This window comes from Anolis carolinensis, chromosome 4 (assembly GCF_035594765.1).
Source record: "Anolis carolinensis isolate JA03-04 chromosome 4, rAnoCar3.1.pri, whole genome shotgun sequence".
Classification (NCBI taxonomy): Eukaryota; Metazoa; Chordata; class Lepidosauria; order Squamata; family Dactyloidae; genus Anolis; species Anolis carolinensis.
In genome coordinates this window covers 220,148,223-220,220,311 of record NC_085844.1, presented here as the reverse complement: position 1 = coordinate 220,220,311, position 72,089 = coordinate 220,148,223, and the positions used below count along the sequence as shown (strand labels likewise).

General features: G+C 39.2%; 1 long non-coding RNA gene across 2 annotated transcripts; it reads left to right on the top strand.

The window, feature by feature from the left end:
* The first annotated feature begins 13,479 nt into the window (after positions 1–13,479).
* On the top strand, positions 13,480–68,805 carry LOC103278768 (uncharacterized). 2 transcript variants are annotated; one of them, XR_506314.3, is made up of 3 exons: positions 13,480–13,666; positions 17,899–18,070; positions 67,635–68,805. It is a non-coding gene; the product is annotated as an uncharacterized LOC103278768 (long non-coding RNA). The 2 variants fall into 2 exon arrangements; XR_506315.3 differs by lacking the exon at positions 67,635–68,805 and adding an exon at positions 19,017–24,787.
* The last annotated feature ends 3,284 nt before the right edge of the window (positions 68,806–72,089 follow it).

Genomic DNA, 72,089 nt, shown 5'->3' with positions numbered 1-72,089 from the left:
TAAAGTCAATGATGAAACCCAAGGCAAAGGTCTCGACTAGAGTAAAAACCAAACAGCAAAGTCACTGGAATATTCCACTGGATTCACAGCAAGGCTGATACTTGAAGCAAGATACAGGAACACGGAGCCAAGATCCTTCTTTCTTGAATAAGCAAAGTTGCCACCTCTGGCTGTGGCCGAGGAAACAAGCATTTTAAGGAAAACCCAAGGTCTTGCTCTCATGAGAAAACTACTCATTAGAGTGCTTCAAAAACAACCGTTTGCTTCTTCGCAAACATTCTCGTTCCCTCCTCCAGTGAGTTATCACTGCTCTCCTGTCAAACTCATTATCCTCCTCTAAACTAGAATGTCCATCTGACACCTGGTGATCTGGCCTTGACTGCTGGGAGGAATGTGGTTCAAAATGCCTGCTTGCAACCATTCTGTCTTTGGTCCCAGAATCCACTGGGACAGTCTCTGGCTGCAACTCAAGCCCAAACCCAGAGTCCTCTGGCAAAGCTGATGCAGGGACAATCACTGGCTGAATGGGTCCAATCTCAGGCTGAGCTACAACATCTATCAAGATATCTGGAGTGTCACAAATCCCCAGGAAAATACAGCGTTCCCTGCAAAGTTCAGGTTGAGGATTGAAAACTCGAATACTCACCAGAAATCCCAGTGCACTGTAAAGACCAACAGCCCACAATTAAAGATGAGCGCAGATGATTTCATTCAGGTAGACAAACCCTTGGTCCACATCCAACAACACATACACATACAACACATTACAACATTGTGCTGCATCTTTCTGATCTATTTTTGGATTCACTCTTTTCTGGTTAAAGTATCATTTTTTGAGAACTTAACTTGTTTAGGGCTTGTTTATAGTGACACTGCAGGACTTGAAAACTCATTAAAAGCCAGAAAACTATACCGTTTAATGGGTCTATTTGTCATTTAAAAGACTGCAAGCTTTTGCCAAAGTAAAAAAAAGATAGGAAAAAACTCTTGAGTTCAATAAATAGAAACTATGCTAAATAATCTATTCAGATTATTTCTCTGGATGTAAATCAGTGTTTTTCTTGGCAAATCTAGGAACACAAAGCTTGCTCTGGGCAATTTTAATCTGTTGGCACAACACCCTAATTCAATTCTGTATTTCACCTGCTGCTGCAATGAAACATACAGTGGCCTCCTTAAAAAGTAATTAAAGCCAGACTGCGCAATATATCTGCCCAGCAATGCCATCCATTAATGGGAATGATGGATGCTCTGCATTAATCTTGCCACAGTTACAGCCCTATGTCCAACGTGAAAGAAGCAATGTGATTCAGTAAAGTTACCTCCTGCAAATTGTGTCCATATTTCACCCAAGTAGCAGAAATTCTGTCTTGGTGAAATAAGCCTCATTTTAACTGTTGCAGGGCTGAACAAGAGTTGAGATAGTGCAAGATTTCTGCCAAAGCAACTGGTGGTTGCAAACATTTTGGTAACTGGCTGCTGTTGTTATTGAGTGCAGTGCTTGAAGTATGAGGAAAAAGCTGTGAAATTTCAAGCATCCCCATTCCCCAATGACTTTCCTCAAGTTTAATCCAAATATATGATTTGTTTGTCTTCTGAAAATAATAAGGAAAAGCAAAACAAAAAGTATAGCAGTGCGGCACAGTTTTGTCGCTATGGAATTAATGCACTGATAACTCTTTCAATACAATTAAAAAGAAATAAACATATTTGAGATTTAAAGCACAAAAATGAACAAAAGTGTTGTACAGACAGAAGATGTGAGAATACAGATAATTATCCACATTAGCAGATTTGATTATTCATAGATTCGATTAAATTGTCCTCTCTGAATACCCAGTCTTCCATTGTAACTCTATGGTCAGTTTCCTCTCTAAGTTGACCAAATAGTCATGTTACAATGCAATTCCAATACAATTCTATGATAAACTTCTAGTGGAAGTTGACCATAGAGCTGTGCCAGAGGACCTTGAGATTTCTAGAAAAGTGTTTTTCAGGTTTTAAAATGGCAAATTTATTTTCACATCTTTTTACTTTTATGGGGGAGGGGGAAATGCTGTGCCCCTAACCCCAATGAATGTGAGGGTATGTCAGCAGAGAAGTAGTGAAGTAAGCTGAGAATTGAATGCGGAGCTGTAGGACTGCCAAAGTAAAAACTGTATTTTTTCGTGGTTGTGCAGCACAGCAAAGTTCACCCGGTGTTGCTTGATGGTTGATAAGCAACACCTCCTGAAATTACTACTTCTACATAACCATTAAAGGCACAAGAAATGCTTCTACTTTTTAATTTGGCTACCTTTAGTTAGCAATTAGGGAAAAGGACCATAAACCCTTCCTCTTCTGGTCATTTTCCATTTAAACTCTCCCTCCTCATACAGTTTTTGACCTACAGGGGAAAAGAAATTTGCATTTGAAATTTGAAGAAGTAGGCTGTAGTTCACAGAAGCCTGTGCTATACTACATTGATTAGTCTGAAAAAGCCACAAGACTCTCTCCCCATTTCTCTCTTTCCAATTTAGTCACTTTAGAGTTTAGTGAGAGATCAGGTTTAAATTGTTCTCAGTCCATTTATCTAACTCCTCTCATCCCATCTACCTTTCAAAACTGGATTCAAGGTGTATTGCTGAAGGCTTTCGTGGCAGGAATTGCAGTGTGGTTACTGGGTTGTATGGGAAAAGTACTGTTAAGTTCAGCCCAGGAAAAGCTACATAGATCTCCCCTCTTACCTCCTCCAGGACACATTTTTTGCTGCTGCAGCTCTATTTCATGACCATTCAGTGACCTGTGGAATGAAAGGAACATCATAGAAGCCTCTGCTATGTCCCTATAGCAAAATGCAGGACAATGGCACTGTGCGTGAAGTCCCGGTGAATGAAGTCATTATTCTAAGATGATTCCTGGGGAATTTCAGTAGTACATTCTACAAAATGTGTTTTTAAATGGCTGACTGCTTAATCAGAGTTAAATATGTACTTGAATGAAACTTGAATATTTTCCTCCTTTTTTGAAAACTTTAAATTCAATTTTTTACCCTCTGAGCACTTCAGTGAAAACTTCCAAGTTCTTTCATTCCATTCAGTTTTTAATTGAAGTCAGACTCTAACTTCAACTAATTTGATTGGTTTTAAACAGTCCAGTCAAACTAATTGAAGTCAAGAGATGAATGTCATTAAAATTCACTCTAAGCATATATGGATAGACAAAGCCAGTCATTTGAACTGTCCTAGCTATACTGCAATCATCTGTGATTCTACTGAAGTCCCCTTAACTTTCTTAAAAAGTAGTGTGAATAAAGTATAGTTGAAATGTTTATTTATTTATTTATTTATTTACTATATTTATATCCCGCTCTTCTCAACCCCGAAGGGGACTCAGAGCGGCTTACAGATTATGGCAAAATTCAATGCCGCATTATACAACAAATAATAAATATAACATATCAAATTATAAAACAATTAAAACATATACATGCAATAAAACATTAAAACATAGTTTTAAAGGAGCAGATGTTCCATCAGGCAATGAGACAAAACTGGTGTCGCAGTGCCAGCATTCACTCGAGAGGGCCCAGGTGAGTCAAGGACCATGGCCGGAAGAAAAAATGCCAGTATCTCTGTGCTTACCCCAGGATGCTGAAACGGAGGTGGGTCAAGATGGAGTCTGGCAGCACCAAGCGGCCAGAGTCCCCAGGAGCTGAGCCAGGGGCAGCAAGGGAAACAAACACTGCCCCTTCCCTCCAAGCCCCTGGTGATGGTACCTTCACTTCTTGCTTTGCCTGAGGCCCTGCAGGTGACATCCTTTTTATGCTCCAGCCTCTGAGCAGCAGGTGTTGCTTGCTGGCTTTGCAGAGTCAGGGACACAGTTCTGCCAGGAGTGAGTCCCCAGGAGCTGAGCCAGGGGCAGCAAGGGAAACAAACACTGCCCCTTCCCTCCAAGCCCCTGGTGATGGTACCTTCACTTCTTGCTTTGCCTGAGGCCCTGCAGGCGATGTCCTTTTTATGCTCCAGCCTCTGAGCAGCAGGTGTTGCTTGCTGGCTTTGCAGAGTCAGGGACTCAGTTCTGCCAGGAGTGAGTCCTCAGGAGCTGAGCCAGGGGCAGCAAGGGAAACAAACACTGCCCCTTCCCTCCAAGCCCCTGGTGATGGTACCTTCACTTCTTGCTTTGCCTGAGGCCCTGCAGGCGATGTCCTTTTTATGCTCCAGCCTCTGAGCAGCAGGTGTTGCTTGCTGGCTTTGCAGAGTCAGGGACTCAGTTCTGCCAGGAGTGAGTCCTCAGGAGCTGAGCCAGGGGCAGCAAGGGAAACAAACACTGCCCCTTCCCTCCAAGCCCCTGGTGATGGTACCTTCACTTCTTGCTTTGTTAGCCCCTGTTAGAACAAAACTTTGTTCAAATGTTCCAGATCTGGGTAGAATAATTGGGACAGACGCTTCTTTGTTTGATAACACATAACTATCTAGATTTTAATCCCCAAAACACTTATTTATAAAAGAATTGCCACCCTCATACAATGCAATAAAGAATCTATTGTAGTTTCTTCACTTTCTCATCCTTAAAGTAAATCTCATTCAAATGGATCAATCTATTTCTAGTTCCAGTTGTTATTTATAAGATCTAGGCTGGAATACATTGCTTTGTAGAGGCATATTTTGGAGTGCCTGGGAAAAGATCTTCATGTTCATTGGAAACTAGAAGAATTCCTTCCTCCCCACCCTCCACTTCCCCCAGACATAGAATATGAGTGGGTCAGAGCACAGTGCTAGCCTTGAAAAAAAACCCAAATCTTTGCTACATTTCATCACTATTCAAATGGCAATAGTGCTGCAAGGAAGCAGCCTAGAGGTGCTCCCTATAAACAGCAGCCCAAAAAGGTTGTTAAATGATAACATATATTCAAAACTAGTGGCATTGTTTTATTTTATTATTTTTTAAAAAGTAGTTCTAAAACAGTTTGAAAAAGAAACATAATCAATACTGTACTCCGGTTCATTTGCTTCAAAATGTAAACTGGTAAAGGTGTGCCCAAGAGCAGTTTCCAATCTCCCATTTTTGGGCAAAGTCATGGAACATTTGGTGGCCTACAACTCCAGGTGTTCTTGGAAGAAATGGATTATCTGGATCCAGCACAATCTGGCTTTAGGCCGGGACACAGAACTTAAGCAGCCTTGGTCACCTTAGTGGATGATCTATGCTGGGAACTGGACAGGGGGAGTGTGTCCCTGTTGGTTCTGCTGAACTACTAAGCAGCGTTCGATACTGTAGACCACAGTATCCTTCTGGGATGCCTCATGGGAATGGGACTTGGGGGCGGTGTTCTGCAATGGCTCCAGTCCTTCCTGAAGGGTTGTTCCCAGAAGGTGTTGTTGGGGGACGCCTGCTCGGCCCCACAGCCATTGTCTTGTGGGATACCGCAGGGCTAAGTATTGTCCTCCGTGTTGTTTAACATCTACATGAAGCCATTGGGAGAGATCATCTAGAGTTCTGGAGTTGGGTGTCATCTGTATGCAAATGATGTTCAACTCTATTACTCTTTTCCACTTGCTACTAAGGAGGCTGTTCAAGTCCTGAACTGGTACTTGGCCACTGTGATGGTCTTGATGAGGGTGAATGAAATGAAATTGAATCCAGACAAAACAGAGGTTCTCCTAGTCAGTTGTAAGGCCGAACAGGGTATCTGGTTACAGCCTATGTTGGATGGGGTTACACTCCCCTGAAGACACAGGTTCGCAGCTTAGGAATCCTCCAGGACTCATCACTGAGCCTGGAACTCCAGGCTTTGGCAGTGGCCAGGGGAGATTTTGCACAATTAAAACTTGTGTTCCAGTTGTGCCCGTACCTTGGGTAGTCAGACTTGGCCACGGTGTTCTATGCTCTTGTTACATCTTGAATAGACTACTGGAAAGCACTATATGTGGGCTTGCCCTTGAAGACTGTTCAGAAGCTTCAAGTAGACCAATGGGCGGTAGCCAACTTTCTAACTAGAGCTGGATACAGAGAGCACACAACTCCCCTGTTGCACCAGCTCCACTGGCTGCCAATCTACTACCAAGCACAATTCAAAGTGCTAGCTTTAGCCTATAAAGCCCTAAATGGTCCTGGCTCAGCTTACCTGTCCGAACGTATCTCCCTCTATGATCCATCTCAGAAGTTAAGATCATCCAGGGAGGCCCTGCTCTCGGTCCCATCACCCTCACAAGCACAATTTGTGGGGATGATAGACAAAGCCTTCTCAGTGGTGGCCCCTTGGCTATGGAACTCCATCCCTAGCAAAATCAGAGCAGCCCCCTCCCTCCTGACCTTTAGGAAGAAAGTACAAACCTGGTTATGGAACTAAGCTTCTGGCTAGCAAGTAGTACAATATGAGTTTATGAAATTGTGAAATGACTAACGGAACAGCCTTGGAATTGACTTTGGATGAGGTGATTTTAATAATAGTTTTAATATTGTTGGGGTTTTTTAAGTTTTAATGTATATGCTTATTTTTACTGTATGTATATGTAGGTATGTGTGATGTCTCATGGGCCTTGTAGTCCCGTTCCTAGTACTATTGTGGCAGACGAAGAGGAAAACATGGGATTTTCACCGGTTCAGCCAGAATCGGAGCCTCTGCACCTGGAGGATGTTTGCCCTCAAGAAGTCAGCCAAACAAGCCTTGGGCAGAATTCTCCCCCGTTTTCTCGAAAGGACAATTATAATAGAGATAGAGGAGTGAGGGAGGCGAATCGCCGGAGCCTCAGAATCGCAGCCAAACAATTAGCTGATTAGGTCTGCTTCCCTTGGGAAATTCTAAGGAGTCATGCATCTGGACAGAGTTGGGTTTCACTTCTAGTTCTCCAGGGAAAGTGTTCTTCTGGCGGGAAACGAGACCCTATTTAGGTGTTTTGCCGCGAAGGAAACCTTGCGGAGTCAACTCGTCAGCTTGAGGAGTGAGAATGTGTGTAGTAGGCTTGATCGATCCATGAAAAATTTGATTCTAAACTCGTTTCAATACTAGAGGGGGCAGTTTTTTCGTTTTTGTTGCTAATAACGAATTTGGCCCCCAAAATTTTTCGAAATTAATGAAAATTCGTTATTTTCTAAATTAATTCGTTAATGGCGGACGCGCATGCGCGGTGGCCCAAAAACAGCCCGAAGGGGGGGGACTTAGGGGGCTCTCCCGCCCTCATTTTTTGAGTGATCTTCTTCAAACTTGGTACAGTGGTAGAACACAGTTAACACTGATAGCTCACCAAAATGTGGAACGTTTCCCTTATCCTCTGATTTTTGGCAAATTTTCATAGCTTTTATAATAAACCTTTTTTTAATAATTGCAGTAATCTGTTCCTGGTTTGAAAGTCTTATTTCCTGTTAAATTGGGTTGTCTTTACTGTGAAAGTCATTGTTCTACTTCAGAAACTTTGTTTTTGTGGCTGAAACTTTGTTAAATTGGTGTGTGTGTGATATATATTGTGTATATATATATATATAGTCCCTGCTTGTGTGTGTGTGTGTGTGTGTGTGTGTGTGTGTAGGTAAAGGTAAAGGTATCCCTTGACGTTAAGTTCAGTCATGTCTGACTCTGGGGGTTGGTGCTCATCTCCATTTCTAAGCCCAAGAGCCAGTGTTGTCCATAGACACCTCCAAGGTCATGTGGCCGGCATGACTACATGGAGTGCCATTACCTTCCCAGAAACACCCAGAAAATGGGAATTCCAGACAGGAAACAATCAGGGCCAGCTAATACCTCCCAACAAAGGATTCCCCCAGGTAGGAAGCAGCCAGGCTTTGAAGATGCAAGGCTATTCAATGCTAATCAAGGTGACCAATTGCAACATTCACACTTGCCTCCCACAGACAAGAGTTCTTTCTCCCACCCTGGACCTTCCACAGATATATAAACCCCACTTGCCTAGCTTCGCACAGACGTCAAAACCTCTATGTCTGCCACAGATGTGGGTGAAACGTCAGGAGAGAATGCTTCTGGCACATGGCCATAGAGCCCGGAATACATACCACAACAGTGTGATCCCGGCCATGAAAGCTTTCGACAACACAACCACAGTATCCATTCAAGTTCATGTAGCGTAGTATGGAATGGAGACCTGTATTGGGGGGAGGGAGGGTGCGAATCTGGGCCCCTGGGAGCAGCCGAGGACGGGCCTGGCCCACACCCCCTCGCATCCCGGGCCTCTTCCTTCCTCTTCCTTTTGTTATTTAAACTATATATTGTGAAATTATGGTGTGTTTTTTTTCATGCGTGTTCTGTGTTCAAGATAGGGAGACCAAAGAGGAAAAGCAAGGGAGGGACGGAGGCCCCAACACTTCCGGCTCCCATGCGAACTCCCCCCTTGTGTGCCTTGGAGGGTGGAGCATGCGCACTGGCTCTCCCTTTCTCTATGGCTCTTTTCAGGTCGCTTGGGAACCCGAAGTGCCTCCTCCCTTTGCCTTTGTGTCCAAGAAGGAGAGAAGGACGTTGCAAGGTTTGCATTGAGGGTGTTTCTCTGGTGGGTTTGGCTTGGAAGGGGGCTCATTAAGGCCCAATTAATTAATGCACTGAGCTGAGGCGAGGCGGCGGCGGCGGCCATTTCCCCCCTCCGTCTTCCTCCTCCTCCTCGGCCTCCTTCCCCCTCGCCCCCTCCCATTGGCTGAGCCTCCCATTGGCTGAGGGGCAAAAGGAAAGGAGTTTGGGTGCTTTGCAAAAGCTTTTTTTTCTTTTCGAAAAAAACGAAGAAATAAGAAAAAACGGCCTCTCGCGATTCGAAACTGCGATATCCAGACGTGTGGACAACCAAGGTTCGATATTGCTTCAAAACAATCGAAAAAAACGAATCAATAACGGTAAACGGGGAAAACGAATTATTTGAGCAAGCCTAGTGTGTAGACTTCGTACTCCAGTTCCCTGTTTCCCGGATCAAGTTTCCAGCCTTGCCTTGTTTCACGGACTTCTATGGACTCAGTTCTTGTTTCATGTTTGCCTTGTTTCAAGTTTGATCTTGCCAAGTTTCAAGTCTTGCCTTGCCTTGCGTTTTAACACGGACCCTGCTTCCTAGTTTCAAGCCTTGTTTTCCAGTTTCCTTCGGATTTACCTTAAGCCTCGAAAGACTATGGACAGTTCCCCACACTATTGCTTGGCAAATAGTGTGTGTTTCGGTCAAGTGGATTATAACTTTGGACTCTAATATCACATATTGAACATTGTTTTCCTGGACTATATTTGACCTTTCCTGAAAGGTCTACTTCTGAACTATATTCTTCACTTGTTTTTATTGACTTTATATATTCCTATAATAAAGATATTAGATAGAATCCGGCCTCTGCGCATGGTTATTGGTGTTCTGTAGCCTGGGTCTTGACAGTATGGCATCAAATTGTTGCCTTTTTTGTAAGGCTGCTCTGAGTCCCCCTTCTGGGGTGGGATATAAATGTAGCAAGTAAATAAATAAATAAAATCTGCTCTACCCTCCATCATGTTAGGGTCTTAATCGAGATAATCTTATATGGATTAAGACTGTGATATAGAATGATAGAGGATAAAACGATGATCCAGTCAAGGTAACAATAATACAGTTGAACTCATGTATAGTTTGGCACTTAGGGGAACATACGTACCTAGTCTTTCTCTAAACAGCTACACAACTCTTCTGCATTCGAGTCTTTTAGAACTAGGAGAATGATAGTGCTTAGAACATGTAATAGAAATTTTTTGAATTGTGCTCAAAAAAAGTAATTTTCTCTAGCTGAGACCATTTTATCTTATTACATTGCCAATCCACTCTGTTACCTCTGATGCTGCTCCACCTTCAATTCAACCAGGCAAGGCTAAATCTGAATGTCCAATATGGTGAAAAGCAGGAATAAATCAGATGCCTTAGTTCTTTCAGTGGCATGGTTGGGGGGTCTTATTCCCATTAATTGACTCTAAAACAATATTTATTATTTATTTATTTACAGTATTTATATTCCGCCCTTCTCACCCCGAAGGGGACTCAGGGCGGATCACATTATAACACACATAGGGCAAACATTCAATGCCCATAAACACATCAAACAGAGACTGAGAGACACACACGCAGAGGCAAGTTAACTTTCTTCTGAGGGGATGTTCGATTCTGGCCACAGGGGGGAGCAGCTGCTTCATCATCCACACTGACGGCACTTCCTCATACCAGGTCGTAAATTAGTTAATCTTGCCTCCCCACTTTTATTAGTGGTACCTTATCTCCTACTTGATAGATGCAACTATCTTTCGGGTTGCTAGGTCAGCAACGAGCAGGGGCTATTTTTTATTTTTAATTGACGGGTGCTCACCCCGCCACGGGCTGGCCTCGAACTCATGACCTCATGGTCAGAGTGATTTAAGGCAGCTGCTCAACAGCTGCGCCACAGCCCGGCCCCTAGTATTTGGCTTCATTCCCAGTTTTAACAAAATGGTTCCAATACTTTGAACACTTCAGCCTTCTTTGAGAATAGTTCTTCACATTCTTAGAGACCTGTTAACTTGAGTCCACCAGCTTTGCTGGCAAGCAGACTGAGCCATAAAATCAAAGTGTTTTTTCAGTGTATAATGAGCAGTTCTGCTGTGAAAGGGACTGCTGTATCAGCAGCACACTCCTCACTATACCCGTGGAAAAGACTTTGGCATGATTAGCTGTTGTTGTTACCCATTAAGGTGCAAACATTGGACAAACACAAATGGAAATGCTTTTATAACGAGAAATAAGATGATGAATCCTCTTCTGATCTCATGTTGTCTCAAAAAGAATACAGATGAGTACATTAATATCTTGCCAGGAATTCCAAAGGGCTGTCAGATTGAACATTGTCTGTTATCGTATCTACACAAATGCAAATATAACCACATTTTGCTTGAAAAGGGCTGATACAAAGATCTTTCTCCTGCAACCACCCCTTCCAAGGAAGTTATGAACATAATTATTCTTAACTAAGGGTATTTTAGAGCATATTAAAAATAATGGTATATTCTAGAGTTTAATAGTCAAGTAATTAAGGGTCATCTCCTCCTATATGAATTTGTTTGTGTATTAAAGTGTCCCACCACCAGAAGTCAGGTGGATCAGAAAGAACCTTTGAAAATCTGTTTCCATGATTCATGTTCTGATATCAGTAGCAGCAGATAGGAAATTCTGGGAATTAATTGGAGTGGTTTTAATTCAACATATAACAAAGGTAACCAGTAATCTGCACTCTAACAATAAAACATGGAATATATGCAATGCCCCATTGACACTGGACCATTTTCACTGCCCTGTGCTTAATTGCAGACCCCACATACCTGTATGTGATCAGACCAATGATGACCTTATCCCCCATGAATTGATTAAATATCTTTTACAGCTGGCCATAGCCACTTCACTGGTGAGAGTGAATTTCAAAGTTTAACTATGTACTCCATGGAGACACAGTAACTTCTATCTCTTCTGAATCTCTGAGGATTCAGCTTCAATGGGTGACCCAGGTTATAGTATATGGGTGACCCAGGTTATAGTATAATGATCTAGTATCTCCACACTATGCATACTTTTACATGCTTCTATCATCCCTCAATCCCATATAAACTTTCAAAAGATATTACTTTTTCCAAGTTAAAAAGCTCCAGACACTGTAACCCTTTTTTATAAGAGATCTGCTCCAGTACTTTGATTATTTTGCTTGTCCTTTTCTGTCTTTTCCAACAATGCAACATCCTTTCGACAGCACAGTGTACCAAAACATTTCTTCATATATTTGTAAACAGGTATTGCAGTATTAGCTGTTTTGTTTTATATATCTTTTCTTATAGTGAAGATAAAGTACTCTGATAACACAAGTTTAATGCTTATGTTCAAATGTTAAAAATGCTATCCTTGATCTGAGTATGCCAGCATTCTGTTTTCCATTTCCCTTTCAAAATTATTATCTCTGTCTCTCATTCCTAATTTCAGGGTTGACCAGTGGACACATCTTTGCACTGTGGCAAATCCACTCATGTCACTATGGCTTCTCCTCCTCCAACTGCATCATCTCCCATCCAGATATTTCTAATAAAGGTTTGGCACTGGTGTTCTTTCATACTATTATTACAGCACTATCATTCCACCTTAGTTGTCACTACAGTGAGTCCTAGCATTTGTAGTTGGGGGTCTAGAGCTGTCTGCCAGAGATTACAGTGTTCCCTCACTAATTTGCGATTCACTTTTCATGGATTCGCTGTTTCGCGGTTTTTCAATAAACTCTAAAAGACTATTATAAATCATAAAAAATTACAATTTACAGCCTAAGGAAGGGAAGAAGGAGAAGCCCAAGGGAGAGAAAAGGAGCCCAAGTGGCAACAGGAGGTGAAGGAGGTGATTTATTAACACACAATTGGTTGATAAAGACTTAAAATAATGTATAACTACTAAAATAATGTATAAATATTAAAATAAATATGGTGTCCCTTTTTCACGGATTTTCACTTATTGCGGGTAGTCCTGGAACCTAACCCCAGCGATAAGTGAGGGACAGAGGCGGTTCAACCGCCAGGCAATATAGTCATTTGCCTGTGGCACCGCCCTCCTGGGGGCACCCTCGAGCCCCCCAGGAGGATGGCGCCCCCTCCCCCCGCCTCCTTCCCCTTCGGCCTGGGGCTTCGGGAAGGCCCAGGCAGGCCGCAGCAGCAAGGCCAGCTAAATCACGTCCCTCTTTTGGGACGGGGTGTCTCACGAAGCCTGGGGAGGAGAAGAGAAGAGGAGGCGGGGGTGCACCCTGGTGCACCCCTGCCTCCTCTTCTCTTCTCCTCCCCAGGCTCGTGCGGTTACAGCTGAAGCCCAAAGAAAGCCAAGGAGGAGGAAGATGCAAGTGACTGCTTCTCTCTCTCAGTCTCAGTCTCTCTCCCCTCCTCCTCCTCCTCCTCCTCCTCCTCCTCTTTCTTGTCCAGTGTAGAAGGCTGTGGCGAAGCTCCTAAGGAGAAGAAGAAGGAGGAAGGGGGGGAGGAGAGGGGCGCTTTCTTTCCCTCCTTTGCTCATCTCTCCCACTGGTGGTTTGGGAAAGGGGGCTCAAGGCACAGGCTCCAAGGGGTACCTCCTCCTCCTCCTCTTCCCCAAGGAGATCCCATGCCCTGGGGGCGCCCCACACATCTGAAGCAGCTTTCATCAGAGGTGCCTCCCTGCATCCCAGTTCAGTTTCCTCCTTTCTCCTCCCAACACCTCCCAACAAAGGATCCCCCCGCAGGCAACAGCCAGGCTTTGAAATTGCAAGGCTAATCATGCTGGCCAGTTGCAACATTCACACTTGCCTCAAACAGACAAGAGTTCTTTTCCCCACCCTGGACATATAGTCCAGAAAACTCACAACAACCCATGGACTCAAATCTTCTCCAAAACCTGGGAAGAAGGGGGCGGGGAGGCTTTTGCAGCTTCTGGTTCTCCTTTCCACTCATTGCTGACAATTTTAGGAGCCTCTTTCTCTTTAAATGTGCCCTAACCCAGAGTGCTACCATCCCTTTTAAAAGGACAAGCCGAAAAGTGTATGCGCGCTAGTAAACAAGTCATGCCCCTCCCCCTTACATGCCTATCACCAAACATTTAAAGGGTAGGTCAGTGTCCTGGGAAGGAGGAGGAGGAGGAACAGGAGAGGGAAACAGGGGAAGGAGAGAAACTCAGCCCAGGAGTTAATATAAACTACAAGCACGCAGACGCCCAGGAAAGTTGAGGTATATCTTGTTCAACTGTATGTATGTGTATGTGTGTGTGTGTGTATGTGTATATATATATCAAGACTGGGATGAAGGCAGAAAATCCACATCAAGTCCTGCCTGCAACTGTCCAAGGCGATCTAGTGTCCAGTTGGGGAGAAAGTGTCTTTTTCATAAGAAAACTCTAAAATCAGGACTGTAAATAAAGAAAAATCTGAATACGGGAATTCCAGACAGTTAACATCTCCCAACCAAGGATTCCCCCAGGGAGGAAACTGTGGAGGGAGAGAGGTAGTGTGTAAACAGGCCTTTGAAGAAGTACCGCCCACTGTATACTAAACCCTGGTACCAGCGGGTTCTTCTGACCAGTTGTACCTGTTGGTTAACTCCTTGACATAGCCTCAGTGTTCACCCCAGTCTAAGGCTCTTCCCATGACCTTGTAGCACCTTAACTTCCTTCTTGTTTACAAGTTCCACTCAGTGCACTTTGCCCAGATCATTTTATGTTTTTATTGCTGTGTTTCTCAAGTGTTTTATAATGATTGTGATTTTTAATGCCTTTTAAATTTATTTGTGTGTTTTTGTATTTGATATTATTGTATATTGGTTTTATATCTGTGAGCCGCCCCGAGTCCCTCTGGGGAGATGGTGGCGGGGTACAAAAATAAAATTATTATTATTATTATTATTATTATTATCAAAGTCATTATTATTATTACTATTATTATTAAGATTATTATTATTGTGTTGCTTTGAGCTATGAAAATGAACACAATCTGGCCCCATATATTAAAAAACTCTAGAATCAGAACTGTATATAAAGAACAATACTATGCAAACAGGGTAATTCCAGGCAGGAAACAATCAGGGCCAGCTAACACCTCCCAACCAAGGATTCCCCCAGTGAGGAAACTGTGGAGGGAGAGAAGTCATTGTTGTTGTTGTTGTTGTTGTTGTGTTGCTTTGAATCATGAAAATGAACACAATCTGGCCCCAAGTATTAAAAAACTCTTAAACCAGAACTGTAAATAAAGAACACTATGCAAACAGGGTAATTCCAGACAGGAAACAATCAGAGCCAGCTAACACCTCCCAACAAAGGATTTCCCCAGGCAGGAATCAGCCAGGCCTTGAAGCTGCAAGACTATTCAGTGCTAATCAAAATGATCAATTTCAACATTCTCACTGGCCTCCATCAGACAAGAGTTCTTTCAAACACTGGACATTCCACAGATATGTAAACATCGCTTGCTTAGTTTCCAACAAACTGCACACACAGCCTTTGAGGATGCCTGCCATAGATGCAGGTGACACATCAAGAGAGAATGCTTCTTGAACATGGCCATACAGTCTGGAAAACTCACAGCAACCTCATGCTTTCCTTCCTTCCTGCCCTGGCTTCTGCCAAGAAAATGAGACTTTGTACTTGCATTGGTTTAATCTGCCGTTTCCCTGGTTCTTCCTGAGAAAGGTAGGATCAAAAAGGCTCAAGTTTTCAATGAGTTTTTTTCTCTCCCTATGGTAGGTGGTATGGCCTGGCCTCTGTTACATCAGCTCCAATGGCTGCCAATCTGCTACCAGGCTGAATTCAAAGTGCTGGTCTTGACCTATCAAACCCTAAACGCTTCTGGTCCAGGGTTGTTTTATGTTTTCCGGGCTGTATGACCATGTTTCAGAAGTATTCTCTCCTGACATTTCACCCCCATCTATGACTGGTATCCTCAGAGGTTGTGAGGTGAGGTATCTGAGTCCAGATTGCCTTATATCCCAGTTCAAAGCAGAAAATGTGGGATTTTATTCAGCTGTGTAGAAGGGGCCTTAGGGAAAATGATCCTTGCAGTCATAATCTAGTGCAAGTGGTGAGCATGGTCTCAGGATCTCATTCTAGGTTTTGAACTGGATTATATTAATCTTCACTGCCAGATAATATGGGATAAGCAGATAATCTGGGATCAGATCCTGGGATATAGGCCAATGTAGGTGACGGTCCTGGAGGAGGAATAAGGGTGTGTGTGTGTGTGTATATATATATATATATATGTGTGTGTGTGTGTGTGTGTGTGTGTGTGTGTGTAGGGAGCTCCCAGTGGCACAGCGGGTTAAACCACTGAGCTGCTGAACTTGCTGACCAAAAGATTGCAGGTTCAGATCTGGGGAGCGGAGTGAGCACCTGCTGTTAGCCCCAGCTTCTGCCAGCCTAGCAGTTTGAAAACATGCAAATGTGAGTAGATCAATAGGTACTGCTCTGGCAGGAAGGTAACCGCTGCCACCGTCACCACCTTCAGGTTAGCAACCCAATAATTTGTTGGCTAGTCGAATTTGGGGAGCAGGGTGAGCTCCTGCTGTTATCCCCAGCTTCTGCCAACCTAGAAGTTCAGTGATTGGTTTGGGTGGCGGCACCAAAATTTCTGTTTGCCTACACTTGAAAATAACAAAGAGGAATCCAATGCCATACCCTTCCCAGATGAAAATTGGCACATGCATTATCCAAGCGACATCAGAATGAGGTCAAGATGCCAGATTATGAACATACAGGGTAGGAGAGGCTGCAATTGATTTATATAATAATAATAATAATAATAATAATAATAATAATAATAATAATAATAATAACTGCACGCATCATCCGAAAATACATCACACAGTCCTAGACACTTGGGAAGTGTTCGACTTGTGGTTTTGTGAAACGAAATCCAGCATATCTATCTTGTTTGCTGTGTCATACAACGTCGTTGTGTCAATAATAATAATAACTTTATTTATATACTGCCCTATCTCCTCAGGGGGCTCAGGGTTGTTTCCAACATGATAAAACATACAATACAATACAATAGACATAATAAAAACAGGTTCATACAACAATTTAAAAAATAATACAAGTAATAAATATAAATACACAACGTACAATCTGAATGTACTGGGAAGAGCAAGATTCTTCCCCTTGTTCTTCTCCCCGCTGAATTAATTCTATGCAAATTCATTTTGAACTGAATTTGTACCAATTTACATAAGCTGAGGATAAAGAGTGCGGGGGGGGGGGGGGGAAGAGACAAACGGAGGCACTTTAAAAGCAGGTGAATATGTGGGATGGTGGAGGATTAACTGGTAACTGTCCTTGCCAAATCAGGACATTTGGAGGATATAAAATACTGTAATTGCATAGTGTAAAATGACCCCAGAATAGTGGAGGGAGCAACAGCTATAAAACAGAGTGGATTCACTACCACCATAGTTGTAAATCCACTGCTCATCCTTGTTTAACTATAAAACCCAAGAACTAGTATCTTCCTTAAAGTCTTGATCCCCATCCTTCAACTTCCTTCTCTATACTAAATTCTCTTGCAATCTGTATATCTGAAGATTAGAGTTTTTCACCTTCAGCAGTGATAAGGTTAACATGTCCTCAGTTACATCTTCACCCTAGACATAAATTGTTCTTTCTAAAAATTAAAAAAAAAAATCTTCAAAGGATGAATATCTGTGTGTGTGTGTGTGTGTGTGTGTGTGTGTGTGTGTGTGTTTAACAGATTAAATCAACCTTTATTGCTTCATTTAACTAAAGCATTTTTCCAGGCAAGTTCCCTTGCTCAAATGTTCCTTCTAATTACCATTTTCCTTTTACAATATGTTGTGTCACACTGTTTGGGAGGACTCACATAGTGTGAAAGAGCACTAGGATTGCAACGGAAATATGCCCTGGCTAATAGAAAGTTCAGTGAAGCGCTGATTTTTATATCATCATGTAGGAACGGATGAAACGGTCCAGAAAAAAAGACCCCTGGCTGGGCTTCTGGAAAAAAATCTTTAAACTTTTAACTGTAGTTTTATTTGGCAAAGGGTGAGAGGTTGGAAAACAATTCTCCATCAGTTCCCAAGGGCGTTTGTACTTACTGTAATGTTTTTCTTTTAACAATATGGGTCCCTTTGATACAGATTTGTTGATATCTGAATTTATATGGCCAGTCTTAATAGCTCCCTTCAGTCATGTTGTTTTATGCTAGTGTTTACAGCTGTGTCTCCCATTGTGGGGCACAAAGTCTTCTTCTGCCTCAGAAGAAACAGGTTTATAACCCTGAAAGTTTACTTGGAAATGTAAACCTACTGCAGTGTTAATGGGGTTTATTTCCAGGGAAATATGCATCAGATTGCAATGCACCCTTAGTGAAGCATTCCAATGCTTTCAGGCATGCTGGCTCTCTGAACTATCCACAGCTGTTAATTTTACAGTATAGCATTTACATTTTCTTAAGGCACAGCATCTGCTCAAGTGGCTGCTCTATACAAAGTTGGGAAGCAATGGGAGGTCATAGAATGGGAATTAGAAGATTGGTCCCCACTTTCCAATAGAAAGGACCAGCATGATAGCCACCGTTTTTGACAAGATACGACTGTCATGGATCAGCCTTGAACTGTCTCATGAGGGTAAGTAAAATAGGCACAATGGCTGTACTCCTTTGAAATAGCACACTTACTCTTACTCTCCCCCCACTCTAGAAACTTTTTAGTGCTGTTTTAAACTCAGAAATTGAAACTAGAAGTCAAATCACTTCTGGCAGGCCATTTCACAACCAGGAAACATTGAGAAGTCCTCTGGGTGACAGTTGTCGGTCTATCCTAGCTCATTGAAATAAATGTCCTAAAGCTTAAATATGTGGGAAAGATTATATGAGAGAAAGTGATTCCATAGATACCCTAGACCCAAACCATGTAGGGATTTAAAGATAACAGCCAGCACTTCGTACTTTGTCTGGAAACATATTGGCAACCAGTAGAGTGATTTTAATAGGTATATTATGATCACTCCTAGATGCACCTGTAATCAATCTGGCAACCATGCATCCAAAATAATTAAAGAAATAGCTTAATGTACAAGGAATTGCAGAAGTCCAGGCTTGAGGTTACCAGTGTCTTCACTAGCATTTTTAGATCCTCTAGGTTAAGGAGGGGAGCAGCTAGCATAATAGCTGAAGCTGATAGTAATCATTCCTGTCTTATGCATCACATATGCTTGGCATCCGTTTTTTCTGTGAATTTTACTTAATTTTACTGCCAGTTTTCTATAACCATGTGAATTGTAATAAGAAAGGGCTTCAACAACAGTATTAAATCAGGTGTACTGTCACAAGGCCAACTTTGTTGTAGTAGATGTAACTCTGAGAGTTATTACGGAGAAGAAGATGCTAAAAGGTTTTTTTGGCTACTGAACTTTCACTAAACAAAGCTGTGTTTCACCCACTGTAAGTACTAATCGAGTTGTTCCTAGGCATAGCCCTCAGGCTGATTTTCTCAGACATATCTTAGCAGAATTCTGCTTTGACAGGAGAAAGCAATTTTTGAGGTGCCTCTTTTCCTCTCATTCTTTTTGCAGTAATCTCAAAGATGAAATAAGGAGAAGGAACTGACAAAAATCATCAACAAAAATTCCATTTAATCATTCATTTTATAATCAACCTGGATCTATCAGAGTGTGGATGGTACTCCTCTCACGGATTAATTTCTGGAGAGTAAAGTTTCAATCTTTGCAAAGAGTAATAGAATCACAGTAAATAAACTGGTGAATGGATTGTGCTGCTTCATAAAGAATAGATATAAAAGATGGCTACCTTAAAAAATTAAAGTCACATGTTGAAATAAATGAAGGAAAATAACATAAAAAGGGAGAAATGAAAGTGCTGGGAGAAATGAAAGGGGCATTTGACTGTTTTAACTTTAATATGATAGTTTATATACAATAATACAGGGATGGGCCTAAAATGGAGTATAATTTGGAGGGGATAGAATTGTAAAACCCTCCAGATTTTGCCAGTGGTAGCTGGCAACTCCAATGTCAGTGAGACAGTGAATTCAGGTATAGGCCACCTCCGAGTTACAAACATCCAACTTACAAACAACTCATAGTAAAAAATGGGGGTGAGACAACAGGAAGAGAAGTCTTCCTCTCTGAAGGGAGACACACCAAGATTGATTTTGGACAGTATCCTATTCAATTAACATATATTCATTAGTAACAGAGACTACTCTTCTGTATTTTTTGTGAGTATATTAACTGAAAAATTAAAATTGTAGCAAACTATGAATGATTTGATTTTAAAATTCATTTTAGGAATACACAGAGTTAAGACAATGGCATGCAGGAGTAAAGGAAAGCATTGCAGATGAAATCAAAAGACTCAATAAAGGAAGAGAACTTTAGGAAATCATTCCATCTTTTGCTAAGGTATAGCTAAATCTGCCAGATAAGATATATTGCAAGCCCTGAGATTTCAGGGCCAAAACCTGGGGCCAAGGAGTAGTCTTTGATGGTGTCATAGCAGATGGTTCCTGCTGATATTACAAAGATGAAGTTTCAAGGAGAAGCCCCCTGGTGATATTATTAGTTATCCTAAATTTTGTATTAATTAAATAAAATATGTATTAAAATACAAAGGAGAAACACACATATTTTTCAGGTCAGCCTTCCTACCTTTAGATTCTTCCACATCTTGCACTTTTTTGTGTCAGGAGTGACTTGAGAAACTGCAAGTTGCTTATGTTGCGAGAGAATTGGCCGTCTGCAAGGATGTTACCCAGGGGACATCTGAATGTTTTGATGTTTTTACCATCCTCGTGGGAGGCTTCTCTCATGTCCCTGCATGGAACTAGAGCTGATAGAGGGAGCTCATCCGTGCTCTCCCCTGGTTGGATTCGAACTGGCAACTTTCAGGTCAGCAACCCATCCTTCAAGTCATCAGTCCTGCCAGCACAAGGGTTTAACGCACTGCACTACCGAGGGCTCCATATATCTTGCACTGAGGACTGGGAAAGTGGGTCCATGGCCTGAGATCTGGGAACCATGGTTGAAACAAAATGGCAATGCTGACCAGACAGTGACAGAAGGACTGTCTCTTCATGCTCATGCAATACTTTGTCAATTGAGATACTTCACACTGCTTGCTTATTTCAAAGTCTAGTGTTGTCCAATCAGTATCTTTCCGTGACTGAAATTAACTCTTAAGGTTTTACCCCTTACACATTCATATAGCTTTATAACTTAGCTCTCATGCCACTGATTTTTTTTTTCATTCAAGCTCAAAAAGCACTACCACTGGGTTCCAAAACTAATGAGTTCTATGCATTTACCTATGTTATAAGCTCTTGCCATAAAATTATAATTGTTTTTTCTGTTATGTTTGAAAAACTTTTAGACAATGAATACAATATTTTTAAGAGAGCAAATTCAAGTGTATTTGTGTGATATTGTTTTTCTCTTCCTTTCTTCTTCTTGGAAACAAGAATCAGACAAAGTAAATACTATAGCTGAGACACTCATAAATGTATGCTTAATCACATTTCTCATACTGCTTTTATATTTCCACCTACTATGTAAGATGGTCACAGCTAAGTTGACATCCCAGAATTTAAGCATTTTGAAAGCTTTTTTCACTGTTACTAGTACAGTTTTATACAATGGAATTATTCTTGTGGAAAAGCAGTCAAGCATTTTCTTGAAATGTAATTTTTCCATTTGTTTACACTTTCTAACAAATGCTGATAGAACATTCTCTACACTTTGTTGTAATGTTATTATTTTGAATTTCATGTCACAGGTTACAGGGAAAATTGAAAACATCAGTAAATGTAGCCTCAAGTAATGTTTGCCTGCATTACAGGTTACTGTTACTACACAACGGACAGATCTTTTATGCCACCTAGTCTCAGTTCAAATAGTTTTTAGTGGAAACAGTCCATAACTGTTATTAAGTAATATAATTTTATAATATTTTATATTCATGATATTTATATTATGCTCTGTAATTCGAAAAAGCCCTCAGAGTATATGTCAATAGACACATGCATGTGCTAACAAAGAATTAAAACAAATCCCGTTCTCATATTTTCTATTTACATGTATACATGGTTCAGATCCCTATTGCTAATTCCAGTTATAATAGACCATTAAATAGTCTGTATGTACGTATATAATTTATATCCCATGGGCACAATACCCAAACAGACCTATATGGTCATTTACTGCATTTATGAATACTCACTAAATATTGACATATACCATTGATTCAGTAGGTCAGGGGTGTCTCCAACAAGATTAAGATCAGAAGTGAGGAAAGTACAGCAGCCCCCAACAATCCTCCAAAGCCCACAATCTTCTGGGATTTCAAAACATGTTTTGATGCTATTTTGTGATTGTTTTAGCTTAAAACTGTACAGAGAGTAGCACAGATGCACCCCCACCCAAAAAAAGGCCACAAAACCCCACTCCCCCCAGACTACTATTTTTGTTCCATGCCGTTCCCAAAACAACAAGCTAAAGTGACAAAAATAACTCCCTGTGGTCCTTTTGGGAAGAATACAGACAAAAATGGTGATATTGTGGGGCTACTGTCATAGGGTTGGCCACATAAGACAGAGAAGTTGAAAACTGCCCCCAGGCCCTGTTCACACCAGCCTTAGATCTTTGGCCTTCCAAATGTTTTGCTCTGCAGCTCTCACAACCATTGCCATTGGAGGTACTCAGAAAACGTTGCAGAGATTGTAGACAAAAATCTGCATAGATTTATTTTTCCATCCCTGTTTTAAACAGCATTGTAGATTTAATTCCTATGAGAACAGAATGGTCAAAGAATGAAATGTCAAGACATACTGAAGTCACGGCAAGCAAAGAACATCAATTAAATCAATTTTTGTAAATTCTGCAAGAAACAATGTGAAAACATTTTTCAATTAATGCCAGGTCATTCATTTTCCTGTTCTTATTTATCTTAATAACAGTAGCAATAAATAAAAGAGAGAAATCATCTATTGATGTAAAAGGAAGTTATTTTGTGTTTTTATCACTTACATTTAAACCTGAGGTAGGGAGACTTTTGCTTAAATCCAATTATGAGTCCCAATTAGAATAGATCTATCAAATCAACTTAATTTGGGTAAATGTTAAATTACCAAGTTTCTATTGACTCATTGGGTATTTCTCCGTGGGACCAACAAGTAGATATAGGTCTCTGTTTCATTTTTACAAGAAATGAATTTCTGTTGTTTTTTTTTTTTTTACTCCTTTCTTGTACATGAAAGTAAAAAATAATTTCAGGAGATGTTAAAGTTGGATTTTAGTTGCTGGAAACAGATTTTTATTTGTTTGGTTTTTTCTTTTATAAGCTCATTTATTGAGTGTGAAAAGTTGAAGGGTGACAAATAATTTTGCAATAGGATGAGAGTTTGAGTTTTCGCTGTGACATTTAAATTGGAATTCATATTTGATGGCATGAACAAAATTTAAATGCATGTCATCAGTGTAATGCTATAAAGAAGTTTCTTAATGCTTCAACTTCCTTTATGTCTACTTTTACATGTGCCTAGAAAGTGCTTTGAAGAACCATTGTAAATGTGTGCAAATTGTTTTTTCTCTCATCTCTAATGCAATTGCCTTCATGTGAAAAAGCCTATTGTTGATGCTGTGAATGCCCAGTCTTTTATTCTCTTAATATTGTAAAATATTTGTTTGTTTACTGACCCACCTTTCCTCCAACATGGGACCCAAGGCTACTTACAGCAGGGTTAAAATAAGAAAAAACTAAAACAATCTGATGATTAAACATTAAAACACAATTAATAAGATATATCTTAAAATGCCAAATTATTTTTTAAATTCAGCAAAGAACAAAGAATTAGAAATTTATTAGGAAAGAACTGAATATTTTCCTCCAGGTTTCAGTCTTCTTGTTATGAAAATTTGGATCAACCACAAAGGCTTTATTGTTTCTTGCTAACACTACTATTACTATTACTGTAACCTCTACCACTACCAAAGCCAAAGCATTAAAATCATAAATTCATCATAAAAAATAACTCATTTACAAAGGTTGTGATTTTAAATTAAAATTATGAATAGCAAGGTAGAGCAATAAAGAATCCCTAGCCTAAAATGATACATTTTAATATATTGGGTTTATGGTCATGTAAGTGTGATTTATTGTTATAATTGTATTATTTTACTTTGTTTAATAATGTGTATTATGTTGTTATGTAATGTTTGTGTTGCTTTTATGACTGTAAACCGCCCTGAGTCCCATCCGGGAGATAGGGCAGTATATAAATAAAGTTTTATTATTATTATTATTATATTATAAGAGTGCTTTGATTATGTATTCTTGCATGGCTGGCCCTTGTGGATTTTTCCAGCTTTGTAATTCTTTGACACAACAATTGTAAGAACAAGTTTCAGAAGCTGCAGGGAGTTGTCCAAGATCCTGAAATCCTCACTGCAGCTGCAGAATGTACTGTTCAGAATTCATCTTTTATAATTTTATTTATAGTACAAATGTTTCCTGATATCTCCAATTAAAATGATTGGGCGGTAGGAAGCATTGTGTCTGAAACCTTAGCCAGCCAGTTTTAATCAGAATGGATAATGTTGAAGCTGATAATACTGATTATTCTTCCCACACAAATAAAATTGCCCACACATTCTTAGACTCTCCTACATGGATGGAATTTTGCATCTTTATATTTATATGTTTAAGATATGCTTTAAAAAGCTGTTGTGTATCCTGTGGGAGTAAACCAGATGAAAATACTTGGGTTGTCAACCACAATTTATAAGCAACACAATTACATTGCTTTTCCTTGTCCATATGAATAGGCAGAGGTAAAGGTCTGCTGTTGATTATCCATTGGCAGCTTTCCTCTCTCCTCCCATTCAATATGCCCTGTTTTATCTACACATTAGTTACCGCCTTGGTACTCAGTGCAAGGGCTGCTTTCCCCTTCTCCTCTCCCCTACTTTGTGCTAATAAAGAGGTGAAGGTGTTCTTGAAAAAAAAGTAGTCAACGTTATAAATCAGCGGGTGAAGGGGGTGGGGCAAACATGTGGAGTGTTCATGCTGGGTGTCATGATGTGGAAAGCCTTGTTGTTAGGATCAACCACACTTTTACTATTTTTGCTACTTTCCTTAGGGCCTCATTATAAGAATGTTTCCCCCATGTTTTATCTCCATTTTCACACACTGGCAAAATGGAGTCCATTCTATGATGCACGTCCACTTCCAATGGCTGCCCAACATGCTACAATGAAGACTCTGTTCTCAGGAGTCAGGAAGTGGGGAGAAGCAAGAGAAAACTAGCAGAAGATGGAGAAAGGTTGTGGGATGGCTGGCCAGACCATAATAATAATAATAATAATAATAATAATAATAATAATAATAATAATAATAATTTATTTGTATCCTTCCACCATCTCCCAGAGGGACTCAGGGCAGCACACAAAACACTCAAGGTGTGACACAAAATACAAAATACAACAAGTACAAAACATAAGCAATAAATAGTTAACACAAACAGTCAACCTTGCCAGCAGAGAACAGGATAAGACGGTTTCCGCACTCTTTCCAATGCTTTCCTTGGTTTCCCCCTGCTCCCTCCTGCCTATCTGATGAAGTCCTAAATCAACATAGAGCTTTTCCAGTATGAGTATATATTGGAACTGATTGTATGAGGATGGAAAAATATAGAAATTCCCATTACATCAATACTATGAAGTACAGCATTTCACATTAATATTTGGGGAGCATTATTGTGCTATTTTGCAACCCCATCATATTCACATGTCCTCTTCTCAAAATCTGATTTGGGTTGTCAAACCTCTTTTTACTTCAAGTGTATCACATCTATAGTGGTGATCAGTCATAGATACAGTGAGTTATGAATCATGCATGGACAGCCATACTGCAGGCCACCATGCTGCCAAGCCACCATGCCATTACCTGTCAGAGTAGATCATAATAAACTGCTCCTCTTCAGCTACTTTAAATCCTAATGCTGGATGGGGTGAAGGGAGAAGGCTAAGCAAGAAAAAAGATGACCAGTCACCTTGTCACCACACATGGCATTAAACACACACACACACACCCTAATAAAAAACATTTTTTTAAAATGAAAACTACCATCACTTCATAATAGTCACTGACTGTTGCAAGCAGCATCACCCTGTGTCCATTTGCATGGAGAAAACACACTCCCACACCTTATAAAAATAATAAAACTTTATTTTTAACCCACCTTCTCTCCCCAGGGGGGACTCAGTTACACTGGTTTCTCTTCAGATGATATAAATCTTTTGCCTTTTGCCATACAGTTGATGTTGAGAAATGAAGCTGAACAAATCAGGTCAAGAAGTATACTGTTTAGATTGACTGAAAAAATGTGAGGAATCCTATGTACAAACAGGCCTCTACTGCCAGTCCCCTGAATTGGTTTATTCTGAATTTGCAGTGATGCAGTAATTTCATGGACACAAGATCTGAACATATGAAATCAAGGTTAATAGATGCAGATGAAAGGGGAACTGATGCTGTCACATAGTGATTAAACTCTGGAATAATCTTCCACCTGGAGCTGTCAAGCTGCAGCCTGATGCTCAAGTCAAAGAAATCTTTCTCCATTTCTGATAAGTAAATGACAGGGAAGATTCGAATTAGGTCTGTAGCTGAAATGTACTGCACTGACACATGCTGAAGTGTTCCTTTCTAGTCTGCTGCTCTTTAAGAGATGCTGATATATCATTAACACATTTATGGATTCAGATTACAAGTGAACTGTTCTGGACTAGTAGCAGGTAGCTATCAATGCAGACATATATATTCTTTTGCTGATCATAACTAACTATATTTATACACAATTTCATAGGGGGAAATACACTTTTAAAGCTCTAATAGAAATGACTAGAAGCTTGACACCTACACACTGTAGGTGTATTGCACACATTTATATTTATATTTTCTTAACCTACCATATTGGTACAAAACATTACAAAATGTCCAGAAGTTTATTATTGCCCTTCAGTAGTTTCCATAGTTCAGAATATAGCACACTGAAATCTTCCAAATTTTGTACCAGGAAAAACTTAATTCAATGGAATGAATGCATGGCTCTTATCTTCATTTAGTCCTACTCTAAGTAGGACTAAAAGTGTATCCAAACCTCCTCCTCCTCCTCCTTATTAATATTATTAATACTTGCCTCTCCTCATGACATGAGGTGGTGGTACAAATTACATGGTTAAAACATGGTTAAAACAAATTACTATTAAAATACACATAACAAATATACACAAGTAAAATGCAAATTTAAATTCACCAATAAAATGCAGGTTTAAATTCACAACTTAAAATTGACTGGATAGGCTTGCCAGAAGAGATAGGTCTTAAACATGTATTAAGCAAATCAAATGAAATTAAACATTTTTATTAATCTGATCTAGCATCTCTATACATGTTACCATTGTGGATTTATCTGTAGGTATATTGCTATCTGTAGCATGATGTCTTGTCTGTTTCTTTATATGAACAACAAAGAAAATTATGGCTTTAAGCTTGTGAGAAAATGTTTCTTGTCTCTTTTGAATGAAATGTGAATCCTATTATATTCTTGAATGAACTAGGTGCTTTCCCTTCATTCAGTTTTAGTTGTGGATTTTTGGTGGAAAGTTCTTTAAAAATAATATTTATTGAGAGTATTTTGAAGTTGCTACCAAGGTGCTAATATGGAATAAGAGTGACAAAGATTGATGTTAAACCAGGATGCTTCCATTATTAAGATAGTGATGTGGTGTCATATGTTAAATGAACAGACTTGAAGTTTGTTCCTCAGTTAAAACCTAAAAGTCTCCCACTCCACAGTAAATGTTTGTGTGTATACTACTCCACAATCATGACTGCTAATTTTACCAGACTTTCCATTGAAACCTTGTAAGACAAAGGATTTTTTAGATTTCCCTCCTTCTCAAGAGTAAGAACATTGTCACCAAGTTTGGCACAGTGCACCATTCCACTAAATAGGGTTTTTTGTGCTTTTAATTGTTTTATGTGACATATATGCCACAGTCATGATCCAGAAAATCTGAAAGGATTTACAAATGGGTAGATGCACCACTTGGCATAAGAGTGAACAGGATGTGCCTTTAATGCCCGATACAATAAATCCAAGCCTTTTACAGTCCATTAAGTTAAAACAAAGGACTTTGCTTGACTAAAGTAACCCATCTCCTCTAATTCCCTTGGAGCAAGGAGGGCGATTCACTCCACTGCTTTGTCCTTAGCCTTCCTTAGCCTCTCATTTATGTATGCATTTCCTTTTCTCTTTGTTTGAGTCAGTGATATTTCAAATTCTAAGGAGGTCATACAGACCAGGTCTCACTTCAAGCCATCTGTCTCTAATCTCTATCCTGTCCAAAAGTAAGAAATTGCTTTATACGCAGTTAGATCCATGGCCTTCCTAGCTCAATTGTATCTGTGATTACTAGTAGCTGCTCTCAAGCAAAGGTTTTCCCCAGCATGCCTCAGTAATTCCATATGTTTCTTTCTATATTTAAGAATTTGTTCCTGAAATTGACATAAAAGAATGGCTATGTAATTGTACAAATTATTGCTCAGTCATAATGCATCACATACTCATAGGGTGTGAAATTAGAAGGGTGATTTGGGATGAAATTATATGAATGTGTTGAAATCTTGGGTGAGTTTTATCAGTAGCCGTTCATAGTGAATGCCATATTCTTCCGTACCAACAAAAACAAGGGCAGGGAGCATACCTGTTGCTCTGGTTACATCATGACGTGTTCATTGTAATGCGGATCAAATCTAAGAACAGTAATGTTTCCTGCTCTTAGTCTTGAGATGAGTAGATAAAAGCCAGGATTAAAGATAGTGTGCTGTAGTGGTCGGAATGCTCTATTAGAATTTGAGAGTGACTGCAGATATAGGTGTCTTACTATAATTTATTTATTTATTTATTTGTGACATTTCTACCCCGCCATTCTCAACTCCGGAGGGGACTCAAAGTGGCATTATACATAGGCAACTATTTAATGCCTCAACACAATGAACAATTAAAATAAACATTTTAAATATCATTATAAAATATATTAAAATATTTAATAACATTTAAAACAATACCATCATTATTAACCACTCTATGCACAATAAACAAAACAAATAAAAGCAAAATAAAATAAAGCTATGCAAGCAATAATTGTAGAGTGATTTCTTGAAACTTTCTGCCTCCTTGCTTGCTAAATCATACTATTTTTCAGATAAAGTTGTTTTAATTATAGCAAAAACCTGAACATTTCCACCTCAACACAGCCTATAGAATTCTGGTTAGTTCAGTATAAATTGTGTATTTTCTAGCAAGATGCAATTAAACAGTTGTCTTGGTTAGGTGTCTATTATCTTGTATTTTACTTGCACATGTCACTATTTACACATGAACATTCTATTTAAACATAGCATTGTTGCAACTTTTATGCAAGTGATTGCACAATTTGGTCATGTCTGATTATTATACTTGATAGAAGAACATTACAATAAATAAAAAAGACTATTTCTCCTACACAGCCTACAGAAATTATGTTAAGGAACTTCCTTGCCTTCTTATAAAGCAGACATAGCTGAATGTTTTCTGTTCAACATTCTCTGTCTGAGACCTAGCCAAAAAAAAAACAAAAACATTTTTGCCCAAATTCAGCAAATTTTCTAACAGTCATCATATTGCTAAGGACTAGTGAGGAATGTCAGTTCTGATCTATATGATTTCTGCACAAATACAGATTGTTTCATAAAAGGAAATAAAACATATGAATCTCATCCACTGCACTTAATATAAAATCTATCCCACTGGGTTGGCAAACCATTTCATCCAACAATGTTGAAACACTTTAAGGTTACTTTTACTGAACAAAGAAACTACACAAGTCAGATATCTAGTGCTCGACAACGTTTTGTTAAGCAATTCAGCATCATTTCTTATAAGAAAAATGAATTATATCAGGAAACTGCTGTGGCTACCTCCCTGGGATCATGCAAAAAAAAAAATTGGCCCATCTTCAGAAAAGGAGGGGGGGAGTTTAACCCTCATGTATCAAAATGTCCTCACAAACTTGTTTTGTTGCAAAATCTGCAAAAAAGAAAAGAAAAAGAAAATCAACAATATATGATAATTCCTAGGCATGTGGGTTCCAAAAAAATGGTCCTAAACTATGTTCAAAATTAGGGGGCACTGGTCCAAATTTTGGAGGTAAAAAGTTCAAAACTTTACAAAACTTCCAAATCTTCGTAAGTATTTTGTTAATGGCGGACGTGCATGCACAATAAGGAAAAACAGCACTCCCAGGGGGGAAACTTCAGGGGATCAAACGTCAGCCCTGATTGGCTGGGAGGCAAGCCCTGTGTTATGCTTTGCCTCCCAGCCAGCAGTCTTGGCTGAGAGTGTACAGTTGGCTGATTCAGACTTCCAAACAGTTCCAATTACTTTCGAGTAATGGAAGTAAATGGTTCAAAAGTGAATTTCCAATGTGCGTCTCCACACTGGAAATCCCCTTGGGAAAAAAAATCAGAGGAAACTTCAGAGTACTGAGACTTCCACTTACGAAACCCAACAATCATTACAATGTTCCTAGAATTCAGTTATGTAGAAAATTTGCCATTAGCTGATTTTTTTTCCACTTTGTGCTGTTGGAGAACTTTTTAAAATACTAGTTTATACTAGTACTATACTCATCCTAAAAAAATTCACAGTTTTTGGTGAACTGTGATACCAGATACCAAGTAATACAAGAAGTCCATACAACTAACTGCATCCTAAACCATACTGCTGACTGTTAAGTCTCTGTATATTGAAACGTCAATGAGGTCAGAAAATAATCCCATTACCCACTCAGCTTTTTCCTTCTTTCTTTATGAATTCTGGTATATTATGACTAAGAACGCACTTATAAACATGTGTTCATTGCAGTATATACTTGCCTTATGAACATGGCTCTTGACATTTAAGATGAAATTCTGTATTTTCTCAAATAGCATTCCTTTTTCTTGAGAGTAATTTGTCCTCTAGCACCAACGCCTGCCATTTTACCCTCTTTCTATACAGCCTGCATTGTATCTTTTTCCTCATGTCTCAACTTGACAAAATTTCTTTTGGGAAGCTGGTGGTAAATTCTGAAATTCATGGAAAAAGACAAACAGAGAGAGACAGAAAGGCAGTGAGGCTAAACCCATGACAGCTGTCTTATTTATTTACATCTCTCTTCCTCAGTTCTCTTCTGTTTTTCCTTCTTTCTACCTCATAAATCTCGGAAAATAGCCATAGAGACAACATTGGAGAGTTTAGCTGCTCCACCTATTTATATGGGATGAGTGGATACATAGAAAGTAACACCAGAATGGAACCTTCTCTGGAGGAGGAGAAGCTGTGGATAATTGATTCTTCTCTTATTATGACTTGTTTCCTCCTGAGGCTGAGGGCATGGATGTGTAACTGTAGTCTCCCTCAGTTATTGACTGGCCTTCACTTTAATGAGCACTCAGAAGGCAATTCAGTATTACTTTCCAGCCTAAAGGGCACAACACTGGGGAGATTTAAAACTCTACGCTTTGAACAACGAAAAGCCTGATATACAGTTAATTCTTCTATGACATTAAATAGGGAACTATAAGGAGAAAAAAGGTTTTGTTTCATTATTTGGGGTAGTCAATTCCCTTCTCTCTTTCATAAAAAAATTAATTTGCATCCTTGACAAAACAGTATTGTAAAACAAAAAATGCCAACATTCTAGTTAGCCCATTCTTGAAGAAGAAAGTTCTACATATATAAGCATGAATCAAGTGGCTATAGAGTCATATCCTCATCCACTTTACAAAGCTCAAATTAAACTGCATGCCCATCTCGGGTTGCTTTTGAGTAACTCTGAATTTGAACAAGCTGCCATAGTTCTAAAGAAATATAACAACGTATAAGTTAACCTATTGAGTCATAAATCCAAAATACCAATAAAAAGTAATCATAATTTGTAAAAAATATAATAAAATATAATCCTAACTTACAAACATTGAAAATAAAATATCATCTTAATTCTAATTTCAAATATTATTAACTATTTCCATGAGACTTTTAGAATTTCATTTCTGGGTGTATTAATATATGTAGTTCAACTCTAGCTTTCAGCTTTTGATAAAAAAGTACTGGCTTGAAAATCATAAAAGTTGCACTCACATGAATGTTTACTAAGGAGATAAATCCATCACATCACCAGTGCAGAGTTCCAAAGTAACAAGTGCAAAAGACTGAGTTGTTATTTCACCATACTTTCATATATTCCAAAACTCTTGTGATACCCATCCCATTTTTTGCTGGTCTCAGTAATGCTTTGTAATATTTCTGCTGATTACTTCTCTTCATCCTCTACTAAAAAATAAGTGGCAGATGAGATTATTAAATTGTAATTTAACAGTCAATCTGTTTTTGAGTTTCTTTGATATAATATTTTAGGAACCAAATCCTTTATTTGTTCAGTTGTTCCACAATCCACCTTATCTTTGAGAAAATGGAATTGGAATATTTTTAAGTTCAGTACATAGTTAATCAGCTGATAAGCAATCATGCTGCCAAAAAAACCCCTGACCTTCATTTAGAGACAATATTCTTGTAACAAGCCTTATATATCATGGGACAAAGAAGGCTATGCTATTAGCAAGGTGATTTTAATAACAGTGTCTTTACAGATCCATTATCTTTTATATCTGTTTATAATCTGTTCTTTCTTTTCAATATGTAGCAGTCTACACTTTCTAACATAGATACCTAACTTGTAGTGTGTGAATGAATTATTAAAAATCATTAGCTATGATATTTCCCTTGTGATTCTAAGATCTGAACAATTTCCTGTGTTCAAGATAATGCAGCATATTGCTCAATTAGCCATTTGCTCTCTCTTGACGAATCCTTTTGTATTTCATCACGTCCCATGTACACTAGCAGGCTTTGTTTCAGCAGCCACAGATGTGTTTTTCCATTGCAGAAGGGCAGAGGGAAATGCATGGCATTTAGACTTTCTTGCTGACTGGAACTATTGTACCTTGAAAAATGAATGTTATCAGGCACAATGAAAGTTTACTGTACTTAGATGTCACTGTAAATCCCATTGCACATTCTCTTCATCCCCCTTGAAATAACTCTTCATAAATCAGCAAAATGCAAATTCAGAAAAGCTTCTGAACCTCTTGTGTTCTATACCCACTTCTGTGGGGGAATTTCATTCTGTATTGAAAGTGATGCAGACATCCAAACAATTAAATATTTCCCATATCCAGTCCATTATCACCCAAAAATGGAGACAATCATTAAAAAACCAGAGGGACCCATCTACATGGGACAAATGAAGCAGGACAGGATGAATGGAATTTATGGTATCTACAAGATGTATTGAACCAATTCACCCTACATGCCTAGAAAGGCTGCCTTGTCCAGTATTTCATAAGGTTCGGAATGCCACAAAGCTTCCCCAAAGCTTCGTAGCTCATCCAAACTTTGGGGACATGTAAACAACGGACCCTTTCTGATTTGGAACAGTTTACATGGCCATCCCACTTTCCATGGGTTCAGGTGGGACAGAGAATTGCACTTACCATCACTGTCCTATATTAATCATAGAGGCAACTACAGGGCACAAAATTGCTGGTGGTCTTCAGTCATTATTCCTGCTATACTGGCCAACTCAGAAAGGGGAGGTGGTCAAGGGGGGTTTCACTGAGCAGTGCAGACACCCTACTGCTGGGAGCTGGCTGTGTACACTCCTTCTATTCACCAGGGCATATGAGAGCCTGGCCATGAAGACTCTCCCAAGACTAATCTCGAGTACTCCACTCTAGAATAGTCCTACATGAGTGGCACATGTGAATGTGTTCTAAGATGTGGAAAGGAAGATATGAAGGGATCTAGATAAGATCCTCAGGTGTAAGGTAAAAGGTAAAGGTAAAGGTTTTCCCCTGACGATAAGTCCAGTCGTGACCGACTCTGGGGGTTGGTGCTCACCTCCATTTGTAAGGCGAAGAGCCGGCGTGGTGCACCGTTACCTTCCCGCCGGAGCGGTACCTATTGATCTACTCACATTTGCATGTTTTTGAACTGCTAGGTTGGCAGGAGCTGGGGCTAACAGCAGGCACTCATTCCGCTCCCGGGATTTGAACCTGGCACCTTTTGGTCCGCAAGTTCAGCAGCTCAGCGCTTTAACGCACTTTGCCACCAATACCAAACTAAGAAGCATACTGCCATATTTTTTTCTGATTTTTAAAGCTGGGCAGCGAGGAAAACTAATAGGAACATAATTCATTCATTTGAAATTCATTTGAAATGTAGTGCTAGAAGAGAATCCTGTGGCTAACATGGATTGCCAAAACCAGAAATAAATAAATTAAGCCAAAAGTCTCATTAAAAGCCAAAATAATTAAGTTGAGGCCATTGTATTTTAGACATAGCATGAGATGACATGACTAATTGGAAGATAATAATGCTTCATATAATAATAACAGTAATACTAGTAATAATAATAATTTTATTTCTTACCTGCCTCTCCACATGGCTCAAGGCCGGTTACAGCATAATTAAAACACATAAACATTGTAAACATTCTATAAATGGTACACATATTAAAATGAATTGCTATAAAATGAATTTTAAAATGTATTGCTATAAAATGCATATAAAATTTATTTATATAAAAATAAATTTTAAAATACACAGAACAGAGATTAAACACAGAACATGACTTTTAAATTCATGCTTAAAACTGGCTGGGTATATAAAGTAGAAGGCAATAAGAAAAAGTGAAGTTAAGTCAGGGACATAAATTAGTATGTTGATGATCAGGGCTCATGGAGGACACTCATTCACAGGATTTCCATAAGTTGAAACTGGCTTGATGGAAAAGAACAGGTAAAAGTGAGAATGTGGCATTTACTGAAAGCATCACATTGACTTTGAGAGATGAAGCTTTTGCAAACTTGAGTGAAGTCACTTTTTAAATAAACCTGAAACCAAAGAAAAGGAAGGGGTAATGTAAAGGTAGATAGAGTGAGAGAAGTGAATTCTCTGCAATCATTAACTGGCGGACTTTCTTTGACATGCAGGTCTTAGTGAATGTGCTTGCCAAAGGTTTGCTGGTGGAGACAGTACACTTAATGGGATCCCAGGGGAGGCATCCTCTTGCCTATGGATAACATACTGAAGAGACAAAGCTGTCAGCTCACTCTGATTTACTTCTTCCTCTTGCAGAGAAGGGAGATAAAAGTTCACACATTTCCTAGCAAAGCAGGCATCTGGCTCTCGGCAGCAGCACTACCTTCCAACCATGAAAAAAGTGCTTGTCAATGTTGACTGAAGAGGTGAGATGAGCCTTGAATGAGCATGAACAAATTAAAAATAAATGCTAAACAGACTCACTTGCTCAGTCAGTAAAGGTAGAATAATGAATGCAAAGAAATTTGCCTGCTAGGTGAGGGGCGAGATAGGGATCTTTAAAGGAATACAAAAAAAATGTGGTTAAAAAAAAAAACACCGCAAGGTGATTCCCCTTGCTTTAATTTTCACCAGGTGCATCTTCCTCCTGAAAGTCTGAAAAAGATAAAACTGCAGGATAACAAATCTCAAAACAACCTTGCTGAAACAACAGCAGCAAAAACAGCAACTGCGGATGTTTAGGATGCAGCAAAAGTTATGTTACAAGAAGTGATATCTCATATTAAAAATCAAAGGTGAAGACATTCAATGATGGTGGGGGGATGTTAGGTACTGAATTTGATATATGGTGAAGTAGAAATGGGTACACAAAGAAAGAAATGTCGCTTTCCATAGCTCAACATTCAGCTTTCTTGTCCCACACTAAACAGGAAGTATTATAGTTTAGGCAACATAAAAAAGGGAATCTAGCTTTAGAGATGAGAAGCCTGAACAGACCTTCAAGAATTTTACTATTTTGGCTCATGTTCATTTTGGAATAGCAAAGTTGCACGGGACCACCAACTGCAATGTTATTTGCTTAGGGTGCTTATGATCTATGATGGAGTTTTAAATTCATGGAAAGAATAAAGCAAAACAATACTGAAATTTAAATTTCCTTGCAAGTACATTAAAATAATGATTTAGTTAGTTTAAAACAGGATTTTATTTTGAAATAAAGTTGTTATTGTTTGCATTTTTGATAGCCCTATAACTGGGGCAAAAGGTGGCTTACAAATTGAAATGGTGACAGTATAGTTAAAACATACAAAAGTCAGCATCAAAATAGAATTAAACTATACATGTATATATCTCCTTGGCCTTAGAAAAAGATTATGAGCAATTAAAAATAGTGAAAGTCAGCCAAACTTTTTATGCTTAGCATCATGGTCTGCAATCAGGATGTAAGCTTGATCAGTTACTTCACATTAAGGTTCCTCTTCCTGAGGGAGCATGAACATATTTAGCTATTTATAAACACCATTCAGAATACACATGTAAATCCTTGTTTGTCTCTTTCTCATGAGCAAGAGTGAAAAACTGAATTTTTTTCTCCTCTTTATTTGCAAACTTGGTAACATCTTTTCCACTAGTAACAATGAAAATTATTGTATTTGGAAGAAATTTTTTCACAAATGCATAAATTATGTGTAACATGGAGAGATTAAAAACAATTCAGTGGGCCAATATTCTGTAGAAGTTACTTAGTGAAGTATACTTAACTCAGTAACTTCTCCTGCCTCTCCCTGAACCTATCAGAAATGTAATTCACCTGTGTACTGACCACTGACAGAGAGGACCTCCTTCTCCCAATTCAGCTGATAAAATATAGAAGAGGGCGAGGAGAGTTACGATCATGGCAGAAGTCTCACAATGGTGACTAATGATGATGAATACAGAACATTAGCTAGATGTATACCTATTGGCTCTCCTTTCTAAATAATGAAGCAAAATGAATAATTAATTGATCAGGAACCAAAGTTCTCACTTATTCATGTTCAACACTTCCTTGTTTATATACAAACAGATTTAAATCCTGACTTTTATGGAGTAAGCAGTCGAAGACCTAGTTCTCAATAGATGTATTGACTTTTATCTCAATTCAGTTGTTTGATTTTGAAATAACTCTTCCCGTCCCAAATATGAAGACATTGAAAAATTTTATTAGTTCTGATAAAAAATGAACTGAACTCAGATTGTAACCTCTTCCTAACCACAGCCTCAAACAAAACAGTTATGTGCTGACTAACGTGCATAATGCTCAGCATTCCTGGCAACAACCACTCTCAACAGGATATCATTTGAATCAAGACTGTATAATAGCAAGAATATTGAAACTGGCTGGCTTTGCAAAATGCTTTACAAATCTATGGATGACTTCTTATCAGACATCATTTTTATTACTTCCTCACCATGACTGTTCTCATTTCTCACCATTTGTTCCCTACGTATTAGCGCACTTAGCACATTCCGATAGACTCATTGTCTGCACAATTGAACGTAATTGGATATATTGTCTCTATAGAATTAAATAAGAACATGCAAACAAGTGGGTATGATCAAAATTATAGAAAGACATAATATGTGGAATAAATCAAAGCACTGGGTTGGAAAGTCATTAAAAGAAAGAGAAAAGGGTGAAGGAGGAAGAGAAATTAACTATCATAGTCAAGGGAAAAAAGATGTGCTGGAAGATGAGAAATAAACTTATATGGCAGATCTGACAAACAGAAATTACTCTTTAGTTAATGGTTATTTCTAATTAATCCCATAATGACATCAGAAAACTGTGTGTGTCATTTATTTATTTAGCTATCCACTATTTTACAATGGACCTTTCCATGGTGCAATTGGAGCCTTGTCAGCTTTCATCTACATTATGTTGTTTGGTTTCTTTAACAGCTCTTTTCATCCTAAGTATGAAGAAGTTTGACAATTTTGTGTATTTAGAAATCCTTCAGAAGCTCAATTATTTTTTTTCCTTTGGTCTTGAAAGTTTTATAAAACATTTTGAAAAGGTTCTTCAAAAGATGTGTATGTCTCTGTTGGGAAGGTAATCTCTTGAGGTCATGCACTCAGAGGACATAGAACTGTGGTCAAATGTTTCTAGTCAGTGGCATTTATGAACTCATTATATTTCTCTCTTGCCATTATTTCAGACTGTATGTAACAAAGGATTCAGAAAATCAGAAGCTTAACTGTCACCACCAGCCACAAAAAGGAAACATTGTAAATCTTTTCATTTTTTTTCTCTTTATTGCCTTCATGTCAGTTTGCTTCATAACCTTGCCCACATTTTTAAGGTTATTCACCCTTTAAGCAATGTTATCAATGATATACACCTGGCCTTGGGTTTCAGGGAGGATTCACAAATATTTTTAAATAAAACCATAGCAATTTAAAGATTTTGAATGAGCAAATGTATAGTTTCTGTTGAGGGGATAAATTCCTTCAGAAACACAAATGACTGAGTTAATTTAGCGGAGCTTTTGTGCAACGGAAACTGCTCAGAGCATGCATGGGGAAAGTGTGGCCCATGGTTGCCATGAGGTCTCCAAGTGCATTGTTGGTGTTCTTAAGGATTTCCATCCCTTCATTTCTTCAAAAACATTATTTAAATTTTTATTTGCTACCACAGGCCTCTAAAAAAAAAAAACCAGGTAGCATATGGGACAATTTGACCACATTGACAACCCTCTTGGGATGAAAAAGTTTCCTAATGGAGGGCATGGGATTCATAACTCACTTTGTGGAGTCAGAAGATTCAAATGAAGAGCAGGCAAATTTCCAGGAATCTGCAACTCCTGAACCTGGTGGTCTCCGTGAGTCTGATGATCTGGGGATTGAGGTAGATAAGGGTCTTACAGCTGGAGCTTGCAGTTGCTGAAGATCATCATTCATCAAGTGATAAAGAGACAAAAAGAAATGGTATTATTTCCATCATTGTTAAATAGGAAATGCTGACCTAATTAGGTACCTGGGATCTTGAAACTGCTGAATAGAAATCTCTTAACCACTCCCTAGCAGCTTTGTTGCTTTCAGCTCTCCTTCTTGGTGACTAACAGTACTTTTGGGTGTTCATGTACAGTGAATACCACCCAGGAGATTCTAACACTACATCTTTAGATCTCCAAGTGCAGAACTACTGTTGGATGTTCTGGAAACTTTGGAAAGGAACTTTGAAAGATGCTGTAGAAAAGGGGGCAAAGTTGAAGGCAGGAAATTACAGGCATTTTAGGGCAGTTGTAAACATGGAGAGAAAAGTGGACTGAGGGACTAGAAAAGTGATGACATGCAATTGAGAACATACCATATATATGCATGTATAAATCAAAGGTAGGATTTGGGGCCAAAATTATGGATTTCAATATGACCCATGGATAAGTCAAAGATCATTCTGTGGGGAAGGGAAAGCACCAAAACCACCTCAGGGGGTCAGTCACCCCTGCCCACTGTTGCCATTTCCCCATCCAGACATTCAATAAGGCCAGACACAGATCCACAACAGAGAAAGTAGAAGGGTTGGCACTTCTTTTAGGTTCTCCCAGGATGTGAGGGAGATGAAGACAGAAATAGTAGCACCCCAACTGTTAATGTTTAACACCTAAACTTAATAAACTATTATTATCATTTACTTTATACCTATTTCTCTTCAAGGAGAATTATCTCTTTAAATTAAGTGCTGACTTAGGATATTATCAAGCTGGAACATGACCAGAGAAGGGTGACCAAAGTGGTAAAGTCTGGAAGCCAAGCCCTATGAGGAGTCATTTAGGGGGCAGCATTATGTTTAGCGTGAACAAGAGAAGACTAAGAGGAGACATGATAGTTATGTTAAGATATTTGAAGGGATATTATCTTGAGGAGATAGCCACCTTGTTTTCTGCTGCTTTAGACACTAGGAAACTAAACAAAGGATTCAAACTGTAGAAAAGGAGATTCTACAAAAATGACAGGAAAAACCTTTTGATGGTGAGTGCTGTTCGACAATAGAATATGCTGTCTCAGAGTGTAGTGTAGCATCCTCTGGAGATTTTTAAGCAGAGGCTGGATGGTACTCTGTCAGGCGTGCTTTGAATTTGTGTTCTTACATGGCAAAGGGTTGGACTGGAGGCTCTTTGTATTGTCTTCCAACTCTATCTATCTATATATATATAGATATGTAATGTGCGTTTTTCCCATGGAGTAAACAAAAGAAACCACTGAACCACTGAACACCAAATTTGGACACGAAAGACATAGTAATCCAATCTATGTCTTTTAATTAATAAAAAACCTAGAAAAATAGTCCAAATTACAGAGAATGAGAAACAGTCTTTCTCCCCCTAGCTGCCAGTAAGAAAGATAGGCCCTGTTGCCTTTAGGCCCCACCCCTTTGTGTCATAGCAACTCCCTCTGCCAAAATGACATCCAGGGGGCAGGCAGAGTGCACTTAGGCCTCATCCACACTGCCTATAAAATACAGATTATCAGATTTGAACTGGAATATATGGCAGTGTAGACTCAAGGCCCTTCCACACAGCTATATAACCCAGAATCCTAACGCAGATAATCCACAGTATCTGCTTTGACCAGGATTATCTTGAGTCCACACTGCCATATAATCCAATTCAGTGTGGATTTTATACAGCTGTATAAAAGGGGCTTCATATGAAGGGGCTTCATATAATCCAGTTCTAAGCCGATAATATAAAATTATAAATATATAATAATTACTGTGGTATAATAATACAGAACAATATAATCTCTAAAACCAGGACAGTAAATAAAGAGCAACCCTCTGAAAACAGGGAAATCGGAAATTCCAGAAAGGAAACAATTTGATTGAGGGTGCTACTCCAGCTTGCCAAACAAGGATTCCCCTAGGTATAACACAGCCAGGCATTGAAGCTGCAAGGCTATTCAGTGCAATTTAACCAGCTCAACAAAGGATTGACCTTGGTAGAAGGCGGTCAGGCTTTGAAGCAGTGATACTACTCTGTACTATTGACGTTGGCCAACCAAAGATTCCCCTAGGTAGCAAGCAGACAAGCTTTGAAGCAGCGAGACTATTCATTGCAATTCTGGCAGCCCACAAAACCATTCCCTTGTGCAAGTACCCAGCCGTCCAAGCAGCAAGCCTATTCCTTTGTATTTCAGCTCACCAAACAAGGATTCCCATAAGAGGAAAACTGCCAGGTTTTGAAGATGCAAGGCTATTCACTGCTATTCCACCTGGCCAACAAAGCATTCCCATAAGCTACAGCAATGCATGGCCAGGCATAGCTAGTTATTCTATATTTCCATGAATGGTTGAGTAATGGTCTTGGGTGCACAATGTTTTTTTGCATTAATAATAGTACGGTAGTAGTATTTCCCAAACTTTTCTTATTTTTAAAAGTAGCAGATAAGTCATTTGGGCTGAACACAGACTGTTTGGGTCAAAGGAAACTACTGGATTTAGGCCATTGCCACAGTCCAATATCATGTTCCTGATCTAATTATGATGCACTACTCCTGTGCTTTTTTAATTACAGAATAATCCATCATGCCCTGATCATCAGGAACATCAGATGTTGACAAATGCGCTATTTGCAGTAGTAATAACAGACTGATTGATGACCAGACAAGAAAATTATAGCCACCAGGTCTCTGGCTTGTGAATAAGAGGGTTATGCAGGATGCCGTTTCAGGAACAATCATTTTAGAAGCTAAAATTTACAATGTAATCTGATGATAAGATGACCAAATTGGAATCAATCATCCTTTCAGAAGAAGTTACTGTGAAACAACAATTTGTAAGAAATAGACTGGGCAGTGTTGTCCAAATACCTTCAAACAAAATATATGTATACACTTTTGGGATTATTTAGTCCAGTACTGCAATGGTATTATCAATAAAGTCATTAGTCATATCAACCTTAAGTTAGATAGTTAAAAACTCATAGTTTAATACTATTTGTTGAAAATAGACTATCTCTGCAAGGACATTGCCCAGGGGACGCCCAGATGTTTGATGGCTTACCATTCTGTAGGAGGCTTCTCTTATGTAATGTTTTGCTTATTTTTCAGAAATCTTTCACAGTAGGAACATTTACTGTATCTGATAATTTCATTTGTGAAAAAATCAGTTATGTACAGAAAACCTTGTTTGTACAAAAAGCTCTGTTCCTGTGAAAAATGTATATTTCCCACTCCCAAAACTAATATTTTTGTATAATTAAGTTTTCTAAAAGAAATTCTAAAATTCAAAACAACAACAAACCCTTGTTTCAGTTTACTATCTTTTTTGATAGTCTTTCTCATTTATGATAAGACAATTCATGAAGATGTTTTACATCCTTTCAAATAACAAGATAGCCGCATTTAGCATGGGCAGTAGGAGAATAAAACTACTTTCTCTACGTATGCATATCTAATAAGGATAGGAATTTTGTCTATGATTAAGACATTTCAAGTTAAGTTTAGTGACAATTATAACCTACTAGGACTTTTGGATTGAAGCAAAGAGCTAAATGTATAGTGGGGATAATGCATGATGTTACTTTAAAGAAACAAATGTATGCAGAAAGTGATCCCATCTGAGGACTTAAGGATTAGATAAAGTCATATGGGAGGAATTCTGTATGCCTTCAAGTTGTTGTCAACTGATGGTACTTCCATGGATTTCATAAGGTTTTCTTAGGCATACGATACTCAGACATGGTTTGCCACTGCCCTTTCTCTGAAATATAGTGAGCAGCCCCTCATATTTCTTGGTGATTTGGCTTTCAAGTACTAACAAGCACTGACCCTGCTTCGCTTCAAAGATCTGGTGCCTTCAGGGAATCTACTCTCCAAGGTACTCTAGTTTAATATTCCTATGGATTTAAAGATGTACACCAGGCATTTAGTTCCATGTCAAAGGATACAATTAAATGTAACATGATGGATATTTGGTAATTCAACTAAGTGTGAATAACCAAATAAATTTGAAAAATGCATTACCAAATGAAATTACTATTGATAGATTATTATTACAGAAACCAGATGTTATAACATGTGCTGGCAAGGTAGATATTTGGCTTCCAATGCCATTTCCAAAACAACATTTATTCTGTGTCTTTAGACAAACATCTCGTAAAGGAATCCAGTCCTACACCCAAATCATATAAATGGTCAGAAATGTCCCTACCTTAGACAGGAAACATTTGATATAGCCCTATCAAATAGGCTTGTATTGAATCTCTTTCCACTTTGAGAAGTAAATTGTTTAATAGATTTTTTTCATCCATTCAGCACTTTTAAAATGAAGTCAAATGATGTAGTGATTTGAACTGTGAGTGACTGATATTTGGTAATAGATGGTTGCATAAGAACTCAGATGTACTATGTGTCCTATCTTTTAATTGGATCTCTTACTTTCCCTTCTCTTTTCTTTCTCAGACAAAAGATTAATTTCTATGGATAATGGGTATCTGCACTTAGAGCAGATAAGTTAAAATAAGTTGATGATATGCATCCTCATGTAAAGGATATAAGTTAATAACCAGTTATCATGAGTAGGGTGAGGTAGAGAGCCCTATATAAGAGTCAGATGTCAAAATTCCTTGCTATGATGTTTAGCCCATTACTGTGATGCTGAATCAATTTGGCCAGATGTCTGTAGGTAGCTAAATAGTGATGTAAACATATACATATATTCTCAGAAAATCAGTACTTTTATACAGTTTATACCAGTTTGATCCTGTGGAGTGGACTTCAGGGTTATTCAAGACAGGTACCAGTTTATGGTGTTCAGTTTTGGCCATACCAGTATCATCTGTTATGAGGTGCTATTGAATATCCACTTAATATGCCAGCATAGGAACATTACGAATAACCCATAGTGTCAAGAAGATAGGCCAAGCCTCAAAGATGGAAGTTGAAGGATTACATCAATTATCCTCAATGTTTAGGCATGGATAGCAACAATAAACAACAAGAATCCTAGGATATCACTGATCTTCCAGGAGCCCCTGGTGGTGTAGTATGTTAAACCCTTGTGCTGGCAAGAATTATGACTTGAAAGTTGGGTTGCTGACCTGAAGGTTGCCAGTCGAATCCAACCCGGGGAGAGCATGGATGAGCTCCCTCTGTCAGCTCCAGCTCCCCATGCGAGGATATGAGAGAAGCCTCCCACAAGGATGGTAAAAGCATCAGAACATCCGGGCATCCCCTAGGCAATGTCTTTGCAGACAGCCAATTCTTTCACACCAGAAGTGACTTGCAGTTTCTCAAGTTGCTCCTGACATGAAAATCTTCCAACTAAAATACCTTTTTCCCAGACCATGCCTTTAAATGCCCATCATGAAACTAGTTTTCTGCTGACTCTATATCACTGAAACAAATAACAGTCCTTTGTTTTTTACACCTGCTCATTTCAGTGACAACTTTTCTAGCTATGGTTGAATCCAAGTACAATCCCCAAAAACTGAGGTTAGCCTTGCAATTTATTTTTCAGAGAGCTCCCACCTTAAGTTAACAGCTTAACCCAAAAAAAATTTGAATTACTTTAGTACTAAGTCAACAGAAAAATTCAAACTTCTTCATATAACTAAATGGTAATAAAGATGAAATAATAGTAAATCAGTTAGCAAGAAAATATGATGATGAGCTAGAATGTAAACATGAATTAAATATCCCATCCCACAGTTCAACTACCAGCGTTAACAAATATAAATTGAACTCCTAAAACTGCAGTCTGGAAAACATTTCTAGTTGCTCCAATAAAGAGTGAACAGGTGAATTACAGATGTCATGGAAGTTTAAATATATTTCAGGTTCTTGGATAGCTAGTAAAAATGAATAGAACTAGTAAAGTTGAAAAATAAAACATGGGGGAATCATCCCATAATATGAGCACTGCAGTGTTGCCCAAAAGGCAGAAAAGATAAGAGCTTGTTTATGTCAAGTTTGTGTTTTAATTAATCACAGGATCATAAGGGTAATCTACTCCAAGTCCTTGCGATTCAGGAATACATAAGCTGCCCTGAAAGAAACCCATCCAAGCTCTGTTTAAAGACCTCCAAAGATGGGGAATCTACCACCCATCAAAGCAATCTATTCACCCATCAAACAGTTCTGAAGCCAATTATATTCATGTAGCTGGATGAATAGAGAAAACTCCCATTCTCCGAGACCTGAGAGAAGCTGGGAAACTATCTGAAGCAGATTTTAAAAGATGCAGTGGGATTCTGGCCAAAGGGGCTGAGAAGGAAGTAAGGTCTTGTTGAACAAATTGCCTTCATTTTATTATATCTTGTCTTTTCCCTACTAATTTGACTTCTGATGGCCTATTAAAAGAGTACAGAACAAAAACACCAAGAAAAATAAATATAAACAAGTAAACAATCTGTAGATTCAAAGATTCCACATCATTAAGCCATAGCACTTAATACTGTAGTAATTCAACAGTTTAGATGCACCATCGTTTGCAAACATTCCATAAGTTTCTTCCATGTTGGTCATAGCTATCTCCTTGTCACTGAATAGAATCAATGGAAGCTGGAACCTATATGGTATAGGGTGCCATATCTGTCAGGGTATTGTGTATTGTGAAATGTTAAAATCAATCTGGGTTATTAGAAATGCCTTATGTGTTAGTTTTTCGGCAAGGCATTTCAGCAGTTATGGAGTTAATGAGAGTCTGCTATGATTGATGTATCACAGGACCAATGGGGTCAAGTTTGTTTTGACTGGGACTTTCTTTCTTGTTCCTGTGGAATGCAGAGGAGTTTCCTGAGCAGGGAAGAGCAGTGTGCTGTGTGTGCATGAGTCGCTTCGGCAAGCACTCATGGAGAGAAGGACTGATTTGTTCTATTTTGTATATAGTCTTGTAAATAAAGATTGATTGCCGTTGGATTTCCAACTGAATCCTCGTCTGCTGGAGTGTGTTTGTCCAGTGCTGTATTTCCACACGGGGAGACAGTCTGGAGAGAAGGAGGTGAAGACCGGGATGGTGAATTTTTGGACTTCACTCTGCTACCCATCATCCCCTGACACTGGGTTATGGGCCCAGCACGCTTCCGTTGCGCAGTAGATGTAGATGCTGATGGCTGGTGAGCTTTCAGCAACTGTGCGGTCATGAGAGGGAATCCAGAGACGGAGGGGACCCGAAAGAGAGCTCCAGTGAAGCTGCAAGAGGAAGATTGTGACTGCCTGAGTCTGCACTTGAGTAAGTGGCAGTATGGCTTAATCTCGGGGACCAAGGGTCACGGAGGCAGCTGATTCACCGGGAGCTTGGGGTGTTGATTATTGATGGCAGAGATAGCTGGAAAAAGCTTCATTTCCAGCATGGAAAAGCTGTCTGATGATAATTATGCTTCGTGGTCAGTAATGATGCGGTCTTTGCTGGCATCTGAGGATTTGCAGAATATCCTCGATGGTTCAGACCAAAATGCTGAGCACAGGAGGAAAGCCAAAGCATATTTGATACTGTGCCTTCAACCAAACCAACTTGTCCATGTGAGGAATAAGGACACTCCTGAGGAGATTTGGCAAGCTTTGAGAAAGGTCCATCAGAGGGAGACTTGCATGTCTCAGATGATTTGGACTAAGAGGCTGTATTCAGCAAAGCTTGTTCAGGGCCAGGATTTCAGAAAGCATTTGGACAATCTAAAGCAATTATTGATTGAAGCTGAGGAAAGAGGCCTACAATATTCAGAAGCACAGAAGTGTTATCTGGTGCTGTGCAGCTTGTCTGAGGATTGGGACTTTCTGGTACATTCCTTTCAGAATGTGAGAGTCCAGGATTTAACTTTGGATTCAGTATGTGGAAAAATCTTAGAAGAAGTGGACCGAAGATCTTTTGAACGAGCCCAGAAGCAGACGATGGCGCAGTGCGACCAGGAGGAGGCGCAAGTGGTCGGCTTTGGTCCAGATGGTGTTCCTGGGAATCATGAGGAGGTTGCAGTACATCAGGTCAAAACACGGCGTTGTTTTGTCTGCAACAAGCCGGGGGGATTTTGCCAGGAGTTGCCCAAACAACAAGGCTAGAAGTTCTCATGGGAACAGAGGGGCTAAGAATTTGTCAACAAAAACTAAGCCCCAGGTGTTTATGGCTGCGGTGAATGGAAGGATCACCGAAAAGAACAAGTGGTATTTGGACTCAGGTTGTACACACCATGTAGTTACAAATCTTAAACTTTTGAAAAACAGAAGGGATGTGTCTGGAACAGCAGTGACTTTGGCTGATGGAACTGAGAGGAAGTTCAACAAATGTGGCACTGTGTTCATCCCTTGCTTGAATGTGGATTGGGAAAATGTACTTTACATCCCAGAATTAAGTTCTTATTTGTTAAGTGTGGCTACCTTAACAGAGAACGGATATAGAGTAGTTTTTAGCAGAATCTATTGCTATATTCAGAGAGATGGACGAGTAGTGGCAAAAGGTGTAAAAAGGAACAAAATGTATATGATGTTTGACAAGAATAATTTTCCAGATGGGGCACAAGTCCATTGTGTGAAACAGAAGATTATGCATGACAGGTGTATCCATCATCTTCACAGAGCAATTAGTCATGCACATGTAGAGGTGCTCAGAAAAACTTTAGAAATATGCACAGATTTTGAGTGTGAGAAATGTGAAAATTTGTTGGACTGTGCAGTTTGTTCAGAGATGGGAATTGAATCAAATGAGCACCCTAAAAGATCTGGAATTAAGGCCCAGGAAATGTTTGAAATAGTCCATCTGCATGTGACAGAATCTAATGTAAAAAGCCAGGGAGGTTCTTAATTTTGTTTACCGTTAGTTGATAGACACACAAGATTTGGTTTTGTATACTTCCTTAAAGATTTGAAGGAAGCTGTTGTAAAGGTGTCTAATTGGATAGACATGGTTCAAAGGGTCTATGAACAGCATGTAGGTCAAATAGTTTTTGACAAAGGAATTAATGTGTGTAATGAAGAGATGAAGAAAATGTTGAGTGAAAGGAATATAGGATTTAAAAATGTAAAATCATATAAGCCAAATGTAGAAGGCGTGGCTCAAAATAGGATGAAGCAAATTCTTCACATGAATGAGTGTTTAATTAGAGATTCCAAAAGCTCAACTAAGAATTGGCCAGAGTGTTCACACACACAAGTAATTATATTTTAAACAGGTTATGGGATGAGGAATTGGATGACATCCCATTTCGGAGAATGTACAAAAAACCTCCAAATTTAGGATATTTGAAAGTATATGGTCAAAATGCTAATGTATTAGTTCCAGCCAATCAGAGGAAAAAGGGAGAGCCTAAGTGGAGGAGAATGCAATTCTTAGGCTACTACCAAGACAAGCTTAAATTCCACAGTGGTCTTGGGAGGCTTATTTTCTCAAAGAGGGCATACTTTGAGAAGGATGAAGGCTGGGACAGGTTGCATTTGAACAAAGAGATGTTGTTTCATAACAATTCCACCAAGAAAGCGGAGGTACAGAAAGCTTCAGGTGGAGGGGGTTCTGTTGTTGAAAAGGATATGCAACGAACCATTAAGGAGGAGATGGTTACTCCAGTGAAACATGGGGAAGTACAGACTCCCCAGAAGAGTCAGAAGAGAGGGGGTAAATGGAAAAAATCACCTAAGCTTGGGAGTGAGGAGCAGGTGACAGAAAAAAGTGAAGATATATCTCTTCTTGAGACCGAGATTGAATCAGATGATCAGTGGTCTCCAACATGTCAATTGGCACATGTGTTGCCAAAGCGCCAAAGATGCAAAAAGAGTGTGCCTGTTTATTAGTCTGAACGGAAATTGAAATATGTATATATGTTCAGAGAGAGTTAAATCATTTTTGTGAATAATTGTGATGGAAAAGTATGATTATGTAATGAATTGGTTTTAAGAAATTGGATTTTAAGAGAAATTGAAATCCATGGTTAAGCCAGCAGTGAGTTGAAATATAGCCTGGCAGCATCAAATGAATCTATGTGGCACAATGAATTAAGTTTTCAGAGGTTGGGAAAAGTATTGATTAATGAAGTGAAGATTCAGTGTATTGTGTTATGGTTCTAGCATCGATTGTGTTAATAAAGATGCAAGAAGAGTGTTGATGTATTGTGATCAAAGCAATTTACATGTGATTGAAAAAGACTGTATGTATACATGTATTATCCTGTGGAAGTTCTAGAAAGATTGATCAAATATGTAGAGTATTGATTTGAACATTTCGGAGGGGAATTGTCAGGGTATTGTGTATTGTGAAATTGTGATGTCTCATGGGCCTTGTAGTCCCGTTCCTAGTACTATTGTGGCAGATGAGGAGGAAAACATGGGATTTCCACCGGTTCAGCCAGAATCGGAGCCCCTGCACCTGGAGGATGTTTGCCCTCAAGAAGTTAGCCAAACAAGCCTTGGGCAGAATTCTCCCCCGTTTTCCCAAAAGGACAATTATAACAGAGATAGAGGAGCCAGGGAGGCTAATCGCCGGAGCCTCAGAATCGCAGCCAAACAACTAGCTGATTAGGTCTGCTTCCCTTGGGAAATTCTAAGGAGTCATGCATCTGGACAGAGTTGGGTTTCACTTCTCGTTCTCCAGGGAAAGTGTTCTTCTGGCGGGAAACGAGACCCTATATAGGAGTTTTGCCGCAAAGGGAACCTTGCGGAGTCAATTTGTCAGCTTGAGGAGTGAGATCGTGTGTGGACTTCGTAACCCCAGTTCCTTGTTTCCCGGATCGAGTTTCCAGCCTTGCCTTGCTTCACGGATCAAGTTTCCAGCCTTGCCTTGTTTCACGGACTTCTTTGGACTCAGTTCATGTTTCATGTTTGCCTCATTTCAAGTCTTGTTCTAGCCAAGAATCAAGTTTGTTTTCCAGCCTTGTTGTCAAGCTTCAATGGACTAAAAGGCCTTGTCATCTCCCCACACTATTGCTTGGCAAAGTGTGTGTTTCGGTTATTGGATTATAACTTTGGACTTTAATATCACATATTGGACATTATTTTCCTGGACTATATTTGACCTTTCCTGAAAGGTCTACTTCTGAACTATATTCTTCACTTGTTTTTATTGACTTTATATATTTCTTTAATAAAGATATTAGATAGAATCTGGCCTCTGCGCATGGTTATTGGTGTTCTGTAGCCTGGGTCCTGACAGAAATGTTAAAATCAATCTGGGTTATTAGAAATGCCTTATGTGTTAGTTTTTCGGCAAGGCATTTCAGCAGTTATGGAGTTAATGAGAGTCTGCTATGATTGATGTATCACAGGACCAATGGGGTCAAGTTTGTTTTGACTGGGACTTTCTTTCTTGTTCCTGTGGAATGCAGAGGAGTTTCCTGAGCAGGGAAGAGCAGTGTGCTGTGTGTGCATGAGTCGCTTCGGCAAGCACTCATGGAGAGAAGGACTGATTTGTTCTATTTTGTATATAGTCTTGTAAATAAAGATTGATTGCCGTTGGATTTCCAACCGAATCCTCGTCTACTGGAGTGTGTTTGTCCAGTGCTGTATTTCCACACGGGGAGACAGTCTGGAGAGAAGGAGGTGAAGACCGGGATGGTGAATTTTTGGACTTCACTCTGCTACCCATCATCCCCTGACAATATCATATGCATATTGTCTAAAATAATTTATGGGTTAAGGATGTGGCCCTTACAATCTGACATTTCCCACCACTTAAAGGAAAAGGGGTTTTCTTCTTGATAATAATACAGTGTTTCCTCACTACAACACGGTTAACTTTTTGCGGATTCACTGTTTTGCGGTTTTTCAATAAACTCTAAAAGAATATTATAAATCATAAAAAAATACAATTTACAGCCTAAGGAAAGGAGGAAGGAGAAGCCGAAGGGAGAGAAAAGGAGGCCAAGTGGCAACGGGAGGAGAAGGAGACGATTTATCAACACACGATTGCTTGATAAAGACTTAAAAGAGTGTTTAACTACTAAAATAATGTATAAATATTAAAATAAATATTAAAATATTAAAATCCCTTCTTTGCAGATTTTCACTTATTGCAGGTGGTCCTGGAATGTAACCCCCGTGATAAGTGAGGGAACACTGTACTCTTGTACTTCTCATGATGGTAGTAATGTCAAAACGTATTTCCTCCAGAGGTTACATAACTTGGGTCTGAATCTTTCAGAAGGCATGCAATAATAATTTGAGCCAGCATTGATTTATAGGGATAGACAGAAGATTTTTGCAGCTGTACATAATTTAGAGGGCAGGAAATTGTCAGATTAATCATTTGTAAACTTTCTTGAAAGAATTTTTGGCTGAAGGATAAGATAAATGCTATAAATAAGTAAATAGAATATATCTCCATACTCTCCAACTGTCCCAAATTAGCAGGGACAATCCTCTATCCTCTCACTTTTTCAGCTGTTTTTAAAATGTCCCTGTTTTTTCTCTTCCACTCATTTTGTCCTCAATTTACATAAATTGCTGCAAATTGGCTCCAAGCATAAAGGTAGATTGTACTTCATTAATTCATCAGGAAGAAACGACATGAGGAACGGTTGTACAATCTTGCCCTTCCTAATAGATTCAAGCAAAAGCAAACTGCTGCAGCCTCTCCAAGCTGTTTTTTTCTCTCATTAGTAACATAAAGCACAGTATGAGTTGCTTGGTCACAAGTGTCCCATTTTTCACCTGTGACATGTGAAGGACATGGCTATTTCAGTCCCAATGATCTACTCAGAGATATGTAGAATAATAGAATGCTTGCTGCTATTCTTAAAAAAAAATGTTATCTGATCTTATCCTTAGAAGGTAAGTGTTTAAAAATGAAATCAAATAAAATATATCATTTTCTGCATTTTTTTCTTACTGAAATTATTGAGCCAGCATAGTTGCAGAACAAATTATGAGCTCTCATATTTCAAAATATATGGAGTAATAATCAAAACAAATACTTTAGGAATTCTGCATACTGTCTCCTGATGCCAACATTGGCAGTAACAGAGAGACTTCCCAGGCTGTTTCAGAATATAAGGGTCACACATTCCTCTGAAAACTAGAAAGGATAGCTGCAGTCGTTAGTCAACAGCAAATGACAAAGCCTCCCAGAACAGATATTTGGTGCCAGCAAGCTATAAGGCAAAAGCTGATAAATGGGTGCCTTTGAAATAAAATGCAATCATCAAACCATTAGCAATTTTTCTGATAAGGTCATGGCTAGCAGCAGGAGTGTAGGAGAAAGCCTTTGATACCCACAGAAAGCTCCACACACACACACTTTCTGCCAGTTTTTAGAGTTTGGGCCTTCTGTCACCCAGACTAGCCATGGGCATTAATTCTGTGATTTAGACTGCCTTGAGGAATCCTCTGTCTAAATGTCAGCTTCTGGATAAGGACAGATAAGTCAGAAACAAAAGTCCATGTAGTAGAAAAGCTCTGTACAGATGGGAAGGGGTAATTCTATGTCTTGTCTACATGGAAGCTGTAGATGAAAGCACAACAAAGTCAGATGAAGACCAATGTAGCCTTTGTTTTGGGATATTAGATCATTTTATATCATTAATGCACTTCAAACTTAAGTATTTCTTTTTATTATAGCAAATTGATTGGCGCACGGATTTTCATACTGCTCCAAATGTCAAATTGTATGTCATTGTTATGTTGTGATGAATACTCAAAATGCATATACATCAGTTATCACTAGGAAGTAATAATAATTATTTGATTATCATCCGAATCAGGAGTGAGCAACTATTAAAGGTTAGCAGGTCACACTGCTGTCTTCCCCGACTGGAGGGCTGCATCCCCCTAAGATCATTTTAGCTCCAAAAATGCCCTTTAGGAAGCATGGAACATTTGTGGAATGTTCTCTTGTATACCTCCAAGGGGAATTAACCTTAAAGTTCTTTCTTATTCAATTCTGTTAAAAAAAAAAAGATTATCTTCTGGGCCTAAAATAAACTCCACAGCTCCATTTGGTCATTTGGGACATAAGAATGTTTGACCCCTGGAAAATAATGGAGCCAAGGGAGGTTCGTGCATACCACAGTCTGCATTTTGTCCACCCCTAATCTAAGTAGAGGAACTTTGCGCTGGACTTTATTGATAGCCCTATTCTGTATTGATGTATTGACTCATATTTAATGAAGAGTCCACGTGCAGCTGAATTCCACTGGATTCTGGCCACTGACACTGCAGCAGCCCTAACTACAGTTCTAAATAAGTCTTAAATTTTACACACTATGAGGGAGAACCAGAATATCCATGCTACAGTAGCTCCATCCCCTTTTCTTGCCATTGTCTGAAAATCACTGTGTGATATAGAACCACAATTTCCCTAGAATCGACTATAGAACTTCTACATCCACTGAAGAGTGTTACTGGAGATGTCCATCAAGATTTAGGATCTGTACAGGAGACAAAGCAGGCCCATCAATCATAGAACGATGGAGTTGGAAGAGACTAGAAGGGACATCCAGTTCCGTTCCCTGTCATGCAGAAATATACAATATGACAGATAGCCACACACTAAAAAACTCCAGAGAAGGATGTATTCCACTGTTGAACAGTTCTTACCATATGGAAGTCCTTGCTGTTGTTTAGACTAAGTCTCTTTTCCTATAATTTGAATCAATTGCTCCATTTCCTAGTCTTTGGAGCAGCTGAGTAGATATTCAGTTTACAGTTTTTGCCTGCTGAGCCTTCATACCCCCACTTCTTTATTTTCACATAAACATACATGTTCATGTAAGTGTGCAGAAATACAAAAAATCCCTCATCTTTCCATCCTGTGCTATCCCACCCCTTCCTGCCAAGCTAATATTAGAAAAGCTGGTAGGGAATTTTTAAAGAATATCATCATGCCTTTCTCCTAAGAAAGTTAAGTAGATCTTTTTCAAAGATAGACCTGAAATTGGCATTCTGGTGCAATTGAGAAATGATTTTTTTCACAGCTCTTCTTCTACCCCCATTCAAAACAAAAACAAATTTCATTGGATGTGCCTCTTAGGACCCAATCAGATGGGAGGTTTTTTAAGCAATTTTACAGCGACCAATATGTCCCTTCACGTGACTGATGGCTGATCACGCCCCTTTCAGCATGTTTGCAGCATCTTGTCTTGGCTGCCGCAAATTTTACATCATGGGCATTACCCATAATATTGGTAAGTTTCCTGCACTTTTCTCTCTTTTGAGAACTATTTTCATGCTTCCCCCATCTGATGAGGGAAGTGATGGGGTGAACCATAGCAATTCCTCCATCCTTCCCTTCCCATCACACAGGAAGGAGGAGGATGGCTACATGGCTCGCAGGGTGACTTGACTTACCTGTGGCCTTCCTCTAGCCCCCAAAACATTATGGATGGGGCATAGTGTGATGAGGTCCTTAGCTGATTTAAATTTTCTAATAACCTCTGTCTGTCTTGCATGATTGATAATTGATTAGGAAGACCAGAGAAGAGGGAAGGAAGCCACACACAATCCATCACCTAAGAGCACATCGTATTACAAAACAGTTCCAACAAAAGGTAGAAATTGACTTTGCCTTGTAGCCTAAACCAACTTCTCTATCTCCAGCCCCCAATATGTGCTGCACATCAAATCTTCCTGCTGAATTAAATGTTTTAACACTGAGCCCCAGAAGCACTGTGGTAACTGAATCTCAGCCCGTTCTTTTATTTCCCATTTAGAATTGCGTTCAATGCCATTCTTTATACTCCACTGTGCTTAGAGGCCCAGGGAACTATAATTAGACATCATAAGAATAATGATTTCATTAAGACTTATTGGATGGATTAAGTCATGTACAAGGCAGGGTGTTGTAAGACACCGTCAAACAGTTTATCTTTTTGCTATAATTGGAGTTGCAGGGATTACAGAAAAAGAGCACCAAAAGGTAATTTCCAATTTGGCCAAGGCTTCCCCAATTCCCTCCAGACACCAATTATCATATTTCTTCTCCAAATCAGATCTTTGCTTCCATTCCCAAGCTGCTTTAAGCCCAAAGCTATTAACAGCAAGCCCTAATCCTCACACACAACACTGGAGCCATCTTTCCCTCTGCGCAGCTTCCTATTTGTTGCTGAATAGCAAGAGAGATGTTTCCCCAGGTAACATAAAGGTAGAAAAAAGTACAGAATGCTGAGCAGGTGCTTGGAAAAGCTTTAATCTAATGTGATCCTAGAATGCTTTCAGCCATGCTCAACATTGGCTCAACCAGGAGTTCTTGTAGTACTTTATTGAATGAAGGTGGCAAATCGACATCAAAGCAGGGCCATCACATTTGGTGATGATGCCATCCTCAACCTATTGCTAGTCAGTCCTTTCCAAATTTCCCCTCTGCTATTGACAAAAATTAATCAATAGATTTTGATCACACCCATGGCATCATCATTTGTGCAATGAGCCAGAATTCACAAGACTGATGTCAGAAAGTCCTGCCACCCAACTCTTCCTCTCTCTCCTCATTTTTAATGTAAAGTTTTTATTATTATTAATTAAACATGGCTGGAATTGTGGAGTTGCTTTGACAAAAACAGAATAAATATTCCGGAGCATCAGAACTGCATAGAGAATGGCACAATTTTACCGCTAACAAGAAGTGCAGACATAGGACTAAAGATCACCATAGCATCACAGTTGTGGGATGCTTCAACATGTATTAGTGACGAACACCTTGTAAGCTGCCAGTATGACCAGAGTCTGTTGATAATCATGCAAATGGCATGTGATAACAGCATCATGCAATATGGCTCATAGACTCAGATTTAGTAGTATATAACAACACCTCAGGAGTATATAACAATACCTCAGGATATTTGTATAAAATGGCATATTTGTGGCTGTGAATATACAGAGATGGAAACAAAACACAACTTGCTGGCTCAGTTTTTGTTGTCTGCACTTATACACTTACATACATAGAAGTTTGATCTATTCCATTGGTTTTCAGTGTGTGATGCAGGGATGTGAGACTAACACTTTATGTGTGTTCTCCAGTTTCCAAAGCAGTAAATGTGTACTTAAATGCCTTATCATTATTTTCAACTGTCTATGACAGAGTTACCAAACTGTGCTTCTCCAGATGTTTTGGACTTGAGGTCCCACAATTCCTAACAGCTGGTAAATTGGCTGGGATTTCTGGGAGCTAAAGTCCAAAACATCTGGAGGAGCACAGTTTGAAAAACACTGGTCTATGGAATTACTATTATGATTATTGTTTGTATTATTGTTTCTATACTATTACATTTTATGTGCCCAATATTCATCTTGGGAAATTGTAATTTTTTATTTCTATTATAAAGGGCTCAGATTTTTTGACAGATCAATTGATGAAATATAAGAGATGGGAAGTTGATAACCACTGAACTATGCTATCGGGCACCTTGCAAAACATAAAGTCTTTCATTTATCAGATAGGTCATATTTGCACAGATGTGGAGACATGGTGCAATCCATTCCACTGAATGTGTGGAGACTGAGAAGAGACAGCAGGTGTAATTGGTTGGCAGATTGTTGAATTTCATTGGTTGTCTCCTATTCTTGTCTCACTCACCTAACTCTTTGTGTATTATAATTGGTACAGTATAACCATATCTGATTAGGTAAAAAAGGTAAAGGTTTTCCCCTGACGATAAGTCCAGTTGTGATCGACTCTGGGGGTTGGTGCTCATCTCCATTTCTAAGCCGAAGAGCCGGCGTTGTCCGTAGACACCTCCAAGGTCATGTGGCCAGCATGACTGCATGGAGGGCCGTTAGTTACATGGTATTATATCTTCATGGGAGAGATCCTGTATTGCACAAATGGAATGTAAAAGGCATAGTTGTGTGCCCTCCTCTTCTCTGAGAACTTAACCTATCTGGCCACCTCACCTTGATAGCCGTGCAAGGAGTATGTGGGAGGAGGACAAGGGCATCAAGTGTCTGTGTTCATGGGGCCAGCTTGAGAAAGATACACTATCTTCCTAGACCTACAAGGGACGTCAGAAAGATGGTTGTTCTTTTCTGCAGATGAATGGATGTCTATGTGCCCCTGGCATCCCCTCATTTTCTCTATATGCCACTAAAGCCACCTGACAACAGGCCTGGGGACCAAAAACAAAACAGAACACAATCCAAACAGATGCAGGTATTGTTTTCAATGACAATTGTGTATGCCACTGCAAGACGTGAATCCTAAATATTTGTGATCATTCATGATGTCTAAACTGAAAGAAAATGCAATAATAAGAAGGGGGAGTTGACAATAAACAGACAGAGGGAAAATTAAAGTCAAAGAAAAGAACAGAAAAAAGAACATTCCCATAATCTAGATTTTAAAAGAAAATAACTCTCACATACTCATTGCAAAAGCATTGCTTTCAATCTAAATAGAACATTCAGTACAGTGCTAACACTCATAGCACAATATGACATTAACACAGTTTCTCCATATTTTAATTTATTTCCCAAGCCTTTTTACTGACAGTTCTAGTATTGCATCATTAAGTATTGTGGTTCTGTCCTGGTCTTTTAAAATGATCTTCAAAACTTTCATTGACAAGGAGCATCCAACAGACAACAAGAAATAAGTACTGAACACTAAGCCACTCAGAAATGGAACAGCATATTAGAAAAGAGCTTTGATGCAGCCTTTCCAATAGAAAAAAAGACAAGCCAAGTTCAATAAAGAGCAATTTATCCATTAAAGGACGTGACATGGGTGGAAAAAACCACCTTTCAATAGAGGGAACCATTTAATGTAGCAGTTTAAGTTAGACACAATTAGAGCTCAGTTGCTCCTCTCTCTGCTTTCAAAGCTGAGGTTTGCCAAGTTAGTCCAAGTCAGACTTTGCTTGGCTTAAACGTTTGAAGATGAATACATCTTTGTGAAAATCTTCATAGCAATATTGCAGCTTTTGTGGCAATAGCAACTGATTTCCCTGGATGAACTTTAACCTCTACCTTCAAGCCATCTTGGTGGGATAGCCCGCATACCAGTTGTAACCTCTATTTGGGTCATCCTACACCCAGCAGTTCACTTTCTGTCAAAGTGGATTGTGTTTTATTTGAGTTGTGATAGAGGATTGTCATTGAGCGCTAGAGGGTTGATGAGAGGCATGTTTATACATACAGTCAGCCCCCGAGTTATAAACATCCGACTTACAAATGACTCATAGTTATAAATAAGGGTGAGACAACAGGAAGTGAGAGAAATCTAACCCTAGGGAAATTCACTCCTGGAAGAGTTATCATGGGGAAAGGTGACTCCACTGAAGCTTTATCAGCAAACCTTGTTTCGATAACATGGCAAATTTTTCAAAATCCAATTATCACAGGGACAGAAAGTGAGGCAAAATTTTTCTGAACAGGGGCACAGACAGCAAAATAATCACTATGGGTGTCTTAATCCTTTGTTATGCTATCCAAAGAATGCATGTGTGTATATGCATGCATACACACACACATATATATACACATGGCCCCGGGAGTGCAGTCATCTTTAGAGGAAGGGGGGGGGGGCTGGCATTGTATCCTCAGCAATGGTGAGCTGAATTGCAGAGAAGATGAAAAGGAAAAAGAGAGGAGGAGGAAGAGGACAAGGGAAAGGAGGAAAAAGGAGGAGAGGAGGAGAAGGGAGGGAAGAAGAGGAGGGGAAGGGTCTCCTTTGCGGTGCCAAGTTGCTGCCTCACTCCTGGCATCCCTTACTGCTGCCCTTGGCCTCCACCCCCTTGCCCCCCCCCCCCCGAAGAGCCCTGTCAGTGGCAGGCCCTTCCTCCTCATCAGCCAAGCCCCTCAGTAAAGGGGGCAGGCCCCAGGAGCGGAGGAGGAAGAGGAGGTAAAGGGGGCACTGTCTTGGAACAGGCAGGGAGGCTGGTACGTGCTCCCACTGCCTCTCCTGTGTGTACATAGGCCCTTTCACCCTTTTAAACCTTTCTGAGCCCCCGGTGGTGCAGTGGATTAAACCCTTGTGCCTGCAGGACTGATGACTTGAAGGTTGGGTTGCTGATCTTGAAGGTTGCTGGTTCGAGCTCCCATCTTTCAGCTCTAGCTAGCATGGACATGAGAGAAGCCTCCCAGCCAACACATCCAGTCGTCCCCTAGGCAATGTCTCTGCAGGCAGCCAATTCTCTCACACAAGAAGTGACTTGCAGTATGTTCTCAAGTCACTTCTGACATGATAAAAAACACATCTCTCCCTCTCTTTTTTCTTCCCTTCCTATTTCTTTTCTATCCTCTTTCCATCCCTTTGTCTCTCTTCCTCTTCTTTCTTCCCTTACTGCCTTTTTTCTGATCTTTTTTTCTGTTCCTCTTTCATCCTTTTCTTTCATCCTCTTTTCTTTCTTTCTTTCTTTCTTTCTTTCTTTCTTTCTTTCTTTCTTTCTTTCTTTCTTTCTTTCTTCTTTGCCTTCTTTCCCCCTTTCTTCCTTTTCCTTCCTTCTTCCCTCCCTCCTACTGACTTCCTTCCTTCATCTCCTCTCCTCTCCACTCCTCTCGTTTCCTTTCTCTTCCTTTTCTCCTTCCTCTTTACTTACCTTCTTTCTATCCTCAGTCCATCTTATTCTTTTTTTTTCCCTTCCATCTTTCCTTCTTCTAATTTTCCCCTGTATCCCTTTTCTTCACATCTTCCCATCAAGGGTTACTTTCCATTGTTGAAAGATTTGGTGCTTTAACACTTTATTTTTAAAGAAGGAATTCTAAGCTCACAGTAACTATAATTCACACCTTTTTGGAACAAATTGCAGAGAGTGTCCTTTTTCCTGCTGCACATTACATTTGCTGGCAAAAACCTTTTTGGTTTCAGCGTTTTGAAAACTTAGGTGCACATTAGATTCAATGGTGCACTAAATTCAAGTAAATATGGTAAGAACATCCCTTCACATTTTATATAAGGGGCACCATTCTACTATGCCATTGGGACATGAGCAGCTATATATTTCAGTATCTGGAACCAAACCTTTGCAGATACCTGCTGAGGGCCTGCTGTATCCCATTGTCTATTAATGGGTTTTGCAAGCTAAAGTCCAAATGCTAAATTCAATACATTTCCATGCTGAGCTTCATATTTTAAGATGTAATAGTGCAATATGGAATTGGGCATGAATAACAGATACTAAAAATGAATTACTTAGATAATGTGTATAGTAGCTATGATTTCACAGCTGAGGGATTTGGCTCCATTTCTACTTAATCATGTACTGACAAAATGTTGTTAGGGAGAGTAACAAGGAAAGGAGGGCATCTCTCTCACTTACTCCAAATAGGCCATTGTTGCTGATAGCAATGCATGTCTCTTCAGCATTACTCATAGAGTCCCAGTTCAACAAGACAACAGCCCTGGATGTTGGATACAGAGTTTTGTCGCTACCAGTATCAGACATGGGAGATACATTCTGAAAAAAATGATCTTTGTACAGGAGGCTGTGGACCATGTATTATTTGTGCTGTTACCTAGCTCACAGGGCATTTAAACTAACTGACTGGCTCAGGCTTCTTATTAATTCAAACAAATTCTGAAGGGAAGTTATGTGTTTAAGGATGGAGGACAGATGCTGCTGTGCTCTGAAACAGTGGGACTTTCCACACAACCATATAACCCAGAATATCAAGGCAGAAAATCTCACAATATCTGCTTTGAACTGGGTTATCTGAGTCCACACTGACATATATTCCAGTTCAAAACAGAAAATGTGGGATTTTATTCAGCTCTATGTACTCATTCCTCTTGGGCAGTTGGAAATCTACCTACTCAACATGTTCTATATTGTGATGGTCACAATCCAGTGTATGGACTACAAGGTTTTCCAGGGTGAAAATGATTTCTCCAAACAGCTTCTAGGGAGGCTGACACATTTTCACCATATTTTGTGTCCTTTATGTCATTTTTGGTTCAGAAGTAGTCTTTCTTTAAACAGGAAGGCTACAGTAATCCATTCCTGATGTAAAGAGCCATGTCCCCTAAAAACATTTTGGAGAAAAACATCTTGAAATGTTTTATTGTGGAAATTAGACAGAGGGGGTACCAAACTATCCTGGGAATCAAATGCAGCTGCCCACACTCTGATAGGGGTTCATCTCTTTCTAAATGAATGTACTCCTCTCACATTCTGCTATTTATTTAAACTGTTTGTAATTTACTTTATACTTCAATTAAGCTGCCAGGCTAGCCTACAATCAATATTTACAAACCAAAAGAAATAAATTGTAAAAAGAAATCAAAATGCAATTAAAGCACTAATGCCCCAGTGCCTATCAGCAGGACAAACATACAATCAAAAGGGCTCAGTGGATGTAGAAGTTTTCACCAGGCCCTGGAAAGCTGTGAGATTTGATACTAGGCAAGCCTCCCTAAGGAGAGTATTTCAAAGTCAAGTTACTACAACTGAAAAGCTTCTTTCCCTGGTTGCTTCTCAATTAACCTTAAAAAGGCAAGGGCGGATATTGCTAAAGAGCATCCAAAAATAACATTCAGACAATTTCATGTGGCAGCAGATGGAATTTCAGACACACTCCCTATAAACCTTTCAAAATAAGCATTGTCACTTTAAATCATACTCAGCCTTTCTGATGATCCTGACCAATAATCTATTTGTTTTACTTCACAACAGTGTCTCACAAAATTGCAAAGATAGACCCAAATACAATATTTTGTCTAATCTTTATATTATTATCATATAATTATGATTTTAATGGTGGATGAGTTCTGCATTATGAAGGTTTTCTTGGGTGAGAAATGTTGAGATTATCTTTTTTTTAAAAAAATGTATAATGAGAAACATCGGAACATAAATATATAAATAGGGCCAAGATGTCTATTTTAGGAGATGTTGTATACAGCATACCAGTCTTAGATGATAAAAAAAAAAATAGGGATGGTAAATCTAAGTCTTTCCAAGTCCTGACAGATGTTGAAAACAATTGAATATTTTTTCATCTCATACCTTTAAGTTACTTGGAAATCCCTCCTCCCAAGTCCCATGTATACTGAAGGAAAATTATACAACTTTTCCATGAAAGCTATGCAGCTTACTCAGAAAACTGCAAGTTTTCCAAAAGCTATACTGTATCTACTGGGAACTGCACATAGTTTCTTCAAAACTATGTAGTGTTTGGCATGAAACAAGCGATTTTCTGGCAGACACATCTGGGTTTTTATACAAGATTACTGTTATTTTGCATAGGAAAAACAGTAATGTTGCACAACACAAACTTGAACAATGAAAACACTGCAGAAAACAGCAATGTTGTAGTGTTGATTTTGTGCAGCATTTTTGTTGTACGACAGTTAATTTCTTCAAAGCACTGCTGATTTGTTGCACAACCTTGCTGTTTTCTGATTTTGTGCAACATTTTTGTTGGGGAAATTTACTCTTTACTACAGAAAAACAGCAATGTACTATACAACAAGAATGCTGCATAGTAAATATGTGCAAAACCAAGTAAAGTTGTGCAACAAATCATATGTACCATGCCCAATTTTCAAACCAGCAAAATCCATAATGATGGCTGAACCTTTAACCATCTTGTTTGAATATGGGTATACAGTGTTCCCTCACTACTTCGCGGTTCACTTTTCGTGGATTCGCTATTTCGCGGTTTTTCAATAACTCTAAAGGACTATTATAAATCATAAAAAAATACAATTTACAGCTTAAGGAAGTGAGGAAGGAGAAGCCAAGGGGAGAGAAAAGGAGCCCAAGCAGCTATGGGAGGAGAAGGAGGTGATTTATCAATACACGATTGGTTGATAAAGACTTAAAATAGTGTATAACTACTAAAATAATGTATAAATATTAAAATAAATATAGCATGCCTACTTCGTGGATTTTCACTTATTGCGGGTGGTCCTGGAACTTAAACCCAGTGATAAGTGAGGGAACACTGTAGTGTGCAATCTAATTTTGTGTATTCTGCACTTTCCCCAAATATATAGTGGTAAAATGTGAGCCTCAGGAAGCTGTGTAATGTTTTGTGTAAAATATAATGTAGGTTTTGACTGCAAAGCTTCACAGTTTATCCAACTTGTGGACAATTGTTTAAGTTGTGCCGGGCTTTTTTTTTTTTTAAATCCCCCAATTTGCAGGAATTTTTCATATGTCATTTTTCTTCCCATTTATGTAAATTAACAGGCTGGCAAACTCTAAATCCAACCAAGTCAGGAAATTAATGAATTTATTCCATCCCTGTGAAAGACATACTATGTTTTCCTAAACCTATCGCAAAACACAGAATGACTCAACTGGAGTAAGTGTTTCTAGCTGTCCTGTTGCTTGGACCCTTGAAACCACCACCTCACCTGTCATGTCCTTTCTCATCTGTATGTGTCCTTCTACACTGACCAAAATACAAATTTGTTTGGATGAGCCAGGCTAATGTGGCCCTTACACTACATTAAATAGTGCAACCAATTCTCACCTTACTCTACTAATTGTCTTCTGCAGCTTTCAGTAGCTATTTCCCACAGAACCATGGCACCAGAAATGCCAGTGGCCAGTTAATCTATCCATTTTAGATACAAAGTACCCTTTCATTCCTTTGCTGCATAAAAAGAGTTTATGTGAACCTAGCAGAAAACAAAGTTTTCCATCCCCTTTAAAGCTTTTTCTGCAATTTTCTTTTCTGTTCAAGTGTGTAGTAGCAGTTTGAAGGGGAAGGGGAAGCAACAGTGCCTTGACAACACTCGCTACTGAAAACATCACTTAACTTGACAAACAACCTGTAATAGCTCGAGAGAAAATACAAGGTTAGACAGGTATAGAGATAATGTATGAAGAACATGCTGCGCAAATAATAGCCTTTTGAGAATCAACATTAGCATAATTGCTAAACATGGATAATTGCTGAAATAGCATTTGCTGGCATCATTTTATTTCCAAATGCAACATTTTCTCCTTTTACCCTGCTTAACAAACTACTAGAAGCAGGAATCTAGTTTTAGTGGAGAGCCATCAACAGGGAATTGGCACCATCTAAAAGCCAGAGGCAATGAGGAAGATACATTTGTTAAACAAGTTGGAGTCCAACCGTCTTTTTAATTCCTGGCTGTCATTTTTAGCATTCTGTGCTTTGTCAAAATCCATATGCAGCACAACATCTCAGTCAATAGTTGATAAGACTGGGCATTTTTGAATCAATTCCTATTGATTTCCTTCTACTGAAATAGGATAAGAAGGTGGCAGATACAATGAACATTTTGTAGAATGTATCGAACAACTCTAAGAGCTGGCAGAAACTTGGCCGTAAAACAAGAGAAACAAATGTAAAAACATGCAGGGGATACCTTGGCTATCACTACCATAATATTCTATTTTCTTTTTCCTTTTTAAAAAGGATTGGGCTATTTAATGAAAAATAGCTAGTAATAGCCATGTCAAGAGAGCCAGTGGATTTGAAAAGATTAATAAAAAGGTAAAGGTTTCCCCTGATGTTTAGTCCAGTCGTATCCGACTCTGGGGGTTAGTGCTCATCTCCATTTCTAAGAGCCAGCGTTGTCCATAGATACCTCCAAGGTCATGTGGCCGGCATGACTGCATGGAGCGCTGTTACCTTCCCACTGGAGCAGTACCTATTGATCTACTCACATTTGCATGTTTTCAAACTGCTAAGTTGGCAGGAGCTGGGGCTAAAAGCGGGCGCTCATTCCGCTCCCGGGATTTGAACCTGGGACCTTTTGGTCTGCAAGTTCAGCAGCTCAGTGCTTTAAAACACTGTGCCACCAGGGGCCCCACACAAAGATTAATAAATGGTGGTATATATATATAGGTCTAAACATTTCTGTGAAAGGCAGAGAATGCAGAGATGATTGTGAACACAAATATAAGTTAACTTTCTTTATCCCCAAGAAAGACAATTTCCAGATGTCAAGTACTAATCTGAACTTTGGAGGAACTGTCTGAGATGCTGAACCCAATTCTGCATGATATTTTCATGACTTTAGATAGCTTAATTCAGATTTAGCCAAAGTGGATTCACCACACTGGAATGCCAAACCTATCCCTGCCTTTTGCTCAAGCTTATTGACCAAAGGGTTCAATGAAAAAGACGATGTTTCCAATGGGAATCTGAAAACATTAAAGGTGTGGGCATACCCCTTGAAATCAGAGAGGAGTACAGGTGGAGGTAGTGGATTCTCACTCCATTTTGATCTCCATCACCATGATAGGACATCCCTGTGTAATGTGTACATTTTCATATCCAACTATGTTACATTAAGATTCACAGGGATGATAACAGAATTGTTACTCTACATGGACAAATCCCCCAAAGATGATTTACAGAGGAATATGCATCTCTAAAAATGCACATTAAAATGGGACTAACACTCCATTTTTGGTACATAGTTAATCACTGAGGAAGTGGCATTTATAAACTCTTGCTTCCATGTACAGAACGATAGAGTTTGGTATAGCTGAGAAATAAAGCAAAATAATCAGGGAGGAGAAAATGTCATTAACTTTCAACATTTCTTGCATATCTTAAAATGCATTATCGTAAAAAAATCTTATTGCCAAAAGCACTGTAAAAATGATCAAACTATTTCTTGGGGAAATGCTGAATATGTCCACTTTGAACATTTGTTCAAAATATATTTTGCCATCAATTCCATTAATTTCCATTGGAATATTTTGATATGACTAGAAACAGAGAAGCATTTTTTTTTGTCTATGACTCTCTCTATGAAATTAAAAGTTGAGGCTAATCCGGTTATTCATGACAGCTGATTTGCAGAGTAGGGAAAAGGATTGTGTTCAGGGAAGGGAGGGGATTAATACTCCCCCCCCCCCTTCTTCCATTGCCTGCATGCTTTGGCTAGCATCACTATAGGCAATGAGCAACAAAAAATACTAATCGCCTAGTGTCAGGCATGGGCAAACTTTGGCCCTCCAGGTGTTTTGGACTTAGGAATTGTGGGAGTTAAAGTTCAAAACACCTGGAGAGCCGAAGTTTGCCCATGCCTGCTCTAGGTGATGGGCAGGTCCATGTCAGGCCCACTGTCAACTGTGACAATGAAAATGGGAGGGATTTTGTCATTAAAGTCAGTGAAACATGGATGACTTCTTTTGTTATACTTTACAGTTAGACATCAGCTGAACCAACATACAGAATAAGAATGAAATAAGCAGTTTTAAATCTCTACATGTCATGCTTGAAATATACTCCAATATAACCAATATAACCAATATAACAGGAAATAAAGTTAGTATTTCTACATGTCATTTTCTTTCTGGGAAGCTGGCAAAACATTACACAGACCTCTTCTAGGTAGGAATATTGATTACTTTAGTGAAAATAAAATAAGAACATAGCCCCCTCAAATAGGCTTGCCTTCATTTTGAACTCACCCCTTCCAGCCACTTTTTTTCTTCCTCAAGCAAATAAAAAGGGAAGGGTAGCAGATGGAATAAGGCTCTAGCAAAGCATTATTTATCCTCCATCATGACATCAAATGCTGCTGTAGTATGTTTCTACAAAAGGAGTCATGGGATATCTCAGTAGTTGTAAATAAAACAGAGTATAATTTTTATTGTCCAAGGCTTTTATGGCTGGAATCACAACCTCTGAGGATGCCTGCCACAGATCTGGGTGAAATGTCAGGAGAGAAAGCTTCTGGAACATGGCCATACAGCCCGAAAAACTCACAGACTCTCAGATTATAATTTCCAAACTTCACATACGAAAACTAAGGCCTCATCTACACTGTACTATAATCCAGTTTGAACTGCATTATAATGGTCAGTGTATACTCATACAATGCAAATTGTACCACATTGAACTGAATTATATGAGTCTACACTGCCATATAATCCAGTTCAATGCAGGTAATTTGCATTCTGAAACTGAACTATATGGCAGTGCGGATGGGGCCAAAGACACTGTGGTCAAGATGGGAAAACTATTATTGGGAAAGACAGGAGAATGCAGACCTCTGCTCTTGGCTGAGCTTACTGGGAAGCATAAAATCTGCCCTCCTGTTCTCTAACCTCTGCTCAACTGAGACTACTTTTGCCTGTTGAACTTGATTTACAGCACTGAATTAAGCTGATAAAAAAGGGAAAAGTAGTAGGAGGAAAGAGAAACAAGAAGCTGAAACATGAAATGACAGAAGATTCACCAGAACTGTCCCTGCCAAATCAATACAGTTTGCGGGGGGGGGGGGGGGGGGGGGTATGATAGAGTAGTCTTTGGTGCCAGAAATCTGAGCCCTGTAGTCAAACCCGGTGAAAACAATGTGTGCCATGTGACATAGAGATGTGGTTGAATCAAGGCAACCACCTGCGTTTAGCCTGATTTGACCTGCAGCTGTGAGTTCTGCAGGTTTAGAAGGATCCATGCTGAAATTAATCTGGCCGTACACACGTGCCCGAACAGCAGTTTAAAAATGTATCTTCTGCTCTCCCTTTTTCTCTCCATGTGTCTTTCTAAGCTCCAAACCTTGTAACCAATTCAAAAAAGCCACTTTGTATCCTCTATTGCAGGGGTCCCCAAACTAAGGCCCGGGGGCCGGATGCGGCCCTCCGAGGTCATTTACCTGGCCCCCGCCCTCAGTTTTATAATATAATATATTGTATATACATATAATATTGATAATATTATAATGTAATACAATATAACACTAATAATAATACCATATAATAATATTAATTATATATTCTATATTACATATAATATTACTAATAATATTACAGTATAGTGGTATAGTTCAATAAAGTAATATATAATGCTAATATCATGCTATGCTAATAATATAATATATTGTATGTACATATAATTTGTAAGCCTCTCTGAGTCCCCTTTGGGGTGAGAAGGGTGTGATACAAATGTAGTAAATAAATGCAGTAAATAAATAAATAATAAATAAATACATTTTAGACTTAGGCTCGCCCAAAGTCTGAAACGACTTGAAGGCACACAACAACAACAACAACAACAACAACAACAGCAACAACAACAACAACAACAACAACCCTAATTAACGACTATCTCATTGGCCAGAAGCAGGACCACACTTCCCATTGAAATCCTGATAAATGTATGTTGGTTAAAATTGTTTTTATTTTTAAATATTGTATTGTTCTTTCATTGTTGTTGTTGTTGTTGTTGTTGTTGTTGTTGTTTTTGCACTACAAATAAGACATGTGCAGTGTGCATCGGAATTTGTTTGTATTTTTTTTTTCAAATGATAATCTGGCCCCTCAACAGTCTGAAGGATTGTGGACCGGCCCTCGGCTTAAAAAGTTTGAGGATCTCTGCTCTATTGCATGCAAGCATGGATTCCCCCTCGCGGCTCAGCCCTCCCTTCTTTTTTCTCCCTCTCCAGGCGAGCCGCAGAGCAACGGGCTACCCCCAGCCCCCATTTCTGGCCGTATCTCCTCTGTCCTGGCCCCCAACATGCCCATTTTTCATATCTCTGCCTGAAAACGCCTCACTGTCAAAAGGAGACCACCCGCTCGCAAATTGACCCGGTTTTCGGGGGCAGATCAGCTGATTGTCAACCTGTCAAAAACTGTCAAAACGGAGTTCCCTTGCATTGCGGAGCGATTTTCTCTACAGGGACAGGCTTGCTGAAGTTCGGACTACATGTTGGGGCTACCCAGAGCCCCTGCCCCCATCCATGAACTACCCCCCCCCCGCTGACCTTTTGACCCAGTGAGGTTGCTTCACCCAGACAGCCACAGATTCGACTCCTGTGGACTTTTATTTTATGAATTCCACACCATAAAAGGCTTGGGAAACGAAGGGAAAATATTGTTCCTATGTGTGAATTGTGTACCCTGCATGCTCCCTTTTTCCCTTATCCCTGTGAAAAATGTCTTATATTAAAGAATGACCGAGACCTGACCTAGGGATTAAATGGACAAATGGCAACACCCCAGAGGAAGATAATTCCTCACACCAGGAAATTGTCACATTCCCCTTGCATAGACAATAGATTAGGTTTTTTTCCCCATTAAGACATCGGAGCAGGGCCATCTTTTGGGAAATCAGCCGTCTGGATTCCAGGACCATTTAACAACAGGGACAATCAAGACACTATCACTTCGGCTGTCAACACAGACATGACACCTTTCAAAAACAAATGCAGCCCATCTGGCTCACCACGGTCTGGCAGAGCCTGCCAGACAAAAAATGTATATTTACACCCCAAGAAGCAGTCTAGAAACCCCTCCTGGACATTTACTCAATGACTCAATCATAATTCCTCATTAATCCCCAGCAAGTCCATTGTTCCTAGATAAGCCCGCCTCCTCATCCCTGATTGGTGGGGGACCCTGAGGCATAAGGAGCCCTCTGATTGGACGAGGGTTCCCGCCACCATTTTAAGGACCAATTGGCGCATAGGAGGGCGGGGAAAGGTGTAGCGCGAAATTCAATCCGCGCCTCCCATATTTTTGTTATAAAAATGGTTGATCTGTAAATGTATGTCATGACTTCTTGACGAACGATCGCAGACTGTCATCTTATTCAGCTGAATAAAAACAACTCAGTATTCTTTCTTCACGTCTGGATGGTGAGAATTTCTGGCTAACCCTTGATTCATAGCGGCTCCCCCCCCCCTCTTGCCAGGATCTTCGGACCTGCAGGGCAAGAAAGGAGCAAGGATTTCCCCCTAAAAGGAAATCCCTAATCGAATTCTAGCTCGATAACAGAGAGGTCCAGTAGTCCTGTCCTACTGCTTCCCCGCTTCCCAAGGTAAAGCTCTAGGAGCTTTGCCCAAAGATGATGGATTGACACGGGGCTGGCAATAAACTGAGACTTTCAATGTTACTGTTAAATGCCCAGATGTTCTAAGTGGTTTGAAACCACATCTGTGGTTTCAAACAAAAGTGCTCAAAACAGTTCAACTGAATTCATTTCAGCCACAAATTAGAAACCAGAAGCATTATGGAAAGTGGTTTCCCCAGTACTTTCAATAAATGTGGGTATCAGTGTGAACAATGGAAACTACAGAACGCTGATTTGTATTCGCCTATGAGATAAAAGGGGGAGAGGGATTATTCTTCACAGAAGTGGCACTAGCAATGAAATTTCCAGAGGGCTGGCCATGTTAGAATGCATCCAAACTGATTTAAAAGATCAGAGAATCCCAGATTTTTTGTTCCTGTTCTTTCTGACTGTATTCTAAAGATCCATTCAGCAGTTAACAACAATGCTGCCTTTGAACCATTTTGCTTTTCAAAATGTTTTCCATGAGAAGTTATCTTTTTGATTCATGATAAAGTACTTTATACAAAGCAGTAAACATACCCAACTCATTTCTATTGCTGAGAAATATGTCAATCAAGTTGTTGATGTAGCTCCTGGAAACAATTACCATGAAATGTTTTGACTAAAATGTCTGTTAACGTAAGATTCTCAAGTGAATTCATGTTAGATTTAAAAGCAAGCTAGAACCTGGTCCTATGGACACATTTTGTGGTAGCAATTTCATGGGATTCGTCTATAGCGTAGCATGATGCAGTTTGATACCACTTTAACTGCCATGGCTCAATGCTATGGAATCATGGCAGTTGTAGTTTGATATGTCACAAGCACTCTTTGACAGAGAAGGTTAAAGTCCTTGTAAAACTACATCTCCCAGGATCCCATAGCATTGAGTCATACATACTGACTTCACTCCTTTACCCTAAAATAGTGGTTTTGAACCTGTGGGTCCCCAAGTGTTTTGGCCTACAACTCCCAGAAATCCCAGCCAGTTTACCAGCTGTTAGGATTTCTGGGAATTGAAGGCCAAAACATCTGGGGACCCACAGGTTAAGAACCACTGCCCTAATGGGAAGTGTTTTTCATACAGAAAAGCTGCCTTATATATAAAGTATTAGACCAGCCAAACACATAATTGGTTTTCATGAGCAAAATTAGCCCTGTTGTTATCTTTGCCGCTGCTTATTCAATTCAGTTAAAATGAGGCAACATTTCATTAATAATAGAGCAAGTGTGGCAATTACTGCTTCATATAAAAGCAGAAATGAAACACTAATAGTATTAATAATTGCTCTTTGGTTTTGCATCTCTCTGGGGCCAGTATTTACAAAATACCTTCATGAAAGAATCTAGAAGCTACAATAGTACACCACTAGGGGACATTATGCTGTTGCCTCAGAATAATTCAAGGAAATGAAGGTAAATATGCCAATTATACTAGGGAACACATTGAAAGATCAGGTGGCTGAAATGCATACATTAATAAGGGCAGATGTGTAAAACAAAATTTTGCAGTAATTTTTATAGGACCTATCAAAATAAAAATAATAAAAGGAGGAAGGAAATAAAGGGAAAAGAAGGATTTTGCATGCTTTTGCTCTTCTTCTCTGTGCTCTTATTCCAGTTAAACCACTTGATAGATTTGGAACTATAGCTATAAAATCACATTCATATGGTAGACTAGACTTGCTTCCATTAATAGGTTGGAAATTAATTCAATCTGTGGTTTTTTTGTTGTTGTTGTTGTTTTGGCTAGTTCTTTTATATGTGGATCCAATGCTAAAATCCCTCTTATTAATTAGATAAACAGACCAAAGTGTTTCAATTTTTCTTTAATACAGGGCTTTTCCACACTGCATTATTAGAGCTCTATTATTCCATTGCAACTGCCATGGGAACTCCTATGAAAAACTGGGATTTGCAATTTAGTGGAACAGCCAAAAGGTTCTGGTGCTTCATCAGACTAAAACATCAGGATTCCATAGGATGATACCATGGCAGTAAGAGTAAAGACAGACTTCTATACCCGTATAGTATGAAGGGGTCCTTTCTTACAATTCTCTTGTATTTTGAACTGAGTCTGTGTTTGCTAATAGCAACAGGAAAACAGTCTGCCAAATGCAAATTTCCCTGCACAAAAAGGTGGCTTCCTTAAAAGGAACCAGGAATTGTTTTCTTGTAACACCATCAAAACTTTCACTAGGAAAACTGTTTTTCTAGTTCAAGATTATATAACTCTATGTATTTTAATGTTAAAAGATGTAAATCAGACGTGGATAGACTTCATGAATTGTAGGATGTCTTTTCTTTTGTTTTTTATTAAAGCTCAGAACTCCACCAACAAGGGATGAGAGTAAATAATTGTTCGGGGGCACACTTTGTGGTGCAGAATTTCTCTTGGAAAGTCAAAGTCAATTGCTATGACCCTACACACAAACTCACACACTTAAAGTTTGTGTTTGTTCATTCAGTTTTAAACCTATGAATCAGAAACTTTTGGAGACCTGTCAAATATCACTGAGATGTATCACTAGATCTTGAGCTACTCCTTTTCACCACTGTTCAAGATCAATAAAACTACTTGGTCCTAGTGGGTCTTTCCAAGCTTGTCTTAAATGGGAAAAAATATGTTAAAAATGAAGAGCAAACAAAAGATGGTTATTACACAGAAGCTACATGATTGTCAGGCTGACTGCATGTTGTGTCTCAGGAGAATGTTACACAACTTTATTTTTACTTTCCCCCTTCATTATAGTGGTTTAGAGCATATGCTAACTTTTTAAAACAGAATTTTTATGCACGTTTAAAGATCAAAACCATTCCTACAAATACAAAGGGGCTACCCTTTTATTCTAGGTCTTCTTTTTCTTTTATAACAACACTTATCACTGATAATTACTAAAATGAAATATCTCATCAGGTTCCCAACTTGTTTAAAGAAACATACAGTGCACAATTTGAAAAATTGGAACAAACAACATCTTTTTATTGTGTTACCTCATCTGGAATTTATATCGATATGTTGTTTCTTGTGTCAGTTTTTACAACTGACACACAGAGGTCCTTTGGT